At 39.7% G+C, this 72,089-nt stretch overlaps 2 protein-coding genes across 2 annotated transcripts; one reads left to right on the top strand and one right to left on the bottom strand.

Annotated features, from left to right (window-relative positions):
• Window positions 1-13,205: 13,205 nt before the first annotated feature.
• On the bottom strand, window positions 13,206-15,140 carry LOC126284154 (mediator of RNA polymerase II transcription subunit 8). The gene has a single exon (XM_049982877.1). The coding sequence runs from the start codon at window positions 14,992-14,994 to the stop codon at window positions 14,212-14,214; it is 783 nt and encodes a 260-aa protein (XP_049838834.1). The 5' UTR covers window positions 14,995-15,140; the 3' UTR covers window positions 13,206-14,211.
• A 30-nt stretch (window positions 15,141-15,170) lies between these two features.
• LOC126285107 (histidine protein methyltransferase 1 homolog) lies at window positions 15,171-69,600 on the top strand (the record flags this gene model as incomplete). The annotated part of the gene is made up of 6 exons (XM_049984431.1): window positions 15,171-15,261; window positions 15,483-15,731; window positions 23,805-23,977; window positions 27,642-27,886; window positions 43,294-43,409; window positions 69,394-69,600. Coding segments are annotated over 6 exons (921 nt in total), but the record flags the coding sequence as incomplete, so codon positions are not given.
• Window positions 69,601-72,089: the final 2,489 nt, after the last annotated feature.

The following is a 72,089-nucleotide window of genomic DNA, read 5'->3' as shown; positions in this document are numbered from 1 at the left end:
ACTGTCACTTCACTGACACTTCTAACCTTATATTGGAGTTCATTCTTAATACAAATACATGACCCTCCCCCTTTGATTGAAACTCTACAATAAGATGATGCTAGTATATATGAGGGTAAAGTTATATAGGCAATTTCACTTTCTTTGCACCAGTGCTCAGCGATGCATATAACTGAGCTATTTAGGGTTTGCAACTCAACTTCAAGCTGCTGCACTTTGTTTTAGATACACTTAATATTTTGATGGAACACTGTTACACATTTAATTGTGTTTGTATTGTTGATTTTTTTTAACAAAAGCACAGCTACCTAAATGAAGTGCTTTACTGCAGTTACCACTAGACACTAATGCATTGTTTAAGTTTAAGCTACTAGAAGTATCAGCTAAATTACACAAATTAATCTGGATAAGACCATTAGCTGTTTAGTCAGTGTTTTCTTCCAGAATGAAATTTTCACTCTGCAGCAGACTGTGTGCTGGTACGAAACTCCCTTGCAGATTAAAACTGTGTGCCAGACCAAGAATTGCACTCAGGACCTTTGCCTTTTGTGGGCAAGTGCTCTACCAACTGAGCTACCCAACCACGACTCATGCTCCATTCACACAGCTTCACTTCCAGCAGTACCTTGTCTCCTACCTTCCAAACTTCACAGAAGCTCTCCTGTGATGCTGCAGACCTAGCACTCGTGGAAAAAGAATATTGCAGAGACATGGCTTGCCACAGCCTGGGGGATGTTTCCAGAATGAAATTTTCACTCTGCAGCAGAGTGTGTACTGGTAAGAAACTTCCGGGTAGAGCACTTGCCTGCAAAAGGCAAAGATCCTCAGTTCGAGTCTCAGTCTGGCACACAGTTTTAATATGCCAGAAAGTTTCATACCAGAGCACACTCCACTGCACAGCGAAAATTTCATTCTGGAAACATCCCCCAGGCTGTGGCAAGCATGTTTCCACAATATCCTTTCTTTCTGGAGTGCTAGTTCAGCAGCATCGCAGGAGAGCTTCTGTGAAGTTTGGAGGTAGGAGACGAGGTACTGGTGGAAGTGAAGGTGTGTGAACAGGGTGTGAATCATGCTTGGGTAGCCTAGTTTGTAGAGCATTTGCTCGCGAAAGGCAAAGCTCCCAAGTTCAAGTCTTGGTCCAGCACACAGTTTTAATCTGCCAGGAAGTTTCAGTTTTTTCTTGTTTAGGGCTGCTTGGATGTTAGTCTATGCTACCATTTACTATTAAAAAAACCATTCCTAATACCTCTGATATTTGGAATTTTGTTTAAGTCACCTTTTCCTGCAGTAATTTTGTTTCTTTTGTCACAAAAACGTTTTTTACCTTCGGAATTTAGGTGCAACCCATGTTTGGTATGGAGGCATCTGTCCAATTTACCTATATCAACTACTTTTATATTTTCCAAATGAAGCACACAGCTGTTTCATTATTGTTTTTTAATCTCCTTGTTGACACACAAATTATATATTAGATCATACCTATGAGGTAGTGTTGTAACTATTGTGTTACGAGATTTATTAACTCCTGAGAAGATTTTCAGGCTTGCTAATAATCAATTTTACGGCTCGTTTCTTGCAATGTCGTTGGTGCCAGCTATGCACACAACATATTCTTTTTCATAAAAGAGATTACTATATCACATAATGTGGGTAAATTCCTGACTGATATTCTGTATGGACTCTACTTTAACATTGATATCATTTTCATAAGCACGAGAGTGGTTCTAACTATACAGGCGGACAGTTCGCCTAGGAGATGTCCAATACCCAGTAGCGGAGCATGCCCTCCAGCATAATTCTAGGGACCTAGGAACCTGCTACACTGTATGTGCCATTTGGATTCTCCCACCCAACACCAGTCCCTCTGAACTGCGGAGATGGGAACTTGCACTCCAGCACATCCTTTCATCCCGCCATCCCCCTGGACTAAACCTACGTTAAACAACCTCACTCCCATTTACTTTTCAGTCTTCTCCTCTTTCCCTTTCCTCTTTAGCCATTCATGCATCTTTCCATCCTACATCTTTATACTATACACCTCTTTACTTCTGTATGCATCCTCTTTGGTTTGAAGCTGGTACAGTACCTGCAGTAGAATATCTTTGGCTTCCCTCTGACAACCATGCCTCCATCCTTGCTACCTTCCCTGTTTTCCTTTCCCTGTTGCTTCATAACCTGGGTTGTGAGTAACTAAATCCACTTTCCCTTCTTCCCTTTCTTTCCCCTCTCTCCTCCCTGATGAAGGAACATTTATTCCGAAAGCTAGGAGCTTAAATTTTTGGTTGTTTTTTGTGTTTCTATCGGCTGTACTGAGCTGAGGTAAGTACTGGCCAGCCCCTCTATCTCTTTGTTAGTAATTGTTTCACATCTTTATATGAGATTTTCCATTAATTAGTTAGATCACCTAACTATACATTAGCTAGACTAAAAGTAGCTCATGTTGTTAGCAGCAGTTACTGTTTCCACCGTCACACTGGCATTCTGTAATATTATGCCGGCACACTACCAAAAGATGTACAGTGGCAAAGAAATAAATAAAACAATAAATAAGTATGACTAGTTGCTGGATAACCAGAAAATGTGCTTCCGCAAGGGGAGAGCAGTGTGGTACTGAACAGTGATATATTGGTGAGCACAACATATATTAAGTGTGTTGACCATTTTGAGGCACAGTGTGCTCTTCAGGGTTTGGATGTGCTTACCTTCTCAGCGGGCTCATCGATGGGATATAAATGACAGCTTGGCCTGAGGATTGTTGGTGCTGATTTGCCTTCCTGAACTTGAGCCAGTAGATATTCAACAATTGGATTGATAACAACTTTCCCTGGGATTTCTTCTCATCTGAAAACTGTTGGAATCTTTGTGGTCAGCATCTACCTCCATCATTGGGTGGTGGTTTAAACTTGTTAAGCAGGTGTCTTGAACATCCATCAACCTGGTTGTTTTGCATCTATCAGTCTGTTATCTGTGTTTTCTACACAACTGGGTAAGACTGCACTCAGCTATTAATTATATTAGGCTGTTTGTGGCCATTTTGAGCATGCATCGTGAATTGCTGCAAGGATGTGTTATTGCTGAATCTTTTCGTTGACTACACCAGGTGACAGGTTGCTGTACTTTTTGAAGGTGCATAGCTCATTGTTGCTCACACAAGCTTTGTGTGTTCTGTTGTTATTCTTTTAGAGAGTTGTGCTCATAAGAGATTTGTTTTAAAACTTCCTTGCTGGTTTGTATTTTATATCCTTGTTTACAGTGTAAAGTTTATTTGCGAAAGTGTGTGTGTGCCTGTTTTAGTATGAACTTTATTAATATAATTTTTTGTGTTACAGGGGAGCAAAGGATTACTATTATTGTTGTTGTTATACATAGGTGGTACAAAAGCCCAGAAGGGGGGCACACTTTATAGTCCTATGTGCCTACCATCAGGTGCCTCAGTTGTCAACTAATTCAAAACAAAGTCATCTTGTCATACTATTTGATATCTGAATGCAGTTGCTCATAAAGGTGTGTCTCCTTTTATTAAAGCAGCTGGCCAGCTAGTTAAATTTGTGTATCTTTATAGTAATACTGAATGCTTGAGCCAAATTTTGTGTGAGTTCAACCTTTTGTGATATTGTTATAATTTCCTGTTGTTACCTATTGTTCTCCCTCCCTCTGCCGCCCCAGTGGGCGAAAGTTAATTTATGGCTTTTGTATTTACTGTTCCTGTTTTTTTCAAATAGTGTTAATTGTTAAATTTCTTTTAAACTGATCATCATAAATTTCCTGTTACTTTTTTTTAAAAAAAAGAAATTAATTTGCTTGTTGCCACACAGCATTTTACCTGATTTGTTAATTTGGTGTTGGAAGGCTCATTATGTAAATATCTAGGTTGTAAGATCCCATTATTGGCTTGTATTTCCTACTCCATTTTCGCTTCTCATTGCTCTAAGGCACTTCTTTTTCTAAGCCAAACTCTAACTGTTCTACAATGGCAGTTCCTTTTGTTTATAGGAACTAAAATAAGTCTTTGCTAGTACCATAATGGGGTGGTTTCCAGTCTCTTATGTGTTACTTGTCCGCCCCCGGTAGCTGAGTGGTCAGCGCGACAGACTGTCAATCCTAAGGGCCCGGGTTCGATTCCCGGCTAGGTCGGAGATTTTCTCTGCCCAGGGACTAGGTGTTGTGTTGTCCTAATCATCATCATTTCTTCCCCATCGATGCGCAAGTTGCCGAAGAGGCGTAAAATCAAAAGACTTGCACCAGGCGAACGATCTACCTGACAGGGGGCCCTAGCCACACGACATTTCATTTCATGTGTTACTTGCCATTGTTGGCAAATTCTGATTTAAAATTATTTTTCTTATCCTCAGTGGGCTTTTGACTATATTCCAGTGTCGCGTTCTGTGTATGTTAAGTACAATTTTGAGTCACCTGACTTACTGTAAACTTATAATTGGCCATTGGCCCCAAATAATATATTTTTATAAAAATTATTGTTTATCTATTTGGCAAAAGACTTTCTTGTTTTTTAAAATTTTGGAATTCTGTATTTCTTTATTATTATTGTGAGGTGTTCAAGTAATTATTGAGCTTGTAATTGCATCTACTACTAAAAGAACAGTAACCAAATTTCTTTCTAAATTACTTTCCCAGTGAAGAATAGTAATATTTATTTATTCAGGCTTTCAAGACACTTCCTTGAGAACCATACGAGCTTCTGCAATAAGTGCTTACTATTTGTTTATTTGGTGACTCTTAGCATTAATAAATTGTTATTAACATTACTCCTCACCCTACCACTTCAATGCTCACAAACTGTTTCTACAAATTACTCTCTCAAACCTGTGATTTCATTTATAGTGTTTAATTATACATACCTGTAACTTGCTGATACTTGTAATAAAATGCACTGGAAAATATCATATTATCTCCAAAACAAAGTTATACAAGGTCAGGGCAATTACAATTGTTTCTTAGCTTTCTATCACTGAAAATGATGTACTTTTAACTACTTCACAGATCTTCTTTAAACAACTATTTTATTTGTACAGTAATATGCAAAGACGGGCATTTGCCATACCTCTGCATAGTGTTTAGCCTACTCTTCAATTCCGACATCTGAAAGAGAGTAACATTCCACATTAATGTCGCTTTTCCATGCAATACAGACTTCATCTGCATGCATCCTGTAGCTCAAGCATGCTTCTGAATGCCACATACACATTTTCCATTCAGTCCTCATCTTGTTTCAAATAATGCAGCAAGGAACTTCCTTGGTTTATTTATAATCTACCGGCCTAACTACATGTCCCACCAACCTCCATTTCATTTTCATTACACCAGTTTTCCACCCTAGTCATTTCTCTGTGAGATTTGTTGTATCTAAAGAGCCACATTGTGCACCAAGCACTTTGTAACCCCCTCTTCACATCTTTGCCTGCCATCCTAGAACAAGTAATGAACCCCACGCAATGTTCTGTGTCATATTGCACCAGTAGCTAGAGACTAGCAGTAGCTGGACAAAGGAATTACAGACCCATGTGTAAGCTGCCATTAACACCAAAATACAAATGGCTGTGTTTGGAGTGGTGCCATGACTAGGAAATATGGACTGCTGATGAATGGCGTTGCACTGTGTTTAGTGATGAGTCACAGTTCTGCACTCCCCAAATGACCATCCTCAGCAAGTATGACAGTGACCTGGAAGAGGTCCCATTCTTCCACTGTTTTGGAAAGGCATAGCAGTGTTACTGGTATCATGGTGTGAGTAGCCACTGATAATGACTTCAGGTCACAGCTGGTAGACACAGAGGAATCTCTGACAGCACAGTGGTACAACACAGTCATCCTATGTGAACTCCCATGGCCATAGAAGCCCCAAATCTGTCCCTTATAGAACATGATTAGGATCAGTTTTGGTGTTAACCCTATCCCAATGCCAATATCCAGGATCAGCTCCAACAGCTTCCCTCGGTAGTGGATACAGTGGCTTTATGACTTCATTCTCATCTGAATCATGCATCCAGACCAGAGGTGCTAGAACATATTGCTGACAAGTAGACTCATACTGTAGAGTTCTCTGTAAATTTGAATCAATATTGTAGTCACTGACATAACATTAAATGTATCCTCAACTTCCTCCGCTTCTAGTAGCTTCATTTTTTTTTTTTTTTTTTTTTTTGTCAGCCAGTGTATTTTACACTGGCGATGATAACGTATTTACAGGATACATTTTTCATTGGTGTCCACAGACAGAACGGCACATTTAAAACTGATGTCCACGATGGAATTCAAATTCATGACCTCTGTTCTGTGAGACAGCAATGCTGCTCTGAGATTGGGAAAATAAATGACCGAGATTTAAATTATAGAGCTTGTGGAATTTCTCCTATCAGGACATGTGAAGGAATATTTAAAAACTGCCCATCTGCTGACACTCTCCCAATAATGAATGATAAAAGACTATCAAGTTCCAATGCAGATGAAACTAGCCGCATCATGAACCTATTGCTAAAATCTGCCGAAAATGTGTAGTAGAAAATTAAACTGAAATCTTCACTGATATATCCTGTATCTGCATCTGACTAAGTTAAAATTGTTTATTCCATGCACAAATCTAAAATTCAAGTTTTCTTAAAGATCATTGCTTTTTTAAGGAATAAATGTTCTGCACTACTTGAATTTTTTTTATCAAAATGAAATTAACTGTTGCGCACTGACTATTAATCGCCACTGACTAACACATAAATATTTTCAAACTACAAATCAGCATGGATAAATACTATAACATACTTCATATATACACTCCTGGAAATGGAAAAAAGAACACATTGACACCGGTGTGTCAGACCCACCATACTTGCTCCGGACACTGCGAGAGGGCTGTACAAGCAATGATCACACGCACAGCACAGCGGACACACCAGGAACCGCGGTGTTGGCCGTCGAATGGCGCTAGCTGCGCAGCATTTGTGCACTGCCGCCGTCAGTGTCAGCCAGTTTGCCGTGGCATACGGAGCTCCATCGCAGTCTTTAACACTGGTAGCATGCCGTGACAGCGTGGACGTGAACCGTATGTGAAGTTGACGGATTTTGAGCGAGGGCGTATAGTGGGCATGCGGGAGGCCGGGTGGACATACCGCCGAATTGCTCAACACATGGGGCGTGAGGTCTCCACAGTACATCGATGTTGTCGCCAGTGGTCGGCGGAAGGTGCACGTGCCCGTCGACCTGGGACCGGACCACAGCGACGCACGGATGCACGCCAAGGCCGTAGGATCCTACGCAGTGCCGTAGGGGACCGCACCGCCACTTCCCATCAAATTAGGGACACTGTTGCTCCTGGGGTATCGGCGAGGACCATTCGCAACCGTCTCCATGAAGCTGGGCTATGGTCCCGCACACCGTTAGGCCGTCTTCTGCTCACGCTCCAACATCGTGCAGCCCACCTCCAGTGGTGTCGCGACAGGCGTGAATGGAGGGACGAATGGAGACGTGTCGTCTTCAGCGATGAGAGTCGCTTCTGCCTTGGTGCCAATGATGGTCGTATGCGTGTTTGGCTCCGTGCAGGTGAGCGCCACAATCAGGACTGCACACGACCGAGGCACACAGGGCCAACACCCGGCATCATGGTGTGGGGAGCGATCTCCTACACTGGCCGTACACCTCTGGTGATCGTCGAGGGGACACTGAATAGTGCATGGTACATCCAAACCGTCATCGAACCCATCGTTCTACCATTCCTAGACCGGCAAGGGAACTTGCTGTTCCAACAGGACAATGCACGTCCTCATATATCCCGTGCCACCCAACGTGCTCTAGAAGGTGTAAATCAACTACCCTGGCTAGCAAGATCTCCGGATCTGTCCCCCATTGAGCATGTTCGGGACTGGATGAAGCGTCGTCTCACGCGGTCTGCACGTCCAGCACGAACGCTGGTCCAACTGAGGTGCCAGGTGGAAATGGCATGGCAAGCCGTTCCACAGGACTACATCCAGCATCTCTATGATCATCTCCATGGGAGAATAGCAGCCTGCATTGCTGCGAAAGGTGGATATACACTGTACTAGTGCTCACATTGTGCATGGTCTGTTGCCTGTGTCTATGTGCCTGTGGTTCTGTCAGTGTGATCATGTGATGTATCTGACCCCAGGAATGTGTCAATAAAGTTTCTCCTTCCTGGGACAATGAATTCACGGTGTTCTTATTTCAATTTCCAGGAGTGTATTTTCAAATAAATCGCACATGTAACACACCTTGTATTTCTCTTTCTCTCTCTTAATTATTCAATCATTTCAAACATTAAATTCAGTAAATTGTCTGGCCTGGTGTATCATAATAGTGTTCCATCAGTCAACAAATGATACAGAGTAATAACTGACAGGTAAATTATTTTTATCATCTCTCGCCAGCAGCAGCAGCATCCCAATGCACCATGGCAGCAGATACTCCATGTCCTGTCAATTCTGGATACCATGTGGCATCATTAGAGTTCATTTTCTAAAATATTTATTTTTCAAATAAATTACTGTGTAGTTAATTACCAGCTGGTAACTTCCCAAGGACATTCAGAAATTTTTCTCAACACATTCTCCTAACTGTCTTATTTATTAGAGGAGTAAAGCTGACATCTTCATAAATGAACTATAACAAGCTGTTTGCTACAATCTATGGTAAATTTCATTGATGTGATTTTTTTATCACCAAGGAGTAACAGCCACTACAGAATCTTGTCAGATTTTATACCCCATTCAGAAGTTATTGATGTGAATGGCACAAATTATTTTGAAGCCATGGCTTGCAACTATGAAACCTAGGCAGCTTTCAGGAGCAGACCTGCTAGTCCAGGATGAGGCATATTGCAGACCAGGGATGAAAAGCCTTCTGTAGAGGGGCAGCTGGTATTTCCATACTTTACAAAAAAAGAAGAAGAACTGACTCTGTTTGTGAGTGGACTTCTCCTCTAATAATTTTACAATGACTGAGGCCTTCTCAGACCCTGCCCATATCCAGCTAGTGGAAGACCTTCTGCCTTTGTACCTGGCAGTGCACAGCAGTGATGATGTCATTGTTTCAGTGTCCGCAAGAGTTGCTTCACTTCAGATGGGATAATTCAATTCCAGGAAAGTTGATGGCTCCAACTTGCACACAAACCCGTTACTGAAGTCCACTGGTATGAACGCAAGGGTCCTTCCATGTGCCAGATGGTTTCCCAATTGTGAGCTACACCATCTGGCAGACATGGCATTTGTTATTGAGCAGCTCTACCATTCAACCTGCATTCTGTGTGTGCACAAGGAAAGCCAGCAGTCCTTTCATTGAAAATGAAAACAGACCCCTTATGCAAAACCAATAGTAGTGCAATTTAAAACAATGTAAATATTTTCCTATTGCCATGTGTAATCACACCAAGAAGGTGAAGTCAAATGACAAATTCTTCTGTTACAGACTGGACAATAAGTAGATCTATCAGAATTGCAGTGCAGCAGTTCTTCAGATTAGTCTCTTGTACGGAACTGTCAATAATGCACCTTAATGATAATAACTCTGCTATGTTTATTGATTCTGATTTCGTTATTTTTTGGACTGGTTTTGCTATGCAGACACCAGTGCACATGCCGTTTTCTCACTCCTGTACAGTGCCATTTAGGATTTGTGCTAGATCGCAGTTCTCCTGCACTTGCCATTGATTTTCTTTTCGCACAATGTCTTTGTGTAACTAGTGGAACAGTACACAACTATTACTGGTCTTGTCAGTGACTGTCAATACAAATGATTTTCACTCCCACCTAAAGATTTAGAATGAATGCTTGCCTGGGATTCAGTTTTTCTCCATTTAACCTGGATTGTCACACACTGTGCTCATTGCTGGTTTCTCACACTAAAAGCTAATCAGTACTTCACTTCACGTATCAAACATCTGCCATTTTACCATTCGTGTAACACAAGATTCAACTTGTGACCTATATTGGCTGTACCAACATTGAAATATTTTGTTATCCTTTTGCATCACAGCTAATCAGACCTGATAGAAAAGAAAATTGCAAATTGAGTAAAAGAAAATTTATGTTTAATGTCCATTTGATGATCAGTGAAGCGCAAGTTCATACCGAACAGTGATGAGGAAGGAAGTTCGTTGTATCATCAAAAGAATCATCCCTGCATTTGACTTAAATGATTTATGGACACTACAAAAAATCTAAATTTGGATGAAGGATAGGGTGGATTTAAACACTGTTCTTATAAGTTTCAGTCCAGAGCCTTCAGCATTGTCTTTCCCCTTGAAGTACTCAAAATCTAGTTTACATAAGATCCAGTTACAAGATGCATTTAAGAAAGGCATAATTTCTGCTATAATTTTTTTAATTTTAAGTAACTTATAAGTCAACAGATTTGGCTTATGCTGTTTTCGCACAGAGATGATGAATTCCAGTAAGCTGGAAACTGGCCCAGTAGGATGACATGCGATACGATGTCAAGTGAAAAGCTTTGGGGACCAGTATTCTGGAGGCAGAAAAATCTTCCATTTGGAGCTCGGAAAGGTATGGTGAATGATGGATATTCGTATTGAGGGATATCTTACTATATGTGCCACATTCAATAAATAATGGGCAAATATACCCACATGAAGAAAGTAAATGGACCGAATTACTGACAACAACACTATGCTATATGAAGTGTACAAGCACTTACAAAATTTATATCTTCATTATTATTAATCTCATTGTGACAAACAAGATGTCATTGATTAGCTCATGTTAAGGACAGTCAATTTAGCTGTACAGAATTTACATTCATTAACTGACACAGGTACACCAACATGAGGTATTACAATACTGTGTAGAATTAATTAGTTTATAGACACGTAGAGGTAAAATACAGATTGGTATGCAGTGGCATGTCATTCTGGGGTGACGATAGCAGTATAATATCAGATCAAAAGATGCAGCTGACTCCTATTTGCATAGGTAAGTTGATGATTAATTATGACACAGTTACATAGACAAATTAGGATAATATGATACAAAACACAAAATATGAGTATATGATGGGAAAGGGGAGACGATTTTCTTTCAGAACAACACCGAACACTCATGAAGATTTTGTCATTTACACAAATTCCTTCTGTATTATAAATCATACAATTCAAGAACAATATTTAATAGGACGTAATTGGAGATTCATATACAAATTAGAAGAGAAAGACAGAGCTGCGAAAGTTTGCTTGGATCCAAGGATTGGGACAGTCAAAATGAGGAAGGTCAAAGTGTTTAATTTCTGATAAAGGAATGGTTTGTTAGTTGGAAGCTACCGCTTCATGAAAAAGGGAGAGCCACTTCATCTGGCACAGTAATGACTTGAGTACAAAGTTCGTAGTTGCCTATACCCTCTACAATAGTGAAATGGATAGAAAGATCAGAGACATCTTGGTAATATCATTGGAGGCCTTGGACATTGACCATCAACTGCTAATAATGAGCTGGGGTTAAGGACAGGTAAGAGGCAAAAAATCAGGATATGAGTAATTGGATAGATAAAAAATCTACTCACCAAGAGGCAGCAGGAGAGCACACACATAAAAGGTATAACAATTTGCAAGCTTTTGGAGCCAGTGGCTCCTTCTGCCAGAAGGGTTGAATGGGAAAGAAGAAGGGTGAAGGAAAAGGACTGGTGAGCTCAATGTACTTATATGAGATTAGATTTTAATACTTGTGGTCATTACATGAGATGTATACTGGAGGAAGCAGTGTGGTTATCGAATTTTGTGAGTCATACTCCCCTAAAGTACAATATCTTCCTTGTAATGTATCTCACTGTAGTTTTCTTAAGTATACCTGTAGCAACCCTTGCTCTGACTAAACAAACCTGATATTAGTCAGTGCTGGAAAACACAGCAGGCAAAGTATCTCAAATGGAGATAAATCATACAAATGCTTTTAAAAAGATAATTATGATACTCATCTGAGTTAAAAGACAGTGGTGATTGTACTTGAGTGACTAACTTTCTGCCAGTAGCAAAATATCCTGGGCTACAAGTGCTAGGATACTCAAACTGGAAACTATGGAGCTGTAGTGCTGCACAAATATGTTGCTGTTACTGTAATCTGAATTGTATGTTATAACAGTCATTTTTGCAATTTCACTATCTGACATACTTGGTATTGCACAAGTATTCATTTTGCCAATTTTCTCTTAGATTAAAAAACACAAAATGAACTGTGCTTGTAGTAAAGTATTGAAAAAATTCATTTTCATGTATTTGGTGAAAACATCTTTGAAATTATCAGTCATACAAAGAACTATGCATAATGTACAGCATCTACATTAAGAAATATGATCCTGGACAGTTTCTATAGGCAGTACAGTTGCTTCGTGTGCCTACATCATGATTTTGTACATGCCTCTTCAGTGTGGTGACTGGGAGAATGAACCACAGATTCAATTATTTTACCTTGTTCAACATTAAGAAAACTCAGTCCTAAAATACAACAATCATCTTAAAGCAAATACATATAATTTAAAACAAAGAACATCATATCTCTTCAATCAACATCCAAGTTACAGCAGCAATCTTATTTTGCATACTGACGGGTAAGAGTGATTTGTCACCCCCCCCCCCCCCCCCCTTCTTTCCCTCTTCCTCCCGTAACTCTCGGGTCTCATTCATAGGTGATGTACTGTCTTTGTACATAAGTGCATCCAAATATTCCTTTAAAATCTCTCTTATGATGTTTGACCTTAACTTGACTTTTAGTTATTTATAGAAAATACTGTATTAAATACACACCTATACCAAAAGTTGGTAACAATGGACTCTATCTGTGCGAATTGAAAAGTAAGGTTTTCACACTTCAAAATGATGTGTGTCAAATATAGAGTGAATATTGTCAACAATGATTCTATACTTTTGCTTTTGCTACAAGTCAGCCACCTCATAACAATCACTTGTCCCCTGAATCAACATTAGGGGAGAAGGGGAGGGGGAGGAGGTGGAGGAGGAGGACGAGGAATAGTGGTAACTGCCATTCTTACGCTCAGTCCCAGTTCAACAAGAACAACTGAATGTTGTAAACAGGAAGCACAGAATATCACAGTGTGCATGTACAACTATCATCAGGAATCCCAGGGTAAAAGAGTTTGCTCTACTCCACTACCCAACATTAATACAAGGATGAACAAATGTTTTATCACCAAAAGCCATGCTTTAAAGTATACTCCATAACAGCAGTTTAAAATAGTTGTTTAATGATCAGTTCTGCTCATCAATATTGTACACCTACAAATAGTCTTGTTTACAAGATTTTTTTGTATACAATTCATTTTTTTATTCATAAGAGCTCACTAAACTCCATATACCAATTCAATGTCATATCACAAAGATAAATTTCTTACTATTAAGCAGAATATGCTTTAATTTGAACTTATAAGAATTAAAACTACACACTGGTCTATGACTAACAGCTAGGCAACCATCTGCAAGTAATGCTCTTCCACTGAGTAGCTGACATGGATTGGTTAACAGGCAGACTTCAGCTGGAATCTAAGTTAGTTCATCACACATGTCTCCAAGGCTCGTTGGGAGTAAGTATATGCATACCCTGGAAAGGCAGGTATACATGTCCCACACCTGATCCAGTAAACAATTTTACATTCTCAATAATTTTAAGCTGCCATTTCATTTTAAATATGAATACACTTGCATATCAGCTTTAGCATGGGGTTAAAAACAAATTTCATTAAGAGATGGTGGGGGTGGGGTGGAGATGGAGAAGTAGAACACTCAAGAAATCTAAGAATGGATTATAGAAAGGTCTAAAAGGCACTGAACTCGACTGACACTACAACAGTCACATGGCTTCTCTTTTTTAAGAGAGAGATTGGATTTCTATGATGTACCTGAGTCATTACAATGTGCTGCTGAAATGCTGTACTATCATCATCATCATAATATGCAAAACACAAAAAAAAAGTTCACGCATGGTTATTATTAAAACAGAATAACTAGGTGGCAAGCCATATTCAGTATACAGTACAGATTTTCTTGCAAACCAACCTTTTACACATTCATTTCAACCACATTTATAACTTAAAACACTTTTATGATGTTTTGAACTTCAAAGCAATGATATAAAGCAGTTTCAATAAATAACACAACAATCAGTCTTTTACTTCAAATATATGTGTGTGGACCATTCTATCATTATTGGTAGGCCTTTATGTAACGGCACTTTATCGTCCATATGGATGAATTTGAGTTGCTGCTTTAATGTTCGTTTTGATTGATGAAGGTGCCTTGCCCATTGGTCCCATAGGTACTGGCTGGTTGGGATTCAGAGGCCCTCCTGGCTGCTGTGCTCCTGCACCTGGTCGACCCACTGGTGCTACCATCATTCCTGGAGGTCCCGCAGCTACTTGTTGTTGAACCATTGGGACTAGACCTTTTCCCATACCAACTGCTGCAACAAGAGTGTGTGTATCTGCCATAGATGACGTCTGGTTTGCACCAGATCGCGATCCTGATTCACTTTCCCATTCCTCTCGTGCCTTACTAACAAGTTCCCAAACTTGTGTCACTACTTTTGTGTATTGACTAACTTGTTTCTGTGCTGTTTCGAAACTTAAGTTTGCTGCTTTGTGCTCCATCTGCATCATTTTATGTTCAACTTCGGGTTCTGGTTTCGTTCGCAAATAATCTGGCACAACATCATAGGAAAAAGTGTTAATACGATTTTCGGTAAGACGAACAAGCTCTTCATCTCTTTCAGGGCTCAAAAGCAAAGGAAGAACTGTCAGGCTACGCAGCGCAGGTGATTTGTCATGACTGAGCATTTTGGATATTGATGTCAGATGACCTGACATCAGAGCAAAGTTATCCAAGAAAGTTGGCCAGTTAATGGTTTCGTATTCATGTTCTAATTTGAAAAGCATTGAACCGATGGATGTTTTCAAATCATTCACACGTAATATCAAGGCTTCTAAAGCCGCGTCCAACTGTTTTTCTTCTCTTTGCATCGTTAACGAATTGTACTGCCAATCAACACACACACACACACGACAGACTTCGGACTACAGCAATACATAAACATTAAACAACATCAAATTATTTGCTTTCAGAGATGTTAAAATTACCAAGCGTGTAGCTCAAAGTTCATATGTGATGCAGATATCACAGTTAAAGATGATGAACATGGGAGCGAACGCTAGCGAAATTTGAGCTCTCTGTGGCTGGGGAAGGACGTGGGGCTTGGGAGTTTCAACTTTGCCATGTAGATGTCTTTGGTGAGAAGAGCGCTTATTTTGATTTTAAGTGTGTTTGCAAATAGAACTTTTATTGTTTACGAATGTTCTGGGCTATGTGATTCCGTAGAATTCATTTACAGTAAAAGCATTTTCTGTGGGTTAGTGAAGTGTTTACGAAGATCATACGTATATTATATGCAAGAAAATTTATCCAGCATATTTGTGAGATACGATGTTTGCATTTGGGTTTTCAAAAACAGACGATGGGGGCCCTGACAGATCACCGCGTGATGTAGTCGCCAATGTGCTAAGTTGGGCGCCAGCAGAGGAACTGAAATTCGAAGCAGATGTTCTAGATGTCAGCATCAAAAGTTCATCAGTTTCATCCATAACAGATGCCAATATATGTTATATAAACCCCTCTTCTGCCCTCCAAGAATTAACATTAGACTCTGATGTTTTGAATGCAGAAGAACAACATACGGACTTAGTACCATCCAAGTATGAAGGTGCGTGAGAAATTTTCAGCTTTATTTAACCTTATCTGTAGTTACATTCTTTGAATCTTCACTTTGCACCGTTTTCATTTAACCTAATTGTATTTTCTAAAAAATAAATGCATGTTGTTAAATCAAATTAAATGTTTCTTGGTCTAATACTATTCATTATGAGTGACAGCCTTTTTTTTACCTATTCATTTTACAGCTGCTTTATTTTTCTGGATTAATCTTATTGTATCTGTGTTACACACTTAATGCCTGAAATCAGATGTGAACCACACAGAAACAGAAGAGTACAGATGAGGCCTAATCAAGAATCAGTAAGCCTCTTACATTGCTTTCTGTGAGCTGCACTTATTTATTTATTTATCCAGCGATCACCTCACAGTGATGTAGAATTTGTCATCATAATGCAATGAAACGAAATAGGTCTTATACATTTACAGACGAAATATATAAGTAGACCCCATGTTTTATGAGAATAGGGCAAACTTCATCATTTTGAATATGCTATCAGTGCCTTGACAGCTATGCTGTCTCATTTGATCAGTGCCTATTGCCCAATGCCCTTTTGATAATATTTAAACAATTTCCACCAGATAACTTATCAATGGAAATGGAAATGAGCATTTGCCATCATTGGCCGAGGGACCCCTTACGAGGCAGGTCCAGCCGCCTTGGTGCAGGTCTTACTACATTCGACGCAACATTGGGCAACCTGCGCTCGGATCGGGATGAAATGATGATGAAGACAACACAACACCAAGTCCCTGAGCAGAGAAAATCCCCGACCAGCCAGGAATCAAACCCGGGCGCCTTAGGACGGCAGTCCATCACGCTGACCGCTCCCCTTCAAAAGCCTCATTACATGGAATAGGACTTGGTTTCCTTAGAGGTTACACCTCTCATATGGAGACCTTACGCAAGTTCCTATCATATGTCACAGCGCACAGTGTGATATTTGAAATTAGTTGAAATAGTATTTCTCTCAATCAAGTCTAGTAAGATGCTTCTTAGAACTTGTGGAGCCAAAATCGATCATTTGGCTCCTGAGTGTACTGCTATTCATTCTACTTGTTTGCCCAGATCTCTGACGGGCCTAAGGTTTGCAATAGGAAACAATGATGCACCCAATCCCACAGATTGCAGTGCTCATATTTATTGCATGTTCTTTTGACTATTTCATGTCAGTGGAAATGAGCCGTCTGTTTCCCATTTGGAACACATCAGACAGTATTTGGAAGTTTTTTCTAATTACATCTTGCTGTAGCTTGTGCAAGCATTTTCTATCCTCTCCACACTCAGCCATATTTGTGGAGAGGTATTGTTATGCAGTATATGACTCGTCAAAAGTATTAAGAAAGTGGACTATAGTCAAGGTGATGTAAGAGTATCTCTGAGAGTTGCAGGGGGGCTGGATAAGGCTTCACGTGCCTTCCCCAACCAGTCACCCAACAAGATTTTGTAAATATCTCTAGGTCAATGCGTTAGTGTTGGCACAGCTTTATAGAATATTATTGTTTTGCTTTCAGCCATTTTTCCTCTGCAGTTTAAAGCTGGTAACAATGCTGCCATCAGTCAGCAATCATCTTACGCCAACTCGACAATAGGATTCACTCTTTCCATGGCTTGCAAGATACACTATGTGATCAAAAGTGTCGAGACACCCCCAGAAACATACGTTTTTCGTATTAGGTGCATTGTGCTGCCACCTACTGCCAGGTACTCCATATAAGCGACCTCAGTAGTCATTAGACATCATGAGATAGCAGAATGGGGCACTCTGCGGAACTCACGAACTACGAACATGGTTGGGTTATAGGGTGTCACTTGTGTCATACGTCTGTATGCAAGATTTCCACACTCCTGAACATCCCTAGGTCCACTGTTTCTGATGCGATAGTGAAGTGGAAACATGAAGGGACATGTGCAGCACAAAAGCATACAGGCCAACCATGTCTGTTGACTGACAGGACCGCCAACAGTTGAAGAGGGTTGTAATGTGTAATAGGCAGACATCTATCCAGACCATCACACAGGAATTCCAAACTTCATCTGGATCAACTGCAAGTACTGTGACAGTTAGGCGTGAGCTGACAAAATTTGGATTTCATGGTCAATTGGTAAATGCCAAATGATGCCTCGCTTCGAGTAAGAAGTGTACACATTGGATGATTGAGCAGTCAAAAAATGTTGTATGGAATGATGAATCATGGTAGACAATGTGTTGATGAGACGGCAGGGTATGGGTATGGTAAATGCCCAATGAACATCATCTACCAGCGCATCTACTGCCACCAGTAAAATTCGGAGGCGGTGGTGTTATGGTGTGGTCATGTTTTTCGTGGAGGCAGCTTGCACCACTTGTTTTTTTGTGTGTCACTATCACAGCACAGGCCCACGTTGATGTTTTAAGCGCCTTCTTTCTTCCCACTGTTGAAGAGCGATTCGGGGATGGTGATTGCATCTTTCAACACGATGTTCATAATGCACGGCCTGTGGTGGAGTGGTTACACGACAATAACATCCCTGTAATGGAGTGGCCTCTACAGAGTTCTGGCCTGAATCCTATAGAACACTTTTGGAATGTTTTGTAACGCCGACTTCGTGCCAGGCCTCACTGACTGACATCAATAGCTCTCCTCAGTGCAGTACTCCATGAAGAATAGGCTGCCATTCCCCAAGAAACCTTCCAGCACCTGATTGAATGTATGCCTGTGAGAGTGAAAGCTGTCATCAAGGCTAAGGGTGGCCAACACAATACTGAGTTCTTGCATTACCGATCGAGGGCGCCATGAACTTGTAAGTGTCAGCCAAGTGTCCGGATACTTTTGATCGCATAGTGTTCTTATGATATTTTACAGTTCTGCAGCATGTTGTGCTGAATTTGGTTCAGACCAATTAGAGTTTCATGGTGATGCAGATCCAGTCTTTCTCATGGTGGAACAACTTTAAACAAATTTCCAGTATTTTATGTGAATGCTTGGTGACAACAGGATGCTGATTATTGGTGGCATAAGCAGTAGTGCTAGCAGAAATCTTCTTTGCAACTATCAAACATTTGAACCATTATAGTGTTAACACCCGTTCTATGAATACAAACTGGAAATTTGTGTTCTGCTGTCTTGAGTACTATGTGGCCACAACAGAGGGGATTTATATTTATTCATGGAATAATTCTCAATCAGTAACATTATTTTGAAACTCAGGCACAGTCACTTGTCTTTACCATTTCTCATTATGAACACTATTTGCAATATCTGCTTTGCAAATAATGATTGAAAATTTTAGCAATTGGCTACTGAGCATGCACTTGGAAGGATAGATTGAGAGCAGATGATGAAATTGGGAAGATACTTTTTAGGTGCTCAGTGTTTAGGATACAGACTGCTTCATTTTGTGTGAAACTTGTGATATTGGACCAGACATTCATTGAATGACCACAATAGAAGTGTCAAATGTAGTGAGACATACACAGACACTTGAATGTCAGTCCACACAAGGTTATTGAATGCTGACTTTATTCCCACCTATAGACCACAGGATTAGAGTGTTGATGTAATATCTGATGTGAGGTTTGAGAAACTTGCAAGTGTAGCACTGGTTTGAGAAACTTGCAAGTGTAGCACTGCATAGAGGCTGCAGGATGTATTCGACTTGCACATAATCTTTTTAGTGAGGTTAGGCCACAAGACCCTTCGCCCTGGAACCATCCCTTCTGAGTGGTAGCATACCGGTCAGTGAGGGAACTGTGGGTAAGGGAAAGAAATAGCTGGAAGTATCCCCACTCAGACTGCCAAAATTTTGTGGTCATTGGATACTACTGAGGTCCAGCAAATTAATTTTTCATCACCTTCGCTAATAAAACTGAGACACTGCAAATAACATGTCATATATGGCATTAATGAATGTTGACTCTCTATTACCACAGAAGCAGCTATTTCAGTGGTAGACGTTCTGCTTCTATGTAAGGAGGTGGTTGGGAGTTAAAGAACAGGTAAAGAATTGAGCCCTTGGTATTTCTTCAATACACATCCCAGCTGCGTTATTGGTCTGTCAAAGTCAATGATGAGAGTTATTGCCAGAACAGGTACAATTAGCCTTTCTTCATCTTCTGTTTCATTTACTTTTTCTGTAGTAAAAGCCAGGTGTGTCCAAGTGATGATGCTGTGTTTATAGTGTCTGTCCAATGTGGAAAATTGCTAATCTGCTAATGGTTAAGATGTGTCTTTAAATGGTGCTGATATGGAAGAGACCAGACTTCCATTTTTGTGCCAGCAGTTATTTTTTATATTTTGAGAAATATTAAGTTACTAGGCTGTATTTGAGCCTTGGTATATAATTTGCTGAGATAGTGAACATTTATTACATGCATGTATGCACACCAGTTTTTCTTTGATATGTGGAGTCCAGGCCATCATTTTTACTTTTCACCCTTGGTTTTCAGTTATTTGTCATTTGAGTGGTGTGATGCCATCCTTCATCATTTCCTGTTTTATGCTGATTGTTTCAATCTGTATACCCACTATGACCAAAATACACTATAATTTGTGTTCTTTATTCCAGTGTCTGACAACTCCTATGGTTGTTCCCTCTCCTGGATCATCAGAAATATCGGAACATCCAATACTGGCTGTTAGTTTTGACCATCACATCATCAAGATGGTGTTCTTATGGTGACCACATCAAACATCAAAGACATTAACAGCCAAAGTTGCACACAATATATTTCATTTGAAAAAGAACTTGAAACTAGGATGACCGTAGGAATTAAGGGGTTTTGGGCTCAGACAAACAAAACACATAAGACTGCTATTACTGAAGGCATATCAAAACAAAAACTTTTGCAAAAATCCAGCAAGCGAAGTCCACAAAGCAGCAATATACGAATAAATGCAAATAGAAAAAGTGAACTCTATAATTCCAATGCATAAATAAATCTGCAAAAAAACTGGTATTGAAAATTTCAGTGGACGCATATGGCTCAAATGAACTCCATAAAACCACACGTTGCTCCAAAAGCTTATATCAGGATTTTGCTTTATGTATATAACTCAGACGAAATCCATGAAACTGCTGATAGCCCCAAAAGCTGGGTTCAGAAATTTGCTTGTCGTATATAGCTTAAATAAATTCTGTGATAGCAAGAAACCAAAATTTCCTCATCCATGTATTACTGAAATCTTAACCTGGCTGAAATTGTTAAAACAAAGTTCACAATATCCACCAATCACAGTCATTCATTATTACTGTCAACTAGTGACACAATCCAAAAAGTCATTAAAATGTTAACATCAATTTTAATATACAATCAAAACATAATTATGCACCTAAATACACACACCATACAAATTGCAGTAAAAACATGAAAACATACTTACCAACCGAAGTTATCTGCCACATCCCACACACACATACACGTAAAACAAAATGAAAGCCGTTAATGTCACGCATTTATCCCAAACCCTATTCTCCCTAAACCACCACCCACTCACCAACTAACCTGTTTTCAACATGATACCCAAACAGAAATATAATTAAGAATAATTAAATCATTTATACCTTTCAAACAAAAGGAAATCACAATCCAAACAAAATTTTCGCAACGCCCCACAGAAACAACACCTACATAATGTCCCCAATACCGAAACCCAGAATTAACCCTAACCAAATTACATGAACCAAATTAAACTCCCCACCCCCATAAATAATTCCACTTACAACCTTCGGCTTATACATCTGCCAATAACCTTTAACAAACTCTCTAACGCAAAAAGTATCTGGCAAACTCTTCCTCCAGCAGTACTTACCCAAATGTATTCATGTAAATGTGACTACAGTGTAGAAGAGTGAATTATCTCCCTCACTATCATTGATTTAACTGTCCCACCCTCCCCCCTCTCCAATACTCTTTTATTTTACTTCTGCTAGCCTCCATCAGTAAATTTTTAAACTCAGACCAATGATTTACAATTATATGCTGAAGTCAATGGCAGTATGGGGCACGCAACATTAAAAGTCTTTGACACTGAAACTGCTAGTCCTTAAATCCCTCTAATATGACAATAAATGAAACAATTGTGGACCCCTCTTCAATATATTCATCAATTGATGCAACCAATACCACTTTTCTCCATATGCTCACTGCAGCCTATGAAATAACATCCCCTCCCCCTCCATACCCAGGTTCTCACACCACTACCCCTCCCAAACTATATCTTTTACAAGTGTCCATACAGTTTATACTATAATGTCTAAGGAAGTCAGGTTTCCTCACTTCTGAATCTTCAGTGTAATCTCTATGTTGGGATGTATATAATTCCCATGATTTGTGAACTACTGCATTGCCTCCAAGTCATGAGGACAAATAAAATACATGTAATCTGCATAATGAAGAAAAAGAGCAGGTGCAGTTCTCCATTCTTCATGGTAGGGTTGTTACTAATGAGAATGTTTATTCATCAGGAAGATAATCATCAACGAAAAATGCAAATCATTGTGCAATAAAATTTTACTATGTGGTTCCAGAGATTTATTCTTCCGCGTGTGTTTGATCATAGCTATAGTCAGCGTCAGTGTTCACGAATTCTATCAATTTATCGTACATCATGTCAGTAGTATTGTCAGCTTGGCAGAACAGTGGCATGGACTTGAACTTCAAGCCAACTGTATCTCAACATCTTGGTAAAACATATGGTGTCATTTCACTAGTTCAGCTATTACAAATACATCATAATCACAGACACAGAATATTTTTGCAAGAAACAAAGATTTCCGCAACAACTGAATAAGCAGGAACAGTAAAAAATCTCCTACAACTACATACCTTGCTCTAAATTTTGACCATAATAAAAATTCCTAAAATTGTGTTAGGAGAGTAAGATAATTGTTTTTGGATAACATTTTACTCTGCTAAGCAGAAAGAACATGACTGTAAGTAAAACTGGCTCACATCTGTACTAATTGCATGTATCACTGTTATGAGACTTGTGTTACTTCTAAAGATTATTGCAATTATTTTTAGCTTGGCTTCTTGTACAGACATTTTTAGTTTTTGCTTTGTGTGCAATACATTGTTTGGTTTTGTTGTTTTCACCAGTATGGTGTATAACTGTACCCTTAATTTGGTTACTGCTTAACTTATGATGCGAAATATGTATCTCACCTATTTTTCCTTTTAGTATTGACGTGGATAGACAGCGAATGTTACTCTGTCCTGGTCTAATTCATCAGTAATGACTTGGTCATACTACATATCATTAATTTTTTACTTCGAAGAATTCCTCTGTCAACTTGATTCTGTTTTATATGTTGTGCACTTTTGTCACATCTGTATTTGAAAAAGAAAGTGTACTTTTGACCAGTTTTAGTATGAGTTGTGATCTTTCATGGATATTTCATTTCATTTGATTTTCTGTAATGAAGAGGCAGTCACCAGTTTGTCATCTGGTATAGTAACTGACAGAAGATTCACACTTTCTAGTTAGCAGCCACAGAATTACAGGTGAATATATACTTGATGCTTTTCAATTTCTTTTGAGAAAAATACATCACCAATACTGACAAAATAGTGTGGATGTGCGACCGCATGTTAGTATGAATGTTGAATGGGTTTTCTTCTTAGTACTAAAGACAACATCAAATAAAGGAAATTTGAAGTATAATTTTCACTCTGCAGTGTGCACTGAGTTGAAACTTCCTAGTTGTGTCAGTCATGGGCTAGAACCTGGGACCTTTGCCTTTTGTGGGCAAATGCTGTAGCAACTAACATATCCAAACACAACTTATGACCTGTTCCCACAGTTTAACTCCCTCAGTACCTCTTCTTCTACCTTCTAAACTTAATGGTTTTATCCCCATACCTTGTGAGTCAAGCACTCCTGGATAAAAGGATACTGTATATAAGTGACTTAGCCACAGCCTGGGGCATTGTTTCCAAATGAATTTTCACTCTGCAGTGGAGAGTGCTCAGATTTGAAACTTGATGGTAGGAAGCCAGTGAGAAAGTATATATCTTATCTCCAGCTGCAAATGCTAAATTTTACAATGTCTATATTGCTTGCTTTGTTATTTGTGTTTTAGGTGGGCTGAAGGTATGGGAATGTACATTTGATTTAGTCAGATACCTTGAGAATGAAATAAAAGATGCAAAAATTGATTTTGATGGGAAAGATGTTCTGGATCTCGGATGTGGACATGGTATACTGGGCATTTTTGCATTGCAGAAAGGAGCCAGAGTTCACTTTCAAGATTATGTGAGTATGCTGTGTCTGTCTTCATTTTATTTCACTGTTACAGGATGGCAAAAGTAAAGCTGGTCCAAAAATTGTTCTGGCATTTCATGAGATTATTAGAAACAGTGATGAATGATTAGAAAGTGGGATGGACCCAACTAGTTGCGGAAGCAGCGTTTGGCACATCAGCGTGTGTGAGGGGTGCATATCTAGACATGTGACAGCTACAAGCTGTTCGAATCATAGCTGCAGATGTGTTAGTGATGTGTTGAAATGGACAAAAAATGGTGTTGCTGATAAAACAGTGTGTGCTCATTGTTAAGTTCAAACTATGGAAGTAATGTTGAAGTGTTGTATTTTTATTATAATAACTTTTTAAATGTCATTGTGATGCATCAAGTTGTAGGGGCCAGCAGCCAGCCAATTGTAGTTCTTCCTTTCGTGCCACATGCTTGCTGTAGACATCGGCCCTTTTGTAGGTACATGCAGAGCCTTGTTAAGTGTGGCTGGCTGCACACTGATAACACTGTTCCCCGCCACTGCAATCATAACATTATTTTATTTGTTCATTCACTGAGTTATTGTTTTCAAGGTATACCGCAAGAGTTTAAGGGTGTAAGAGTGTTGGTAAAAACCTCCGAGAAAATCTGCAAGGAAAACTTAGTGGCAAAATGGTAAAAACCAGAATTGAACAAAAGCTGTAGCTAAAACAGATCTGATACCACAAAACATTGGTTAGATGAAATATAGCCTGCAGAAAATCCCACGGAAATCATAATATCGATTAGCTATGCCTATTGGAATTAAAAGATTATCACATTAGAACAATACTGAAAGAATCTGTGTCTTCATCCTTGGAAGTTTTCTGTTGACGAAGTATTAAAATTTTTAGACCAACTTGTGCCAGCTCTTTCCTGCTATTAGTTTCTGAATGAACATGTAGTATAGTGTAGTGTATAGTGTTTCTGATTGTTTCACCGAACTATTAATACTAGTGGTATGTTCAGAATCTGCTTTGACCCAGTCAAGGATCAGCTGACTGAAGATGAATGAGACACCCTGAAACCCACAAGACAGGACAGGCAGTTTAAATTGTGGAAAGGGGACAAAATAAGCGGCTGTCAGTTACACTCGAACATAAAACTTTATTTATTTGACCAAACATTACAAGAGGCAAGAAAATTAAAAAAAAAAAAAAACCACAGTATTAATTTACCGTCTGAATGTGACAGACAGTCTCGTGCCTTAAGGGCAAGACCACTGTAATTTAAAATTGGCTGAAAGCCAATAACTTAAGACTCAAACCAAAATCAGAAATTTAAAAGGCAGAATGCCTTAATGAAAATCAGTTGTTTCAATTAGGCTGAAGGCCCAAACAATCTTACGCCTTAAGGCCAAAACAACCTTAATTTAAAAATTGGCTATAAGCCATTCAAATACAAACAACAAGAGCAAATAAGAAAAGGCAGTACACTCAACGGCACTCAGAAGTTTCTGAGGGTCGGCCTTGAATTCAAACACTAATGCTCATTTAGGTGAGACAAGCAGTCGGCCCATCCATTCTTGATCTGACGACAACCCAACCAGTAGGCAGTCAACGGACCCACCGACAAGATAACCTCCGCTCCACCCAACAAGCACACAACAGGGAGCTCAGTGGAACAACATACAAGGTATTGACGCCCACAACCAATTATACATTTAGTTGTCAAACTACTCACTCGTTGGACAGTGACAACGCGATGAGGAAAATACACTGCCTGAATTTACATCAACGGCCACGGCAGGTAACCGGAACGTTAATGGCCGCAAGGCAGAAGATTCTGCTGGTGCACTTCAATTCAAAATAACCAAGCACAGTTAAACTCCATCGGAGGGTGGCTAAAATTTCTCAACTTGAAAACACACGTTGTTGTTTGCGAGAACGTACCAACAGCCGACAACGAAATCCAAATGACACAATGTGAACAGTCACAACTTGCTGGTAGATTAAGTTAAAACTCAACTTTCGTGTCTTGGATCAGTGAGCCACGGAGCTCGTAGCAATGGAAACACCTCCACACACTCCGAGCATATGTGGACGCTGCCAGCGGCCTCAGCCAAACTACGCACCGCGGAGATTTCTTCGCTGTTCCATGCCAACCGACCAACTGCTCGCACACAACACAGTCGGAAACTATAAGCGCCAGGTCAAAGATAATACAAGGTGCAAATATCAATACACACTGCTGCTGCTACTCTCGGAGTGAGAGGATAACAGCATAATCACGATAACCATGGGAGCCTAAATACAGAATAGCTATCAATGTTTAATCCAATGCATAATGTGAGCCTGCCACAGATCAGTGAATGCTTGTATAGATATTTTCAAAAAGATGGAGCAATGGCACACACTGTACATGTGTGAGCCCATGAAGTGTTCAGTGAAGTGAGGACAGTCAGCAAAGACAGTAAAATTACCCTCTCTTCCAATATTGACTGTTCTTTCTTCCTGCAGTTTGTTTCTGTGAGGCAGTTTAAAGGGCGAAATGCACTCCTATAAACCCCACAAACTGGAAGCTACAGAAGAAAAATGAAAATGCTGTTGCTGCCAGCCCTTGGATACAGCTTCTAAAAGCATATCCTATAGTTTGATAAGTTGCACACAGCACTACATCAATGTCAATAGTGAACATTTCCAGCAACTTTTGCAAAGAGCCGTTCTAATTTTAATTAACTGGGGTAATTTATTTTGTGTCACATTAACAAACATTTTGACCATCCTAAAAATATGATAAGACATCTTTTCCTCCTACAAAACTGCCAAAAATTTGTTACAAATGCTGTAAATTCTCTTTTGTTTTGTTTATGGTATATGGTTTTTAATGATACTTCACATTTGCATTGCTTGAAATTGTTTCAAAATACAAAGCATAGCACACTTAATGAATCCTTTTCCCTCACTGCCATTGCTATTACAGTTATATGTTCTGTTGATGGTTTGTATCATAGATTGAAGGTATTTATGTGCTATTGTTGTGGCTATTTGAACAGTCCAAATCTCAAAGTTTATTCCTCTCCCCGTCAAGGGTGACATAAGTGTCATGTATTGCTTGTCTTGGTGGCACTAGAGTTCATGGAAAGTGTAATAACCTTCGAGGTAGCCATTCAAATGACCAAACAGCACAAAACTCCTCTTATTCATTGCATTTTTAATTTGATAATCTGGTGCAAAAAACTACCATGGTCATATATCAATAAATATTAGTGACTATTGTATTGCTTAAAATGTCAGTTAAGTGATTGTTGCTTAACATAAACAGATAGGGCTTGTGCAGCCAAACATTTACAGGAATCATTCTCTTGTAATATCAGAATACATGTAGTTTCTGCAAATGCCGAAGTTAAGTTGGATATTATGTCATACCTGGGATAGATTAACAGGAACTTATGTAAGAATAATTGAACCTTTTTGTCCACGTTCGTGAGTAGTTGACAAACACTAATACTGTATCTGGAAAGAAGAAATGAGCAAGATGGGTCTCTGGAGTTTTAAATTGCTGGAACAATATTTTAAATTGATTACTGGACCAGTGTAGAAACAAATAACAAGTGTTATAATTCTAACAACTGTTTGCATTTATTTATGTTTGTACTTCCTTGAGTAATTTGTTCACTGTTCTGCATTTTTTTATTACAATTTCAGAATAAGAGTGTGCTTTCTTCAGTAACAATTCAAAATATCATGTTGAACTTCCCACACAAGGAATGGAAAAATAAACTTAATTTGTGCAGATTCTTCAGTGGAGATTGGGAGTCATTCTTACAGTTGGTTAAGGAAGGAGGACAGAAATATGACATAATTTTGTCATCTGAAACAATATATAATCCACAAAATCAGCAGAAACTATGCTCAGTGTTTAAGAAGACACTGAACAGTAATGGAACTGTGTATCCTTCAATTTCTAAAATATGATAAATAAAACCTTTAATGTATCAAATTATATTTAATGAAGCATTAGAGATTAGTATATGATTTGTGTGTGTGTGTGTGTGTGTGTGTGTGTGTGTGTGTGTGTGTGTGTGTGTGTGTTTATGTAAGGTTCAGTCCACAGTAAGTTGTATGATTTTTTTCTGTTGCTTGTTATTCTTTTCATTTCTGGCATCATTCTTGTTTTTCTTTCATTTAACTGTATGATAACCACAGTCATAATTGTTGACAACCAAAGAGGCATCTGGGATAAAACATTACATCTACATTTATGTTCTGCGAAATACCAGGTGGTGTGAAGTGGAGGGTATATTGTGGACAAGTGTAATTATTTCCCCTCTGTTCACAAAAGATGCACAGTCTGTGTATGAACATGAATTTCTTTAATTTTAACTTAATTTTCATCTTGTGACATGTGTGTGATGTATAGTGACTTGTTTGTTTCCTCGCTTTAGGGGGGAGTGTTCTCAGATTTTAAAAATAACCTTTTTTCATGACGCACAGTGTCATTATTTTAGCACTCTCACTGGAATTACAGGAGCATGTCTATAGCAGTATATCTACAACACACTGTGACCAAATGAACCCAAATTCATCAGTCTTCTCAGAGTAGCCCTTTCACCCAGCTTCATCATTTATTTGTTGGATACATTTACTCTCTGTCTTACCATACCGTTTTGTCTTCTATGCCTCCCTTTAGTACTATGGAAGTGATTTCCTGATGTCTTAACACATATCTTATCATTGTATCCCTTTGTCTAGTCATAGTTGCACACAATGCATTGTGTTACTATAGTCTGTAAATGTAAAAAGTAAACAAGAAAAGAAAAAGTTATTCTTGTCATTCACGTGTTTTGCTTTGGTACATAATGCCTGTTGAAGACACATTTATCACCATTTAACAGAGATTTCAGATTTTTAGTAGTTGCTTTATGTTGTGTCACAGTATGTAATACTTAAACTTAATGTGATCCTTGGCAGCAAAATTACAAAACAGCGTAATTTTTTTTTTGTCTTTTTGTTCTGCTGCAACACATCAGAAACTTGTTCCTTATTATGGGATATGGGTTCTTTTATGCAAAACACTGTTTTCTCTTATTGCCCTAACATGTTTCAGCACCTCTGTGCCATCATAAGTGTGTTTTGTTTATTGGACAACTGCAAAAGTGAACAGATTTTTGATTGTAACTGATCTAACAAAATGAGGCCCAAAGACAGTTTTTTTGTTTGTTTTTGTTCTTACCCTGATTTTACATTATATAGGTTTGCAGGCCTAGCTTGTCATCTGCTAACCAAACAATGTAAACATGAATTTTATCATTGAGTTAACATAAAAAAGACCATTTCGATGTGGCAACATGTTTTGTGTACTTATATGTTATTCACATTTTGTTGTGACCAGTCCTCCTCCTTGTTCATTCTGAGGACACTGCATGCACATATTAAATATACTCTGCATATTTTTGGTTTTGTAATTGCCTTTCCACTTCGATATACACGATGCTGTTGTGTGTCCTAACCCCATTGGTGATCATTTGTTCCCGAGTGGGTCTGGTGCAGAATTTTAATTTTGTTTACTTTTTTCTGTCCCTTTTGTGTGTATGTGTGCGTGCGTGCGTGTAAGCTCCTTTAGCTATTATTTGTATTGCCCAAGTCCCTTTAATGTTTTAAATAAAGTGCCTTTACAGAATGTTGTGGCATAGGCTTTGGATGGATTTTAGTATTTTTAAGTGTTTTTGCTATTGTAAATGGATGGTGGTTATGGGCTATTAGGTGGTCAGCAAACGTGCTATGGGTGCTGTTACTTTTTGGGGCTCTGAGGTGTTCTGAGTATCTTGTTTTAAAGTGCCTGCATGTTTGTCCTATGTATACTATTGGCAAGTGTTGCATGTGAGTTCATATATTCCTGATTTGTTGAATTTATTTGTGGCTGTCTGCTATGTTCTGAGTTTTTTGTGTGTTGTGTTGTCTGTCCTGTATTCTGTTTGAATTCCCTGTTTCTTCAATATGTTGCCTATTCTGTGGACAATTTTGTTATTGTAGGTGAGTATATGCCATTTTGTTTTGTGTGTGTGATGTTGTGTTGTGTCTTGTATGTGGTCATTGTTTGTATATTATGTTGTGTAAGGTTTTGTGTGTGTATGGTGCATTCATTCTTTTTCCGTTTACAAGTTTATTGGTTTAATTTACATGTTGTATGGGACTTGTAAACATTTTCCTTTGCTATTTGTTTTATTGTGTTTAGTACCCGCATGTAACTGTTTGCTTATGGGTGTTAAGTTCAGTCTGTCGAGCATGAATCTGAAGCTTGCTTTCTTTGTGTGCGACCTGGAGGTTTGATAGATTGTGAATGGTGGTACTTGTGGTTATTGGTTTTGTGAACATCATGAAGTCATACGTTTTGTTTGATTTTTATATGGTGAGATTTAGTGTGCTGTCTGTTTCTGTTTACATATGATTTGAAGTTTTTGGTGTAAGTTGTTTATTTCATTGTGTAGAAGTTCTATGTGTGTTTGTGGTCCATCAGTCAGGCAGTTATGTCATCAATGTAACAGTGCTAGTATACAACTTTGTACTTTCTTAGTTTTATTATGTGTGTGAAGAAAAAGACCAATGTTTACAAAACAGAAGTAGCGTATCGTCATCTGAAGCTAAAAAGCAATGGCAGTTTACAACTTCCACATGTGAATAGTAACTAATTTAAAGGCTCAGGTGATGAGTTTCATTAGCGTTTCCCTTCATGAAAGTTTTCATTTAGTCAGTTACATTACTTCCACTTCGAAAAGATGTCTATTTCTAGCCATAGTGTTTACTTAGTTTCAATATGGTGTCTGATGCAAATCAAAGGAAGCACACTCTGCTTTCCTTACTGTAAACGCTGTATTCCGTGCCCTTATTGTACAAAGATTATGTTTACAAACCCCCTCTGCCTTTACCAGTGGCTTTGCGAATCTACACCAATGCCCCTATGAAGTAGTATGGCTTGTGTACCCGAACAAAACAGATAACTGTACTGTAGATATAACCAGAACAGAGGAGTATGTGTGGAGAGGCCAGACTAATGTGAGGTTGCTGCAGAAGGGCAACCGGCCTTTGCTGTATATGCAGGAGCAACAGTTTGAACCTACAGCCACTGCTTTTCCTGAGGTCATGCAGCTCTACTGCAAGACTTAATACTGATGACATTCTTTTGGCTAAAATATTCCATGGTAAAATAGTTCCACAGTCAGATCTCTGGACAGGACTGCTCAGGAGTATGTCATTGTAAAAAGAAGAAGAAGAAGAAGAAGAAGAAACTGGGGATCGATGAGTTGCAGTATGAAGTGAGAGATCCCTTAATTGTGGAGGTATGTTAGGGAATTTAAAAAGGGAAATAGACAGCTTGAACTTAGGTTTACTGACAATTTTCAAAGTGCGATGGCAGGAAGAACATTACTTTTGGTCAAACAATGGAAAATCCAGGATTGAATGTAACAATATTATGAGAAGGAAAGTTGCCACTCACTATAAAGCAGAGATGCTGAGTCACAGATAGACACAACAAAAAGACCCTCACAATAGCTTCGGCCCTTAAGGCCTTCGTCAACAGTACACACACACACACACACACACACACACACACACACACACACACACACACGCAGACACTCACTCACGCGAATGCAACTCACACACACAACTGCAGTTGTCTGAGACTGCAGTCGTGTGTGTGAGTTGTGTTTGCATGAGTGCGTGGGTGTGTGCGTATGTCTGTATATTGTTGACGAAGGCCTTAACAGCCAAAAGCTAAAATTGTGAGTCTTTTTGTTGTACCTATCTGCGACTCAGCATCTCCGTTGTATGGTGAGTGGCAACTTACCTTCTCATATAATTACTTTTGGTCAGTTGAATACAGGACCAAAAATACAAATTCGAATAGGGATAATGAAGGAGTAGGTCTGATAATGAATAACATAATTAATTCATTAGTGAAGGGAAGGAAGACATGAAGCCAACACCCACTGTCGTACAAGTTTATATGCCTACTTGCTCTGCAAATTATGAAGAGACTGAAAGAATATATTATGAGGTAAAATAAATTATTCAGATACAGAAGAAAAAAATATGTGATGGGTGACTGGAATTCAATAGCAGGCAAAGGAAGAAGGAAAAATAGTAGGAGAACATGAACTGGGGGAAAGGAATGAAACAGAAAGCCACCTGGTAGAATTTTGCATAGAAAATAACTTAATTATTACTAACACTTGGTGTAAAAATCATGTACGAGGTGGAATCCAAAATTTTCAGAACTGTTAATGCCATCTGGAAAGTAGAAGTAGTAGATCTTTGCACCACTAGGTGGCGGGAGCTGCGTATCTGATGAGTCAGTGTGCTGAGTGGCATTCAGCTGGGAGGACATGTTGCATGTCCACAGTGATTTCTGTAATACTCTGTGTTTGGTGTGTGGTGATAATACGATGGATCTGTGAACAGAATGGTGCGTGTGTATCAAATTCTGTGCAGATCTCGGGAAAAGTGCTATGGAGACCCTTGCAATGATTCAACTGGGTTACACTTATGACCCAGACACAAAGCAGTAATTGTCCCAGTGGAAGATCCCGGGCTCTCCAAGACCCAAAAAAGCGAAACAGGTGAAAAGCAAAGTGAAGAGCATGATCATCATTTTCTTTGATACCAAGGGAATTGTGCACAAAGAATTTGTGCCTCCCAACCAAACAGTGAATTCCGCATACTACTGTGACATTTTGCGATGGCTCTGTGAAAACGTGTGGTGACGACGGCCCGAACTTTGGTGTCAGTGGAACTGGCTGTTGCATCACGACAATGCGTCCTGTCACATGTCCTTGCTCGCCAGGACCTTTTTGGCAAAAAACAACATGGCGGTTGTACCATATCCACTGTACTTGCCAGATTTGGCACCTCGCGACTTTGCGCTGTTCCAGAAACTGAAACTCAAGTTGAAAGGCCATGGGTTTGACACTCTAGAGAGGATTCAAGAAGCATCACTGGAGGTGATAAACACCCTCAAAGTACAGGACTTCCAGAAAATGTTTGACCAGTGTCAGAAGTGGTGGGACCGGTGTGTACATGCGGATGGGAACTACTTCAATGGTGATGGTGACTGTTAGCCCAAAGGTAAGGTTTTCAATAGATGGTAGCACCAGTCCCGAAAATTTTGGATAGCACCTCATAAGAAGGTTTCAGATTCATTACATAATGGTAAGACAGAGAATTTGAAACTAGATGCTTAACTGAAGAACTTTTCCAGGGGCAGATGTGGATTCTGACCATCATTCATAGCTTATGAACTGCAGAGTGAAGCTGAAGAAATTATAAAATGTTGGGAAATTAAGAAGTTGGGCCATGGATAAATGGGGGGGGGGGGGGGGGGCTAGAGGTTGTTGAGAGTTTCAGAAGGAACATTAGCCATATTTTGACTGAAACGGGAAAGGAATACCATAGAAGACAAATGAGTAACTGAGGCAGATGAAATAGTGAAGGCAATAGGAGATTAAATAGGTAAAAACACAAGGCGTAGCAGAAATCATTGGATAACAGAGGAAGTATTGAATTTAATTGGTAAAATTAGAAAATATTAAAATTGATCAAATCAAGTAGGTTCAAGGTAGCACAGATATTTAAAAATGAGATTGACAGAAAATCCAAAATGTAAAAACAGGAATGGATAAAGAACTAATACAAGGCTGCAGAATCATGCATGATTGGGGAAAGATAAGAGGCCACCTATTAGGAAATAAGAGAGAAATTTACAGAAAAGAGAAGCAGGTGTATGAATATTAAGAACTCTCAATTTTGGTCAAGTTTTGCAAAGAGGATCTATACTGAAAATAAAGACACACATGTCTCAGCTTTTTGTTAGACACTCCCTACTTTTCGAAAAAGTTGATGGCAGAAACTGTATTTTCAGTGATTGTCTAAAAACAAACATGATGTGGTGTCCAAAGTTAATAATGTTCAAGTTATTAGCGTTTTTGTGTTTTCATGCTGTAGCTAGGGTACCTGTCATTCTACGTGTCTAGCAGAGCAATATCGGTCGTTGAGCAGTTGAGGCATTAGACTACCGAACTGCTGGTCCTTGTTCAATCTTGGTCATGGCTTTTTACCCATCCAATAGCTTTTCCAGTGTCTCTGATAACATTCTGATCATCACAATACTTTTCTTTGCATTTTTTTGAAGTAAAACATTGGGAGGTGTTGAATAAAATATTCTTGGACTTCTTGCCGCGTCAAATCTTGGTTTTACCAAGATTTGACGCGACAAGAAGTCCGAGAATATTTTATTCAACAGTGCCATCGCTAAAGACTTCGTTCTCATTGGGAGGTGTGATTAATAATGAAATAAATATGTAAAATGTATTGACAGGTATTTTCATCATGATACATAGTACAAAAATACACCTAAAATATATAATTGCCTAATCCTAACTGATGGTTTATTCAAGAGTGTTCTTGCAATCAGTAGGGTGAATTGTCATAGAAACAGGCAAATCACAACTATTTCTTTCACCAAGTGCAATACATGAAGGAAATCTTGCCACATTGACATTTTTTCTGGTACAATGTGTGTAGAAAACTTATCTGAATCATGTTGCTAAAACCACATCTATCAGATATCAATTTGTAAGTGTACGAAGCTTATAAAAGCATATCTTGAAAGACAGGTGTGGACAACTGGTTATGGACCACAGCATGAATTTTATGAATTTTGATGGCATCTCCCTATCTTGTAATACTCTGATCCGCTGAGATATTGTGATTTTGAAGTTTTGCAACAAAATTCTTTGCCTGTTGGAAAAAAATAAATATCACAATGTTGAGAAGGAGAGGTACATTTCAGTGGCATCACTTTCACGGTGCAGATGAGTTGAGCATCATCCTGTTGTAGCATGTAATGTCATGTGGTGAAAATAGTTGTCAGTACATTATATACACTTATATGATTATAAATCACACATCCTGAGGTTTTATTTTAAAAAAAAGAGGCAATGAAATGTATTCAAATTATCGGAATGTTATCAGATACACTGAAAAAAATATCGTATGGAAAAAAGCTATGACCAAGAATCAAACACGGAACCTGGCTTAGTAATCTAATGCGTCAGCTCCGCAACCACTGACCTTGCTCTGCTAGACATATAGAATGACAGGTCTATAGCTATGGCATGAAAACAGAAAAAAACATTATTAACTTTGAACCTATATTATGTTAATGAAAAATGTTTAATTTTGGATGATAATTCAATGTATTGCACTGAAAAAAAATCCATCATCATCTTTAACCTCAATTTTTTTTAAAACTAGGGAGCATCTAGCTACATGTTTCTCTTTATTTTCAATACAGAACATTCGTGCAAAACTTGATCAGAATTGGTGACCCACGTGTCATACCCTCCCCTTGTCAGAGAGCAAGCCATTCATAAGCAAAGGAAGACAAACTGAAAGGTGGAAGGAATATGTAGAAGGACTACACATGGGAAATGAAGGCAGTATTATAGAAATGGAAAGAGGAAATAAAAGATGGGATGGGAAATATAATACTGTGTGAAGAATGTGACAGAACACAGGAGGACCTAAGTCGCCCACCCAGACAGCTGTGCACATTAGTGCGCCACTTTTGGCATAGGGGGATGCATGCTAGCCAAGGATCAGATCTTCCAGGTGGATCTACCATGACAGACTGTGTGCCAGTTAGCCTGGATGTCCTTTTTAGGTGATTTCCCTCATCTGAAAGGCTGAATACTGGACTGGTACTTATGTCCCTGTCTCAGTTACATGATTAATGAACATTTATACATACTTTCATAGTAGATAATATTTGACACAGGCAATTGGGGTACCACCCATTCTGCCCCAGGGGGAGGGAGTGTGGAGCCATCCTCTAGCAGTGGCATGCCCAAATTCAAAAAATTAGCATGCCGACCACAGATGATGGCTAGGAAAAAGAGCACAATGCAAGACCTAAGTGAAAAGAAGGTTCCTGGAGTTGCGGGCATTCCCCTAGAAATACTGAGTTTCTGGGGAGACCAGCCATGATAAAACTATTCCACCTGGTGTGCAAGATATATTGTGACAGACAAAATAGCCTCTGATTTAAAGAAAAATGTAATAATTCCAAGTCCAAATGACACGTGCTGACAGATATGAATATTACTGAACTATCAATTTATCAAGTCGTGCTTGCCAAACCAACAAATTATTTTCAGGAGAATGGAGAGTCTGGTAGAACCCAACCTCAGGGAAGATTAGGTAGGTTCAGGATAAAAGTAGGAACACATGAGGATACTGAACCTATGACTTACTTTAGAAGATAGGTTGAATAAAAGCAAATCTGCATTTGTAGATTTAGAGAAAGCTTTTGAAAATGTTGACGGGAAAACATTCTTTGAAATTCTGAACTTAGCAGGGAAAACGTACGGAGAGCAAAAACTTACCTAAAAATTATAAGGAGACTAGACTGCAGTTATAGTTGAAGGAGATCAAAGGATTGAGTTGTTGTTGATAAGGCATTGAGGCATGGTTGTATCCTACCCCAATGCTGTTCAATCGGGGCATTAAATGCAGTTAAGAAAACCAAGAAGAAATTTGGGGAGGGAATTAAAGTTTAGAGAGAAGAGCAGTTGAATGAAATGGTAATGTCTTGAAAATAGATTATAAGACGAACATCAATGAAAGTAAAACAAGAGTATGGGATGTAGTGAATTGATTCAAGTGATGCTGAAGGAATTAGATTAGATTAGACACTAAAAACTGTAAATGAGGTTTGCTATTTTGACAGCAAATAACCGATGGTGGCTGAAGTAGAGATGATATAAAATGCAGATTTGCAATAGTAAGAGAAGCATTTCTGAAATAAGAGAAATTTGTTAATATTTAATATAAATTTGTGTGTTAGGAAGCCTGTTCTCAAGGTATCTATCTGAAGTGTAGCTTTGTACAGAAGTGAAATACCAGGTGATCAAAAAGTCAGTATAAATTTGAAAACTTAATAAACCACGGAATGATGTAGATAGAGAGGTAAAAGTTGACACACATGCTTGGAATGACATGGGGTTTTATTTGGAGGGGGGGGGGGGGGGGTAAAAAAAATCAATGAAGTTGACAACTGCGCATAACAATCGTGTATACAAGGAGCTGTAATGAGAGAGAGAATCAGATGCGCTAGCCTTCGCAGCATGTTGACGATACCTGAAAAGGTGCTTTCAGTGAAGCTGTATTATCAGAATGGGGAATGTGCTAGTTCAGCATTACGATCCTGTCGCCATAGGAAGGGGATTCGAACGGGTAAACGTCCATTGACAAATGCAGCTGTGGTGAGAATGATTCGAAGTTCGAAGCCATGGGTTGTTTAGACGATAGACCCCGTAGTGGCTGACTGAGCACAGGGCGTAATGCTGCTGAGACAGTTCAGGAAGAAATGGACACTGTAGCAGGTCCGTCTATGCACAGGGAAGTCAGTGCCCGTGCAGTCGCACGTCGCACCGGCATTCCATACACAACTGTCTGGTTGGCACTGAGGCGCACCCTCCGATGCTATCTGTACAAAATCCATTGGCATCATGAACTGTTACCTGGCGATTTAGTGAAGCGAAGGGGATTTGCAGTGTGGGTGTTTCAAAAGAAGGTGGAAGATGACGATTGGTTGAGTAACGTGTTGTGGACCGACGAAGCTCATTTCACGCTCCGAGTGTCTGTCAACGCGCACAACTGCAGAATTTGGGCTACCGAAAATCCTAGAACTGTCATGGAAACTCCATTGCACGACGAGAAAGTCATGGTATGGGATGAATTTACCACGTCTACTGTTATGTTGCCTTTTTTCTTTGAGGAAATGCATGATGCTGGTTTTGTAACTGCTACCGTGATAGGTGAGAGGTTCACCGATATGTTGCAGAATCGCATCATCCCCAGCCTGGCTGATAAACACCTGCTGGAACTTACGATGTTTATGCAGGATGGCGCTCCACCCCATATTGCTAGATGCGTGAAAGATCTCTTGTGCGCGTCGTTTGGTGATGATCGTGTGCTCACCCGCCACTTTCCTCATGCTTGGCCCTTCAGGTCCCCAGACCTCAGTCCGTGCAATTATTGACTTTGGGGTTACCTGAAATCGCAAGTGTATTGTGATCGACCCATATATCTAGGGATGCTGAAAGACAACATCCGACACCAATGCCTCACCATAACTCTGGACATGCTTTACAGTGCTGTTCACAGCATTATTCCTCCACTACAGCAATTGTTGAGGAATGATGGATATATTGATCATTTCCTGTAAAGAATATCATCTTTGCTTTGTCTTACTTTGTTATGCTAATTATTGCTGTTCTGATCAGATGAAGCCCCATCTGTCGGACATTTTTTGAACTTTTGTAATTTTTTTTTTTAATTTTTTTTTTTTTTTTTTTTTGTCCTAATAAAACCCTGTGTCATTCCAAGCTTGTGTGGCAATTTGTACCTCTCTATCTACATTATTCCATGATTTATTCAGTTTTCTAATTTATATTGACTTTTTGATCACCCGGTATGTACAATAAGCAATTTAGACAAGGAGCAAATAGGAGCTTTTGAACTGTAGTACTACACAAGTATGCTGAAAGTTAAAAGGGTAGAGAGGAACTGAATCAAATTGATGAAAAAAGAAATTTATGATACAGTTCTATTCAGTACCTCCACAACAGTTATGTGATCTACCCATCTTTTCCAGCATTCTTCTGTAGCACCACATTTTGATAGCTTTTATTCTCCTCCTGTCTAAACTATTTATTGTCCATGTTTCACTTCCAAACATGGCTACACTCCATACAAATACTTTCAGAACAGACTTCATCTACATCTACACCACTACTCTACAATTCACATTTAAGTGCTTGGCAGAGGGTTCATCGAACCACAATCATACTATCTCTGTACCATTCCACTCCCTAACAGCGCACGGGAAAAACGAACACCTTTCTGTTCGAGCTCTGATTTCTCTTATTTTATTTTGATGATCATTCCTACCTATGTTGGTTGGGCTCAACAAAATATTTTCGCATTTGGGAGAGACTACATTGATGTTAGCAAATTTCTCTTCTTCAGAAATGCTTTCCTTGCCATTGCCATTCTACATTTTATATCCTCTCTACTTCAATCATTGTCAGTTATTTTGCTCCCCAAATAGCAAAACTCATCTACTACTTGAAGTGTCTCATTTTATAATCTAAATCCCTCAGCATCACCTGATTTAATTCGGCTACATTTCATTACCCTTGTTTTTCTTTTGTTGATGTTCATCTTATATCCTCCTTTCAAGACACTGACCATTCCATTCAACTGCACTTCCAGGTCTCTGTCTCTGACAGAATTACAATGTCATCAGCAAACCTCAAAGTTTTTATTTCTTCTCAATGGATTTTAATTCCTACTCCAAATTTATTTTTCTTTTGTGTCCTTTACTGCTTGCTCAACATATAGACTGAATAACATCGAGGATAGGCTACAACCCTGTCTCACTCCCTTCCCCACCACTGCTTCCCTTTCATGCCCCTCGACTCTTATAACTGTCATCTGGTTTCTGTACAAACTGTGAATAGCCTTTCGTTCCCTGTATTTGACCCCTGCCACCTTCATAATTTGAAAGAGAGTATTTCTGTCAACATTGTCATAAGCTTTCTCTAAGTCTACAAATGCTAGAAATGTAGGTTTGCCTTTCCTTAATCTACCTTCTATGATAAATCATAGTATCAGAATTGCCTTACGTTCCAACATTTCTACAGAATCCAAACTGATCTTCCCCAATGTTGGCTTCTACTGGTTTTTCCATTCATCTGTAAAGAATTCATGTTAGTATTTTGTAGCCATGACTTATTAAACTGAAAGTTCGGTAATTTTCACACCTGTAAACACCTGGTGTCTTTGGGGTATATTCTCCTTGAAGTCTGAGGGTATTTCACCTTTCTCATACATCTTGTGCACCAGATGGTAGAGTTTTGTCATGGCTAGCTGTCCCAAGGCCAGTAGTTCTAATAGAATGATGTTTACTCCTGGGGCCTTGTTTTCACTTGGGTATTTCAGTGCTCTGTCAAATTCTTCACACAGCATCATATCGCCCATCTCATCTTCATCTACGTCCTCTTCCATTTCCATAATATTGCCCTCAATTACATCGTCCTTGTATAGACCCTCTATATACCTCCACCTTCCTGCTTTCCCTTCTTTGCTTAGAACTGGTTTTCCATCTGAGCTCTAGATATTCATACAAATGGTTCTCTTTCCTCCGAATGTCTCTTTAATTTTCCTAAAGGCAGTATCTATCTTATACCTAGTGATATGTGCCTCTATGTCCTTATATTTGTCCTCTAGCCATGCCTGCTTAGCCATTTTTCACTTCCTGTTGATCTCAATTTTGAGACGTTTGTTTTCCTTTTCACCTGCTTCATTTACTGTAGTTTCATATTTTATCCTTTCATCAAGTAAATTCCGTATCTCTTCTGTTACCCAAGGATTTCTACTAGTTCTCATTTTGTTATCAACATGATCCCTTGTTGCCTTCACTATTTCATATCTCAAAGCTACCCATTCTTCTTGTACTGTATTTCTTTTCCCCATTCTTGTCAATCGTTCCCTAATGCTCTCTCTGAAACTCTTTACAATCTCTGGTTCTTTCAGTTTATGCAGGTCCCATCTCCTTAAATTCCCACCTTTTTACAGATTTTTCAGTTTCAATCTACAGATCATAACCAAAAAATATTAGTCAGAGTCCACATCTGCCCCTGGAAACTGAAACATTCCATTATCTCCAGGCATCTTCCACATATACAAACTTTTATGATTCTTCAACCAAGTATTAGCTATGATTAAGTTGTACTCTGCGCAAAATTCTACCAGGCAGCTTACTCTTTCATTCCTTACCCCCAGTCCATATTTACCTACTACTTTTCCTTCTCTTCCTTTTCCTACTATCGAATTCCATGCCCCCATGAGTATTAAATTTTCATCTCCCTTATGTATCTGAATAATTTCTTGTACACATCATACATTTCTTCAATCTCTTCATCATCTGCGGAGCTAGTTGCCATATAAACTTGTACCACTGTGGTAGATGTGGGCTTTGTGTTGATCTTGGCCACAATAATGTGTTCACTATGCTGTTTGCTGTAGCTTACCCACACTCCTGTTTTTTATTCATTATTAAACCTACTCTTGCATTACCCATTTTGGATTTTGTATCTTGTTCCTTCTGCCACCAAACTTCACTAATTCCCACTATATCTAATGTATCCATTCCCCTTTTTAAATTTTCTAACCAACCTGACCTATTAACGGATCTGAAATTCCACACTCCAATCCATAGAATGCCAGTTTTCTTTCTCCTGATAACGGCACCCTCGTGAGCAGTCCCTGCCCGAAACCCGAATGGGGGACTATTTTACCTCTGGAATTTTTTACCCAAGAGGACACCACCATCATTTAACCATATAGTAAAGCTGCATTCCCTCGGGAAAAATTATGGCTGTAGTTTCCCCTTGCTTTCAGCCGTTCGCAATACCAGCACATTAGGCCCATTTTGGTTAATGTTATAAGGCCAGATCAGTCAATCATTCAGACTATTGCCCCTGCAATTACTGAAAAGGCTGCTACCCCTCTTCAGGAACCACAAGTTTGTCTGGCCTCTCAACAAATACCCCTCCATTGTAGTTGCACCTATAGTATCACTGAGGCAGGCAAGCCTCCCCAGAGCTTAATATGTCTGAAATTAGCTCTCAGGTTGAAACTGTGTGCCAGACTAGATCCTAGACCCTTGCTTTGTGTGTGCAGCACTCTCACTAAGCTATTGAACAGTGAGTCACAACTTGAGGGCAGTTGCACTACCCACAGAAGCCACTGATCTGAATTTAATTTACAGGCAGCAAGCAATTGTTATGGCAGGAAGATTCATAACAGTTTAAATTCTGGTGCAGAGTGAAGTGTTCCCTCTCATAATAATATGCCATGAGTACTATATGTACTATACACTTAGTGGTAGGTTGTCAGAATACAGTTATGAATAACTTTTAATCACCCTATTGCCACTGTGGAATGCATGCATGCACCATATATTTTGGAGCTGAAAAATCAATGTATTGTTATATCACAGAAAATTTTGAGTGTGCTGTTATAACAACTCTGTGATAAAGTTATACTTGGAGCCTAAAGATTATCACATACATCTTCTTTCATTTGAGTCATTTGAAATGTGCTGTAAGCATATTGATCATACCATCTGTAGCAGCAAATTCAGTATAATAAGTGCAAGAAATGACCCTTTTTGCCTAATTGATTACAGGAAAATCATTCTCCCAACTATATTCTCGAGATCAGAAAACAAAATATTGTTATAGCCCAATCAATTAATGTTCAAAGGAAATGATTGACATACACAGATGTGCATTGCAACAACTTTTAGGTGGAATATTTGCTTCCAGAGCCAAGTGGCTACCGTCGCTGCCTTCAATGCTAAATCAACCGGTTCTATTCCCAGTATTTACATGGATTTTTCTGAGGTAGAGAGGTCTGGAACAGGGTCCACTTTGCCAGATGGGGAGCTGCTAGAATAAAGAAGCAGTGGTATAAGTATTCATCTAGTGGCGATAATGGCTGAATGGATTGATGATGACATGCTGATCACATATCCCATGAAAATAGATCACTCCTTGTACTGCCTTTTAGATGGCAGTTGGCATGTTGGAACAGGCCTAATGCCTAATCTGTGAGTGGTGTTTGCATTTTATATTTGGTTTTGTGTTTAAAATACACATTACTATATTTAATATGCACAATGAACTAAAATCTTTTTAATGTCCAGTATTAGTTATCTTCATATATGTATCACTCACTAGTCCGACATCAGCATTTGTGTTTGTAGCAGCAGTAATCTTATCCTTCAACTTTGTCCACATCAGGTTTGAATAAACAGTACTACTCTTCCGGTTGATTGAGTGCTATGAAACAAAGGCTGCTCCATTTTATATGTCTTTGAAAACTTGATTGGAATTTCTTCAGTAGTAAAAATAAATAAATAACAAAAATCTAAAAACCTGAAATTAGAGGCTCTGTTGCTCTTCTAGTTATACAGTCCATGCTCTTTGTGTCTGTATTGTATATGCTTACCAGTTTTATTATTTTATAAATTATGGATATATAAATTCTGGGTTCACTGCTAAAATCTACTATTTAACCAGAGCATGGCTTTCAGTGTCGCATACATTCATTTCTGGCAGACAATACATTATGTCTGTAAGCAGGGATAGTTGTTGCTAAGGTTTGTGTATTCCTCTTTGCTTGAAACAGAAAAGAATATGTGTGAATTTCCTCATCATACTTTCAGATATTTAGCAGGAAAAACATATTATTTTGGAGTGGGTGGTAGCCTGAGACAGTTTGAAAGTATGTTGTGCTCTGCTGGTGACTTAACTAGTGAAACTTGCTGGAAAAGCTCAGATGGTGAGTACTAATAAATAAAAATTATGATCCAAAAACATTTAAATTAGTTATAACTGGAATGGCATCTGGCGTAAAGTTCTAGTTTAATGTTCTGTATTTATTCTGATTTTATGAGTCCATTCACTGAGTATGAGATTCAACTCTGCTAGAGTGTGAGTAATGTTAGCAAAAAAAATTTCCAATAGAGCAGATACCATTTCTAAATTATTTTCCATGCCTCCTTTTACACTGCTGTATTCAGAGCATTTGATGCACACCAATGAGCTCATAGAGGGTGAACACTGTAGCATGGGGAATTATAGTCTTAGTGAGGATATCTTGTTCAGTCATTGAATCTTAAATGATTGATTATAGATGTCTAATGTAGTGTTTGTAGCAACAAAAAGAAACATTCTGTCTAGTGACAGTGACATCACATGGGCAAGAATAACAAGCATCAGTTAATTTGCATCTAACGGTCTTCTCGCAAACACATCACATAATTTGTTACCTTATGATCCTGCACTTGTAACTGCACCACATTATGGACTATTCCTGTCAGTATAGACTACATTTTGCGTCCATATGGTCACACTTCAATACCTGACCTGCTGCCCAGTGGAAACTAAACATTAATGGCTTGCTTGTGCCACCTGTACTTTGAAGTACTAACCAACATACAAACTGTTAAAACTTCAAGTTGAACAAATATATTTCAAGGAAGACGCAATACATGAAAGTCACAGATCAAGTAAACAGAGTAAGCCGTGTGTATACTTTAACAGTCAAATCATAACTGAGTCCAAGTCTAGAGGTCGCTGGCTGGCCGCTTAGGTGGCACTGCTGCTGCATGGCTGGCACAGAGCGCCGCATGTAGCGGACGCGCGTAGCTGTGTGGCTGCATTTTGAAAGATCGCCGAGTCACAATATTTTTCCCTCCCTTTGAATTTTTTGCACACGTCTTGATGGAGGTGGCCTGTAGATTACTAACGTCCATAGGTGTTGTTTGACTGGCCATAAAGTCTCGAGGAGGAGGCTTCCCATACGGACGGAAGTGTCCCTATGATTTCGGGTCAAGATGACAGGAGACTGGGTCGAATCTGCTGGGGCCCTGAGCACCAATCAGCCCATTGCGGCAAGTCCGGTTGTTATAACAGGAGACGTGTGATGTGTCCGCGTCCATAGGAGAAGGAGGCGAGTAGAGTTGCTCCGACAGATAATGGTCATCTGGTTCCTGCATGGGCACGTCTCCTGGTGGGGTCATTTCATGTGCTGGCACCGATATGATTGTGATAGGACTGCGTTGTGAGTAATGAGAGATTCCAGTATCCCGAGTATCAGGTAGAGCCAAAGGTGGTGTAGCGGCATCCAGAACAGGCGTTACCGGAACACGAGGCCGAAGCTGGTCCGAATGACGCACTGCAACACCCTTGTCCATCTGCATTTCATACAGGCATCAGCCACGGTGTCGTAAAATGCGGCCAGGACTCCATTTTGGCCACCTGCCAGATCCTTGTACCCATACAAGGTTGTCGGCGGTGAACCGGCCAAGCGAAGGCACCCGCGGCCATGAGATGGAAGGCCACAGAAGATGAAGTAGCATGCGGGGCTGTCGGCCATGTAAGAGCTCAGCCGGGCTGTGGTCACCCATGGGGGTGAAACGGTAAGAAGCCAGAAACTGGATAAGCGCAGCAGAAGAAGCCAGGAGTTACCTCATCTGAGCTTTAAATGTGTGGACCAGTCGTTCAGCCTCACCGTTTGACTGTGGATCGAACGGAGGGGCCGTTACATGCTTGACGCCGTGACGGGCTCAAACATCCGCAAAATCTGAAGAGGCAAATTGCGGACCATTATCAGTAACAAGAGTAGAGGGAAGGCCTTCCAAAGAGAAAATGCGAGCTAGAGCATTGGTGGTTGCCGCAGTGGTAGGCGACGTGCAACGGACAATGAAAGGAAAGTTAGAGTAGGTGTCAATAACGAGAAGCCAATAAGTACCTAAAAAGGTCCCGCGAAGTCAGCATGAATACGCTCCCAGGGCTTCTCAGGCGAAGGCCACAGTGCCAAAGATGACTTCGGGGCGGTGGCCTGTGACCATGTGTGCAATTTCAGAGTTGATGCCGGGCCAGTACACATGACGGTGTGCCAGAGATTTTGTGCAAGAGACACCCCAGTGCCCTTGGTGAAGGAGGCGCAAGACCGAAGCACGCAAAGACACAGGTACCACAACACGCGGCAGCATTTTCGGTGGAAAGGAGGATAACACCATCCCCAGCCGTGAGGCGGTAACGCAAAGCGTAGTAGTTCCACAACGGATCAGAAGTTTTAGCGGACAGACAATCTGGCCAACCCTTCTGAATACAGCCTAAAACCTGGGAGAGGGTAGGGTCAGAACCCGTAACAGCTGCCAGCCAGTCCCCAGTGATGGGGAACCCATACACAACCTGCTGCTCGGCAACATCCAGGTGGAAACACAAAAGTTTGTCCCTATTGAATGCCAGATCAGGACCCATGGGAAGGCAAGACAGTGTATCAGCATTCGTATGTTGAGCCGTTCGGCTGGAAATGAATCTCATAATTGAAACGAGACAAGTAAAGAGCCCAACGCTGGAGGCGGTGTGCAGCCTTGTCAGGATGTGACGTTGATGAATGAAACAAGGAAACAAGTGGTTTGTGATCCGTAACAAGATGAAATTTGGATCCATAGAGAAAAACACCAAACATATGAAGAGCATAAATAATGGCCAAAGCTTCTTTTCCAATTTGAGAATACTTTCGTTGGGCATCCGTGAGCGTTTTGGAGGCATAAGTAAAGGGTTGTTCAGAACCGTCAGAAAAACGGTGCGCAAGGACTGCACCGATCCCGTATTGAGAGGCGTCTGTGGCAAGAACAAGATGTTGGCCAGATCTATAAGTAGCCAGGCACGGGGCCTGTTTCAGCATAGTCTTCAATTTCTGGAAAGCCGCGGACCAGTGAAAAGGCACATTTTTATGCAACAGGCGATGCAATGGCTGAGCCACCGAAGCAGCAGTAAAAACTTGTGATAGTATGCTATTTTCCCCAAGAAGGCCTGCAGTTCCTTAACAGCTGTAGGGTGAGGAAGGGCGTCGATCACAGCGACAGTTTGCTGAAGCAGACGAATACCATCCTGAGAGAGTTGAAACCCAAAGTATGTGATAGATGCCTGAAAAAATTTTGATTTCTGAAGTTTATACTTAAGACCGGCAGTCTGTAAGACATGAAAAAGTGTGCGGAGATTTTGAAGATGCCAGTGGAGCCAGTGACAACCATGTCATCCTGGTAATTTATACACCCAGGGACAGTGAGCAATAATTGTTCCAAGAATCGCTGAAAGAGAGCAGGGGCGCTGGCAACCCCCAATGGCAATTGTTGGTATTGGTAGAGGTTGAAAGGCGTGTTATGGACCAGAAACTGCCGGGAAGCAACGTCGAGAGGAAGTTGATGATAAGCTTCTGACAGGTCAAGTTTAGAAAAATACTAGCCTCCAGCAAGTTTAGTGGACAATTCTTCAGGTCGAGGCATAGGGTAAGTGTCGATAAGGCATTGAGCATTTACAGTGGCTTTGAAATCACCACAGAGGCGAATATCACCATTTGGCTTAGCAACAACGACGACAGGAAAGGACCACTCACTGGAAGTGACAGAAAGCAAGACCCCTGAAGCAGTGAGACGATCCAGCTTCCGTTTGACCTGATCACGAAGGGCCACAGAAATGGGCCGAGCCCGAGAAAATGTAGGCCGAGCAGTGGGTTTGAACGTGGTATGAGCTTCAAAGCCATTTGCACAGCCTAACCCAGGAGAAAAAAGAAACGAAAATGTCATTGACAAGGATTCCCCCCTCCTTCCCCCCCTCCCCCCGTTGTGGACAATGTTCTCGTGAATGTTTCGTAAAACACCGTTGACATGAAGGAAGTTGCCGTGGTTTTTGCTGCAGTTTCTTCGAGGTGTGTTTACGGTTAGGCCGAGGCTGAGCTTGGGAGGGTACGGTGGCCACATTGGCCGGCTGGGACACGCCACATGCTTCGTCAACATCGCACAGAGGTTGTATGTCCCCCGACGTTGCCCCATGCCTCTATTTGCGCTCCAGCAGCACGAGAAATTTCAAAAGACTGAGCGATGGATAGGACTTCATCTACATTCAGATTTGCCAACTGAAGGGCATGTTTCCTAACTTATTTGTCGGGCGCCGATCGGATAATAGCATCCCATACCATGGAATCGGCGTAGGATTCTTTGTGAACTTCAGTAACAAATTGACACTTTCTACTGACGCCATGAAGTTCAGCAGCCCAAGCGCGATAGGATTGATTCAGTTGTTTTTGACAAAGATAAAAGGCAACACGAGAGGCTACCACATGTGTTTGCTTTTGAAAATAGACAGACAGAAGTGAGCACATTTCAGCAAAGGACAAAGACGCAGGATCTTTCAAAGGAGCCAATTGCGACAACAACCAATACATTTGAGGTGAATTTGAGGTGAAATCCATGAAAGGAACAGAGACTTACATGTTTGTTCGTCCGCAACATGAAATGCCAAGAAGTGCTGTCAAAGACGTTTTTTGTAATCAGACCAGTCTTCCTCCGTCTCATAGTAAGGAGGGAAAGTAGGTAGAGACAACGATGAGAGACACCCTGCATTTGATGCTGTAACGAAATCACGAATCACATTTGTGAGAAGTATTTGCTGTTCTATGAGACCTTGCAACAGTTGCTCTAAAGTAGCCGTGGAAACGTGGGTCAACGATGGAAAAGAAAATTCAGTACCTCGTCGCCAATTGTTATAACTTCAAGTTGAACAAATATGTTTAAAGGAAGATGCAATACATGAAAGTCACAGATCAAGTAAACAGAGTAAGCCATGTGTACACTTTAACAGTCAAATCATAACTGAGTCCAAGTCTAGCACCAGCTGGCTGGCTGGCCGTTTAGGTGGCGCTGCTGCTGCATGGCTGGCAGGCAGCGCTGCATGTAGAGTACGCACGTAACTGCACGGCGGCACTTTGAAAGATCGGCGAGTCACAACACAAACATACTATGCTTAATAGCTACGGTTATTAGTCTACAAATTAAGTAATGGTGATGTGATGTTGCTCAGCAAACTGTCCCTTGTCATCAGTACAAATATCTGCAATTATAGCCCTAAAACCATGTATAATTGAGGCATAGAATGTCAAAAAATCTGAAACATAATCTTAATGTACAATTATCAGTACAAGTTTATTACATTACTATACAAAGAAACTTTATCATCATATAAAATTCTGTGACTGAATAATATTGTTACACAAGGAGAGCAAGTAATTTTCTTTTCAGCAAACCTAATTCCATACTCTGAAAGTTTTTCACTTTTAATTTTCTATAAATTTTCATAGCCAAGCACTGAGGAGACTGAGATAAGAGTTTTACATCATTAGATAGTAAATTGGAATTATTATTGTATCTAGCATCATACATATGTTGAGAAGGGTTTCCTATAAATAACTCAGGATTGTTAAGTATAAATATAAATAAAGGGAATAGTTAAAATAATAAGAGTCTAAAAGAGTGGTCAGCATGTATAGCTAGTCTTAATATTACACATATGTCTCATAACAAAACAATAGAAACTCCAGGTTGGAATATCAACAATATTAGGAAAAGGATATATTGCTAGGAAGTAATCTGTCTTTTTCCTGTTATTGTTGATATTTCTAAGAACAGGATTTTGTAGTAGTAATATCCTATTTCCTCTACCTGCATTCCCCCCAAAAGATTATTCTGTATCTTACAACATATTTGCAGTAGCTGTGATAAACAATTTTTATAATGTCCATGTCAGCTGCAAGTCCTAGGACAGTTTTGTAATTACAAATGCAAGACTTTAACTTGTTTGACAATTAGGTTATATGAGAAGACCACGATAAATTATTTTCTAAGATATATCTCCAGCAATTTTACAGAATCTAAGTTCCTGATTTGTACAGGTAATTTGGGAGTTATATGATTTTGATTGTTTAGTTTTAAATTGTGTTTTTGGGTCTTTGCCATGTTTAATTTTAATCCAATTAGGGCACACCAATGCTCTAAGCTGCTAGGGTGTCAATGACTCCTTCTGTGGTCTAACTTCCAATGAGTGCAGATGTGTCATCTGCAAATAAAACTGAGTGGGATGCTATATTTTGGGGTAAATCATTTAAATGAAAGAAAAATAAGATTCAGCATTGTTGTAGTTAGGTATAAATACAACACGATCAGTAGACAGAACATAACTTTATTCCACTTGAAAACAGTATTCCTTTTTGGACGACTTAGCACTGTCACATATGGCCTTTTGAAAGTACGCACATGTGACACAACCTTCCTCCTCTCTTAGGAAGATCACAGATTCTTAAGATGTCCATGCAAATAAAACTGAGTGGGATGCTATATTTTGGGGTAAATCATTTAAATGAAAGAAAAATAAGATTCAGCATTGTTGTAGTTAGGTATAAATACAACACGATCAGTAGACTGAACATAACTTTATTCCACTTGAAAACAGTATTCCTTTTTGGACGACTTAGCACTGTCACATATGGCCTTTTGAAAGTACGCACATGTGACACAACCTTCCTCCTCTCTTAGGAAGATCACAGATTCTTAAGATGTCCATGCTGTCTTCCTCATCCACTGGGTTCTGGTTAACATAGCGTGCTGCAATGTAAGTGTTCGGTCTGAACTGCATCGGGCACATACACATTCTTTACCCTCCTTCACATGTCAAACCATACGACAACACCAGTAATGCCAGGGCAGTTTCCATGTTGACATCGGGCATTTCCTCTGATGATGGTGCTCGTGGTGCTGATGATACTGACATCGGCAGTTGCTTAGGGACAGGTGACGGAACTGCTGAGCAACATCCAAAACCACACATCCAGCCAGAAGAGCCACGGTGGCTGCACGGGTTGATGTCTAGATGGAGGGTGCAAGAGGTGTAGCAGTGTCCTTCGCTGATGCCCATGGAGTAGCTCTGCCCGGGCTCTTCTCGCCAAATGGTGTGAAGTGGTAGCAGTATGAGGAGAGAAACCAATCTGAGGCAACATACTCTTTTATTTGAGTTTTGAATGTTTGCACTAGGTGTTCTGCCTCAATGTTAGATTCAGGATGGAATGGTGGGGCGAGGATGTGGCAGATACCACAGGAATCACAAAATGCCGCAAACTCTTACATTGAAAATTTTTGACCATTATCAGACACTAATGTAGTGGGCAAGCCTTTGAGTGAAAAAGTTTTGGACAAGGCTGTGACGGTGGCAGCTGTGGACGTGGAGACACAATGAACAACATATGGAAAATGAGAATACGCATCGACTAACAACAGGCAGTAAGCATTCAGAAAGTGGTTGGCGAAGTCCGTTTGTATATGGTCCCATGCATTGCACGGTATCAGTCAAGGAGACAACAATGCCCCAGGAGCTACTTGGTGTGTCGTACACTGTGAACAGGAGGCAACCAGGCGGTAACATCACTGTCCAAGCTGGGCTTGCGCAATAGGGTGGTGGGGTTTTGGGTTCTGCTGGATAGGTCAGGAGTCCACTACACACAGCAGGTGGCTACATGGGTAGCAGGGGTTGTGTGGTGTGGACTGGGCAGTTTTTTTTAGGTTAGATGGCCTCGGGCAAGTACAGAAAGGGCGACAGCCTCAAAGGGTGAGGGGCAAAGTCAGGACGTGCGGGGACCAAGCAGCAATCGGTATTGTAATTGTAAACTGTCGAACTGCGTTGGTAAAGTACCGGAACTTCAAGCGCTGATAGAAAGCACCGAAGCTGAAATCGTTACAGGTATGGAAAGCTGGCTGAAGCCAGAGAGAAATTCTGCCGAAATTTTTACAAAGGCACGGACGGTGTTTAGAAAGGATAGACTGCATGCAACCGGTGGTGGCGTGTTTGTCGCTGTTAGTAGTAGTTTATCCTGTAGTGAAGTAGAAGTGGATAGTTCCTGTGGATTATTATGGGTGGAGGTTACACTCAACAACCGAGCTAGGTTAATAATTGCCTCCTTGTACCGACCTCCTGACTCAGCAGCATTAGTGGCAGAACAACTGAGAGAAAATCTGGAATACATTTCACATAAATTTTCTCAGCATGTTTTAGTCTTAGGTGGGGATTTCAATTTACTCAGATGTTTAGGATGGGACAGAGCATCGAGTGACATTATACTGAGTGCACTATCCAAAAATTACCTTGAGCAATTAAACAGAGAACCGACTCGTGGAGATAACATCTTGGACCTAATGATAACAAACAGACCCGAACTTTTCGACTCTGTAAGCACAGAACAGGGAATCAGTGATAATAAGGCCATTGCAGCATCCCTGAATATGGAAGTAAAGAGGAATATAAAAAAAGAGAGAAAGGTTTATCTGTTTAGCAAGAGTTATAGAAGGCAGATTTCAGACTACCTAACAGATCAAAACAAAAATTTCTGTTCCGACACTGACAATGTTGAGTGTTTATGGAAAAAGTTCAAGACAATCGTAAAATGTGTTTTAGACAGGTACGTGCTGACTAAAACTGTTAGGGATGGGAAAACCCCACCGTCATCCAACAACAAAGTTAGAAAACTACTGCGAAAACAAAGAGAGCTTCACTGCAAGTTTAAACACAGCCAAAACCTCTCAGACAAACAGAAGTTAAATGATGTCAAAGTTAGCGTAAGGAGGGCTATGCGTGAAGCATTCACTGAATTCGAAAGTAAAATTCTATGTACCGACTTGACAGAAAATCCTAGGAAGTTCTGGTCTTACGTTAAATCAGTAAGTGAATCGAAACAGCATATCCAGACACTCTGGGATGATGATGGCATTGAGACAGAGGATGACACTCGTAAAGCTGAAATACTAAACACCTTTTTCCAAAGCTGTTTCACAGAGGAAGACCGCACTACAGTTCCTTCTCTAAACCCTCGCACAAATGAAAACATGGTTGACATTGAAATAAGTGTCCAAGGAATAGAAAAGCAATTGAAATCACTCAACAGAGGAAAGTCCACTGGACCTGATGGGATACCAATTCTATTCTACACAGAGTACGCGAAAGAACTTGCCCCCCTTCTAACAGCCGTGTACCGCAAGTCTCTAGAGGAACGGAAGGTTCCAAATGATTGGAAAAGAGCACAGTTAGTCCCAGTCTTCAAGAAGGGTCATCAAGCAGATGTGTAAAACTATAGCCTTTATCTCTGACATCGATCTGTTGTAGAATTTTAGAACATGTTTTTTGCTCGCGTTTCATGTGATTTCTGGAAACCCAGAATCTACACTGTAGGAATCAACATGGATTCCGGAAACAGCGATCGTGTGAGACCCAACTCGCTTTATTTTTTCACGAGATCCAGAAAATATTAGATACAAGCTCACAGGTAGATGCCATTTTCCTTGACTTCTGGAAGGCGTTCGATACAGTTCCGCACTGTCGCCTGATAAACAAAGTAAGAGCCTACAGAATATCAGACCAGCTGTGTGGGTGGATTGAAGAGTTTTTAGCAAACAGAACACAGCATGTTGTTCTCAATGGAGAGACGTTTACAGACATTAAAGTAACCTCTAGCGTGCCACAGGGGAATGTTATGGACCATTGCTTTTCACAATATATATAAATGACCTAGTAGATGCTGTCGGAAGTTCCATGCGGCTTTTCGTGGATGTATACAAAGAAGAAGTTGCAGCATTGGAAAATTGTAGCGAAATGCAGGAAGAACTGCAGCGGATAGGCACTTGGTGCAGGGAGTGGCAACTGACCCTTAACATAGACAAATGTAATGTATTGCGAATACATACAAAGAAGGATCCTTTATTGTATGATTATATGATGGCGGAACAAACACTGCTAACAGTTACCTCTGTAAAATATCTGGGAGTATGCATGTGGAATGATTTGAAGTGGAACGATCATATAAAATTAATTGTTGGTAAGGCGGGTGCCAGGTTGAGGTTCATTGGGAGAGTCCTTAGAAAACGCAGTCCATCAACAAAGGAGGTGGCTTACAAAACACTCGTTCGACCTATACTTGAGTATTGCTCATCAGTGTGGGTTCTGTACCAGGTTGGGTTGACGGAGGAGATACAGAATATCCAAAGAAGAGCGGCGCGTTTCATCACAGGGTTATTTGGTAAGTGTAACAGTGTTACGGAGATGTTTAGCAAACTCTAGTGGCAGACTCTGCAAGAGAGGCGCTCTGCATCGCGGTGTAGCTTGCTATCCAGGTTCCGAGAGGGTGCGTTTCTGGATGAGGTATTCAGTATATTGCTTCCCCCTAGTTATACCTCCCGAGGAGATCATGAATGTCAAATTAGTGAGATTCGAGCGCGCACTGAGGCTTTCCGGCAGTCCTTCCCACGAATCATACGCGACTGGAACAGGAAAGGGAGGTAATGACAGTGGCACGTAAAGTGCTCTCCGGCACACACCATTGGGTGGCTTGCAGAGTATAAATGTAGATGTAGATGTTGACAGGTCAGTGATTTTGTGCTTGACACACTCCAGTGGTCTGCATATAAAAAATGGAGAGCCTCCAAATGAAGCACTGGGGGATCGCTACGTGAGGGACTGCGTAATCCTTGTCTAAAAGATGTAATAATTAAGGAGGGGGTTGGCCGCACAGGAAGGTGGTGAATCCGGCCAACCATGTTTTTCGAATGTTATGACCTACTACAAAATGGTATACAAAGCTACAACCTTCACAATCCATGTGCTAGTTACAGGAAAACTGTCAACCGTCTGCTGTGTGGCACTCCATCAATGTGGAAACAAAGCAATTTCTAATGATCAAATCTCATGTCTGCACTGACCAGTAGTGGGACAAAGCATCGGCATCCACGTGGTGATTCATAGGGTGGAAATGAATTTCGTAGCTGTAATTCAAAAGGAAAAGAGCGGAGCATTGAATGCAATGTGCCACTTTATCTGAATAAGGAAAGCAATGGTTTGTGAACAGTGGCCAGGTGGAATTTGGTACCATAGAGGAAAACACGGAATTTCTTCGCAGCATATACAATGGCAAAAGCTTTCTATTTTGAGCAGAAGTCAGCATTTTTTAGCCATAAGCAATAGGCCGCTTGGAGGCATTGGGACATCTATGAGCCAGTACTGCCCCCAACCTCTACTGTGAAGCAAGGACCAGATGGAGGCATGGTTGGTAAGTAACTACTAGGTGCAGATTATAACATGATCTTAAGGGTAGAAAATGCAGTTTCACAAGCTGGCGACTAACAAAACTGAGAACATGCATGTAACGGCTGTGCGATTGTTGCTGCCCCAGGCTTAAATTTATGGTAGTAGGTGACTTGCTTGGAAAAACCTGAAGTTCTTTGACTGACATAGGGGTGTGGAAGTGATACAACAGCAGAAACTTGTTGATGCAGGGATTTTAGACCCTCACGAGAAACTTCAAACCCAACAGAAATGATAGAAGGTTGAAAAAAATTGACATTTTCCTAAATTAAACTTTAACCTGGCCTCTTGTGGGACAGAAAAAACAAGAGTACAGGGATTGTGTAAATGATTCTCGGTAGAGGTACCGGAAACTACAATGTCATCCAAATCATTTCCACAACCTGCCAAAGTCGCTTTAACTTGTTCCAAAAAATATTGAAAAATTCGGGAGTGTTAGAGACCAGAAAAGACAACAGCAAGTATAGGTACAGGTCAAAAGGGATATTGACAACTAACATATGTTGTGACTCTGTATCTAAAGGGAGTTGTAAAAAAGAAATCGACAAGTCAATTTTTGAGAAATATTGACCACCTGATAATTTCGCTAAGAGTTTGTCTGGGCAAATTGGGATGTATCCACTATACACTGTGCTTTCACAGAAACTTTAAAATCATTGCAGGCGCATAACCAGTGCGAAAGTTTCTTTACTATGACTAAGGGGTGGTAGATCATTTACTTGACACAATAGGCTGAACAGTGCCATATTCCGTGTGGAGATATAATTCATCTTTGACTTGTTCCATGAGTGCCACTGGAACCAAATGGACCCTGAAAAAACAAGACCGAGCAGAATGTTTCATGTAATGTGCACTTGAAAATTGTTGGCACACCCCATTCCAGGAGAGAACAAAGAAGGAAACTCAGAACACTGTGTATACGGCACTTACTTAGACACTAAATTCACTTCATCTGAAATGGTAAAAGCAAACACCTTAAAAGCATCTAATCCAAAAAGATTCTCTATACATGCATTATTTACAACAAGAAATGTCTGGCCTATTGCCTTGTCGGTCACTGGGGTAGGGAATCGGCCAAGAATAGGAATGCTCTGTTTATTGTAATTTATTAACTTCCGTGACACAGGGAGAAGTGGAGAGGAGACAAAGCCATATAAGTTTATGAGTTTAACAAGGTTACTGCAGCTCCTGTACTTGTATGCATGTGATGTACTTTACAAAAATCCATCACAGCAATGAAAAGCTTGTTTTGTACAACAGAATTAGCCAATACAATGTTTACAAACATATCCACATTAGAATTATGATGTTGAATTTCTGCATTACAAATAGATGCAATGTGACCTTTTTTGTTGCAATTATGACAGGTAGCCCACTGTTTTGGGCAGTCTAGGCACTCATTGTTAATGAAACAATAAAGGTGGGATGGGAGAGTGAAAAGTGTCCATTGCTGTTTATTGACCTGTTTACTGTGTTGGTGAGGCTACTCCTGGGAGCGAAGCCAGCCACCTTGATGCTGTGATCATGTGTGGACCACTGTGACCTTGTCTTCCTTCTGCGAACTATTTGAAGTTCAGTGTGGAGGAGAAGGTTGGATTGCTGATACCTCACACCATGACTCAGTTCGGTTACCCAAAGCACCTCAAATGGCTGTGCAATAGCTAAAACCTTGGAGAGGGATGGGTTTTCACCATAGAGGCGTTGCTTTCGCAGCTCACGATCCGGAACTAAACAAATGATAGCATCTTTCACCATCTGATCAGCATACAGCTCCTTATGCACGGACACAAAACAACGATTAAGACTTAACTCATGGAGTTCAGGCGCCCATGCTCAATAGGACTGATGTGGTTGCTTCCTACAGCGGTAAACTCAGCCCGGGATGCGAAGATGTGGGTGGGCTTACAGTAGTATTTTGAAAGAAGTTCACACATTTGGTCAGACATTAAAGAAGAAGGATCCTGCAAAGAAGAAAGTTGACATAGGACTTGAAACATTCTTGGTGATACCCATGAAAGGTACAAGCCATGACATAAAATAGCATCAGTAATCCCACAAGCTTGAAGCTGTTGTCGCAGACGTTTCTGGTATGCATCCCATTCCTCAACAGACTAATCGTATGTAGATAAGGGAGGCAGATAAAGCACAGGTGCTGTGGAGGGCAAAACAGCAGGTAACACAGACTGAGGAGTGTGCCGATTAGATAAAGCAGAAGCCAATGATCAAAGTACCTGTGATTGGTGGTGCAATGCTGTGTCGAATGACTCTTCCTGTTCGGCCAACTGACATAAAATGTACTCTGTAACACCATCAGCCATTGTTTGAATAAATGGAGGACCAACCAGAGCAGAAATTTGCGGAGATTGGGACCACACTCATCACCAATCGTGTTGTAATTAGGTATAAGTGCAACACAACCAGTAGACTGAACACAACTTTACTCAGTATTTAAGTAACATTCATCAGGAACCAATTGTGTTCATAAAGAGCTGTAGCAATACACGTAGATAACTGAGGTCGAACATAGTTCGGATAGCCTTAAATAGACTGGGGCCCATGGTGGGCTCTGATGGTGAACCCCAACCCATAAACAAAAGTCTGGGCACCTTTTGTGGATGACATAGCACTGCCACATGCGGGCTTTTTAAAGTATGTGCATGCATCACTGGAGACGTAGAATGGAACTTTTGGGGCTCCCCATAAAATAATTTTCCAGTCTGAGAAATAAGTTCTTATACCTGATATTACAACACTACTTTGCTTTCTATCTATCGAATATGATTTGACCCATTTCGCTATTGTTAATTCCATATGTACCTAATTTATGGAGTAGTAGGCACTGGTTTACAGTCAAAAGCCCTTGATAGGTCACAGAAAATTCCTGACTTTTTGGGCCTTGTCCAAAGATAAACAAATTTTCTCAGAGAATTTTTTTGATGGCTCTTATTGTACTCTTCCCTTTCTGGATGCTTGCACAAGTTTAATGTGATGATATTAAATTTTGCCATGAAATTTAGGATCTCTGTTGCAACAATTTTTTCAAATACTTGGAGGAGATTTACTGGTTGGTAGCTTACTGAATCTTCCTTTGCACATAGTTTAGAGCATCTGGGACACATTCTGCACCAAATGACTGACTAATTATTACAGACAGGGGTTCTGATTTTCAACTAGGAACTATTTTAATTATTCTAGTGGGTATTGAAATTGAAGAGGTGGACATTACCTAGGTAACACGTTACATCAACATCTCATTCTGATATATTTATAAAAAATAATTCATTGAAATATTCTGCTCTGTTTCTGAAGGTTTTGAAATTATCACTTAATTTAATTTTAGAGATTTGTGGACTTTTTGTATGGTTCAGAATGAATTTGGTGTGTGCACTGTTTCTTTTGTTGCCTTTACCACCCATCTAATTACTGTTTTACGTAGTTCATAAAATCTGTGTGTTTAGTTCATTGCGTCTTTTTTATCACTTGGTGCTTTTATACCAACAGGTGTTGATTTTATTATCCTTGTAATTTTTTATGGCAGACTTTAAAAACACACAAAAAAGCTTTCATGAAATTGTCATAATTTTTAGAACTTATATTACAATGACCCATTGGCCTGTTTAAGTCTGCAGTAGAACAAGTGTATATTTTATTTACTGAAGTATTGTTTGATGCATGCTTTCCTAATGTATGGTTAATATGTGGCTCCAGAAACATTCTGGAAACATCCCCCAGGCTGTGGCTAAGACATGTCTCCGCAATATCCTTTCTTTCAGGAGTGCTAGTTCTGCATGGTTCGCAGGAGAGCTTCTGTAAAGTTTGGAAGGTAGGAGACGGATACTGGCAGAAGTAAAGCTGTGAGTACCGGGCGTGAGTCGTGCTTCGGTAGCTCAGATGGTAGAGCACTTGCCCGCGAAAGGCAAAGGTCCCGAGTTCAAGTCTCGGTCGGGCACACAGTTTTAATCTGCCAGGAAGTTTCATTAGCTATCATGATTCTTTTAGTTGTAAGTCTGCTTCTTCAACAATACCAATTTTATAAGTGTAAACTGTGTACACATAAATCACAGAAAGTAAGAGTTCCTGACACCTGGAAATACACAAAATGGAAAACTTCTGGAAGTGGATACATCTCGGTCAGTACAGTACTCCAGAAGTTTGTTGAAAAATGCATATGTAAGTGTAAGAGAACCCTTTTTGTAGGTTTGACTGGGAAGCACTTGAATATGAACCACGCTCCTAGTACACCCATATGCCATCAGTTCATTCTCTGAAGACACAAGTGTCAGTTGAATGGTGAGGAAAGACAATACTGCTTTAAGCTGACAGGCAAATCCATGTGTTAGCCTAATGCTGAAAGCAGTCCATGGTGATATTGGGTGATGAGGAGGATCCTCCTTTGCGACTAGTTCTTGGGAGTGGTCAGAGGACTGAGGGGGGTAGGGGGGGGGGTCAAATTACACGGGAAATATGTCTGCAGACTATGTTTGGTTGATAGTGCAAGTCTGTGAAGATCTCAATAAGATCTTCAGCACACTGGGCAATGGATTTCTCAGTACATCATTTCAGGAAAGTATCCCTATCCCTACTTGAAACCCACTCCCAAATCCTGTTCCTTAAATGCTGCATATGCTATGGAATTTCTCCCACCCCCAGCCCCCACCTCCTCTCCCTGGAATGGTCTAACCATGAAAAAATTCCATCTCTGGATGCCACCTGTCCCTTCACAATAATCTTCAAAACTCCAATTTCTTCTGATCCCTGTGCCCCACTAACCTGTTACTAGGGAAAAGAAATCACCACAATAATGGCATCTGTGAACCACTCTGCATGATATTGTTACTGTGCAGTCCCAACTGCATATCTCTCAAATTAAATCCTTGTCTTCCAACTCTTGGAGCACTCCAGACACCAGCTGCAACAGTGTTCAGTTTATTGATATTACTATATATTGCTGCCACGGAACACTACTACTCATTATTGCCCATCCTACCCTCATAGCATCCAAATACTACTTGCTGACCTCTTCCTTCTTCTACAACCCCCAAAACTCCCTCCAAACATCCCACACAACCCAGAACCTAAACAAACCCAAAACACTGCTGTCAAATTATCCACCAAAGATCTCTCAATCTTACAGAAGAATCCAGTCCTATCAAACAAGACCTCACCTTCCACTTCTCAACCATGTCTAATCATGAACTGGACTTGTTAAAGGCTTACACTCCCTCTCCCAATCCCTACAATAGAAACACTTCCTTGCCACCAATCTCTCCAACTCAGTACTAGTATTGACCATTGCCTCAAGCAGCTCATACTGCCATCCAGCTACAACCCTCCTTCCTTGCCAATCCCACCCAACCACTGCTTGGTAACCTTTTAAGAATTCCTTACCTCCAGCTTGGCTTCACCATCCTGTTCCAGATCCCTTTCCTGGAACACAAATATCTCAACAGAGGCAATAACATCTCCACAACCTCAACACAGACCCCCAATTTAATCATCCTCCCTGCAGACAGGCTGCACCATAGTGATCACATGACAGAAAGCATTTGCCAACTGTATGACTACCTTCACCTACAAGCCGTGCCATAGTGATATCAACCCAGAAATTGAATAGCATCCAATCCATACTGAAGTCCTTAGGCTCATTCCAGAAGATCTGTTCCGAATCCATTTGCCTCTTCTTCCCAACCATTCCCTGCACACTCACCTTCTGCATGCTGCCTAAAATCCATAAATGTAACAGTCCTGGCACTTCACTGTAGTTGGTGAGTGTTCACACTGAAATATCTCAGCTCTTGTTGACCAACACCTCCAAACAATTCCCCACAGCCTAAGCTCCCTTATAAAAGACACAAACAGTTTCCTTCCCATCCACAACCCATTACCACCTGGATCCCTAATCATCATAGTTCACAATATCTCGCTACATACTAACATCTCTCGTGCTCCTTGCCACTATCGAACACTACCTCTCGTGGTGTCCTACTGACTCTGAATCCACCATCTCATTCCTTATACATCTAACTATATGCAGCCCTATACTTAACTACTTCTCCTTTGAGGAGAAGATACACAAATAAATTTGTGGACAGACACGAACGTTCTGCATGGCACCCACCTATGACAACTTCTTTATGGGACATCTATATAATACCAAACCCCTTGTCTCACTCAGGTACATTGATTATATCTTTATGATCTGGACACAGGGCCACAAAGACATCCCATCATCATTCTTCCACAGCTTGAACTTTTTCTTCCATTCACTTTGCCTTTTCCTCCTCAGCCCAACATGCCACTTTCCCGGACATTGACGTCAATCTCTGTGATGCATCCCTCTAAACCTGTGACCATGTCAAGCCCGCTAACCACCAACAATACCTGTATTTTAGTAGTTGCCATCCATTCTGCATCAAAAGAACTTTCTCTTTAGTCTGACTACTCATGGACATCCCATCCCTGCACATTCTGTTGAGGTTCTTACAGAGGTTTTCAAAAGCAGGCACTGTCCCCAAAATCTAGTTCACAGACAGTTTTCCTGTGCCATATCCACATACACACCAAATACTGTGACCACTCTCAGCTGCAAAGATGCACCGCCCTCCCTCTCCCTCATTTCCCCTATATCACCACAGACTGCATCAACCTAAACGTACTGTTTGCCAGGAACATCCAACCTACAATCCTGAACCCTCCCCACAGTTCGCTATCGTATCAATATATGCATGATAACCTAGCCCTTCCTTGTACCACATCATACCACAGTGGACCATCCAGGTGCAAAATCTGTTTCATACACCCAACCAGTACATCCTACTCCAGTCCTGTCACAGGCTTATCTTGTCAAAGCAGGGCCAGCTGTGAAAACTTTGGCATAATTTCTGAACAAAATTTTATGTTGACATGACTACCAACTAAACTTAATGGGAACCTTCAAACTGTGTCCAAGAGCAGAGTTGATGACAAGTGCCAGAGCATGCTGCTGAGAACAACATGCTTGATTTCAATGGCTGCTTCACGATCCAGACTATTTGGACCCTTTGCTCCAACACCAGTTTTTCTGAAGGTGGGAATTATCCTTTGACATGTTGTTACCTTCACCCTGTTAAATTATTTATGTGAACAAACAGTTATTTTTGAAGCGTAATGGTTATGTTCATCCATAACAACAGAGTCCTGTTTACAACAAACTACCATTTGTCTTGCATCTATACAATAAACATTGCTACTTGCCATCAGCTAACATAGCATTTTAGTCCTATAATCTGGACATTCAAATAATATGTAGAAGTGGCTACTACGGTATATTTTTAATTTTCTTTTGAAATGGTTGCTATTCCCAATTTCTTGCTTTATTTTAGAAGCGAGTCTGTTGAACACCTTTGCAACATTGTAAATAGCATATAGGTAGAATCCAAATAAAACTTTTTTAATCTTGTATTGTGATTCTAAAAATCTCAGTCTACCTGAAAGATATTCTTTATTATCAGCAGTGATAATTATCAAGGAGTATAAGAATTAGAAGAACCTTAAAGATGCCTCTGCAAGATGTGCAGCTATTTGCTTTATGCATTACTCTTATTGCTCCTTTCAGTTAAGTCAGTGCAATGCTGCAGAAGGTAATATCAAGCATAATCAAAAGAGATAGTTTGAAGTGCAAAACATGTTAAACTGAACTTCCTGAAAGGTTTATTTATGTATTGACTCCATTTTACTTTTTTATCCAGCTCCCACCAAAGATGTTTCACATTTATTGCATGACCATAAATGCCTACATCTGATTGTAGCAGGTCATTGATGTTTGTTTGAAATTGCTTATCGTGAGTCTAACAATATTATGAAAAGGATAGGTGCTACTCACCATTTAACGGAGATGCTGAGTTGCAGATAGGCAGTCACAAATAAGCTTTTGGCTAACAAGGCCTTTGTCAATAATAGACGACACACACACACACACACACACACACACACACACACACACACACACACACACACACACACACACAGTCTCTGGCAGCTGCAGCAGTGCATGATGGGAAAGGCAACTGGTTGGGAGCAAGGAGGAGGCTGGGATGGGGAGGGGGAGGGATAGCAGGGTAGGGGTGGGGAATGGTAAAGAGCTGCTGGGGAGCTTGCAGGCACAACGAGGTGGAGAGAGGGTAGGGAAGGTAGGTGCAGTCAGGACATTAGGCAGAGGTAGAGGAGGGTAGCGGAAAAGGGGAAAAATAAAAAGACTAGGTGTGTTGGTGGAATAGAGGGTTGTGTAGTGCTGGAATGGGAACAACAAAGGATCTACATGGTTGAGGACTATGACAAACGAAGGTTGAGGCAGGGGGGGTTATGCGAACGTAGAACATATTTCAGACACCTGTGCAGTTCAGAAAAGCTGATGTTGGTGGAAGGATGAATATGGCACAGACTGTGAAGCAGTCATTGAAATTAAGAATGTCATATTGGATGGTTTTCTCAGCAACAGGGTGATCCAGTTGTTTCTTGGCCACTGTTTATCAGTGGCCATTCATGCAGACAGACAGCCTATTGGTTGTCATGCCGACATAGAATGCAGCACAGTGGTAGCAGCTTAGCTTGTAGACCACATGACTGGTTTCACAGGTATCCCTGCCTTTCATGGGAAAGTTGTGATAGGAGGGGGGGGGGGGGGGGAAGGATGTATGGGACAGGTCTTGTTGCATCTAAATCTATTACAATGATATCAGCCATTAGGCAAGGGATTGGGAGCAGGGGTTGTGTAGGGATGGACGAGTATATTTTGTAGGTTGCGTGTACGGTGGAATACCACTATGGGAGGGGTAGGAAGGATAGTGGGCAGGACATAGCTTAATGAAGGGCACAATGAGAGGTAGGCAAATTGTGGCAGGGAACGTAATTCAGTTGCTCCAGTCCTGGGTAATACTGAGTTACAAGGGGAATGCTCCTCAAGGCTGGATGGTGAGACTTTGGGAGGTGGTGGGTAACTGGAAGATCAGGCATGGGAGATTTAATATTGTCATAGCCAGAGAAATTAGCACTTTTCAGTGATCCAATACATTTTGTAATCTCCTGAAGGAGTGTAGCCATGTATGGAAGTGACACATGGACGATAAATAATTTAGACAAGAAGAGAATAGAAGCTTTCGAAATGTGGTGCTACAGAAGAATGCTGAAGATTAGATGGGTAGATCACATAACTAATGAGGAGGTATTGAATAGAATTGTGGCACAACTTAACTAGAAGAAGGGATCGGTTGGTAGGACATGTTCTGAGGCATCAAGGGATCACCAATTTAGTACTGGAGGGCAGTGTGGAGGGTGAAAATCGTAGACGGAGACCAAGAGATGAATACACTAAGCAGATCAGAAGGATGTAGGCTGCAGTAGGTACTGGGAGATGAAGAGGCTTGCACAGGATAGAGTAGCATGTAGAGCTGCATCAAACCAGTCTCAGGACTGAAGACCACAAAAACAACCGAAGAATTGCATGTTTCAAACTGTCTACTATTTTGCAGTGTTTGCTGACGTAAATGTAATACAGATGCATGCACAGGTATATTTATTTATAAAAATATGCTACAAACATGGATGAATTGCAAAATAACCTTTAAGTTTTAGCTATGCTGTTACAAATGCCCTGTGTGTCCACTAGTAGCAGCACGAACAACCTGTAGACGATAGCTTACACACTGTATCTGCTTTTACAGAAGTTGTAGTGGCTGTTATTTTGTTCTTCAGTATTTCTATGTCAGAACGTAAAGGGGAGATGAACATACTTTGCTTCACATATCCCCACAATAAAATATTACATGGAGTCGTGTCTGGTGATCTTGAAGGCCAAGAATGCAGACCATGTCTTGGGATCCGTGCCCTGTCCAGCGTTGAGGCAGTGTGTCAGTGATAAACTTATGTATGTTGTAGTGCGAGCTTGGAGGAGGTCCATCCTGTTGGAAAATGAGTTCATCGTAGTCCTCCTGAAGTTGTGAAAAACACAGTTCTGCAGCATTTGAAGACAGATTATTCAAATCGCTGTGTATTCCTAAAAGAAGGAGGGACCATACATTTTTCACAGGAAATACCACAAAAAACATTTACTTTATTTGAGTCTCTTCCATGCTCAGTAATGTCATGAGGGTTCTGGAGTTCCCACATGCACACATTATGTCAGTTCACTTTACTGCTAACACAATATGATGTTTCACCACTGAAAATTATCCATGGTAAAAATGTATCATATTCCATATCCTCTAGCAGAGGATGATATTGCACTTATTATAGTCTGTGTGGTTTATAGACCAAACCACACTTTAACATTTACCAGACAAGTCATATGAGGCATTGCCAGTTCTCTGTTTGCATGGTGAATAGACTTTCGTAAACTCTGTTCAAACATTTCGCAAATTCTTTCCATCATGTCATCAGAAGTGTGAGGCCAACCTGGATTCGTACCTTTGCACAAGAATGCTGTTACTTGAAAGTAGCCTGTCACTGTGAGGAAGTAATCACTGAATAACAATTTGTCCATTTTATTTGGACTGTTGAGCTCCGTGGCCGTGGATAATAGTATTTCACTGAAAAAATACAGCAACCAGCCACTTTTTAATGCGTTTTTTATTTACGCCAATATGCATTTCGGGTTTGCACCCATCTTCAGCTGGCAAATTACATGGATCTTCAGTTACTACAGTAGTACAATCTCGACAGCAGTTTGGATGCTGCAGCAAGCCTGTGCAAAGCAACGACTCCAATCAGTTACTTCAATTTCGCGAGTTTAAAGTCACACACTATCAGCTGTTCATTTTACTTACTTTCTCCTCTCCTTGTTTTTTCCTGGCTTTTCTTCTTTTTTGCAACGACACAAACACTTTTTATCACGTATTTTGCACAGGTGCACTGCGTTATCCGCCATGTTGTCGACTGACAGTTTTTGTTTACATACAAATGGTTTATCTATGGACAGAGTTATATTTTCACGAAAGTTTTGAGGTTCTAAGATAAGCTATTGTTTTCTAAATATTGACTTGGCTGATAGAAGTAATCTAACATAACACATTTATACAAAGCAGTAATTCATACATTTACAATATAACAAAGATATAATTAAGATACCAGAGTTAAGATTTTTATGTTTTTTACATGCATTTGCTGGGTTTATAACAGATTATGTTGTTTGTTGATTGTGCTTAGTAAGTGGTTTGATAAGTAGAGTGTGGAAGTTTTTTAGAAATATTCGGTTTGGCAGCTCTGTTTGGTCGTTAAGTATGTCAGAAGGGGATGCATGTTTATGTGAATAAATTTCGATTTCTTCTAGGAGGTTCATTCTTTTTCCTTTGTTGGCTAAGTGGAGAACTTGTAGGTTATGGGATATGTCTGTTACTTGATGTTCTTCTTCTGCTACATGTTGGGCGAATGTGGATTTATGTAAGTTTTTTAAACGAAGAGCATCCATGTGTTCTCGAAACCGTATGCTGAAGTTTCTCCCTGTTTGACCTATGTATGTTTTTGGACATGAGTTGCAGTTAAGTTTGTATATTCCTGATTGATTGTACGGTTTGGTATTATTTTTAATGTTATGGATAGCTTTGTCCTTTATTTTGTTATTTGTATAGTAGCTGATTTTGATATCTGTTCCTCGGAACAAGTTTGCTATTTTATATGACAGCTTTCCTACAAATGGCAAGCTTACATATTTTTCTTTTGCCTGTGTTGTGGTATTCTTTAATGTAGTTTTGTTATTGTGTTTGTTTATGTGGGGATTTATCTTATAGTTTAGTTCATCTATTAATTTTGGATTGTAACCATTATTGTAAGCAATTGCTTTGATGGTGTTTAGTTCTTCTATTTGGTCAGCTGGTTGTAGTGGTATTTTGTGCATTCTGTTTAGCATTGCTCTGTATGAAGCCGTCTTATGTTGATCCGGGTGGCAGGATGACTTATTAATTGTGTTATCTGTGTATGTTGGTTTTCTGTATACTTTAAATTTGTGTTTGTTGTTGGAGCTACTTATGCAGAGATCCAGAAAATTTAAACCTACTTCTGTTTGGTGTTCTACAGTGAAGATGATGTTCTGATGCATTTTATTCATTTCTTTTGCAAGGTTATCAATTTCTTCTGCAGTGCCATCAAATAAGACTATTATATCATCAACATACCTTCTGTAATAAATTATCTTGTTTACCATCTGGGGGTTTTCTTTAAAAAATTTACATTCTAAGTTATTGATGAAAATATCTGCTAGCAAACTGGCAAGGCAGCTACCCATAGCCAGACCCTCTTTCTGCTGGTACATTTTGTTATTAAAAGAAAAATAGTTGTGTGATAGTACTAGTGTTAATAGATCAATGAATTCATATATTTCTGGTAATGCCAAATTTTTATGTTTAAGTAAATTGTTTTTAATTATTTCTATTGTTTCTTTGACGGGTATGTTTGTGTAGAGGTTTGTGATGTCAAGTGATGCAAACCTAGCAGTATCAGGAATCTGAATTTCCTTTAGACAATTAATAAGTTCATAACTGTTCTTTACTGAGTATGTCTCTTCAAATTTGAATGTGTTGCTAAGGATCTCATTCAGTTTCTTGCTGATTTTATAAGTTGGGCTGCTCCGAGAATTAACAATTGGACGTATGGGACAGTTAACTTTATGGGTCTTAGGTTGTGCTCGTAGACGTGGTGCATAAGGGTTCATAACAGTGCATTCATGTATATCTTTTTCATTTAAGAGGAAATTACTTTTTTTCATCATATTTTTAAGTTTATTCTGTAACTTAAGAGTGGGATCAGACTTAATTTCTACTATATTATTATTACTGAAAAATTCAATGGTTTTTCTTACATATTCACTTTCATACATTACAACAATAGCATTGCTTTTATCTGCTTTTACTACTAAAGCTTTACTGTCACTTAGTTTCTTATTAACACTTTTAAGTATTGTTCTGTCATGGTGTTTTATACTATTCTTATTATTTGCTTTCTCTATTTGTTTGGTGATAAAATTGTTAACTTTGTGGCCTATGGCAATCTGATCATTCTGAGTTAGTTTTGCAGTATCACAGGCTATTTTGGTGCCTACTATTAATTCTTTAATATTATTTTCAGTCAGAGATGGGGTGATATTATGTTGAAGCCCTTTATTCAGCAAACTTACTTCTTTATCACTGAAGATGATGTTAGTTGAATTTACTAGACGTTTGGAGAATTTATGATTAGTGGGAGGTAGTTTGTCATTCACCTTAGGAATTTGTGACATAAGCTTTTTCAACTTATTGTTATGCCTACATCTGACTTTATGCTGTTCTTTCATAGCTATTATAGTGACAAAATCTAATGCATGGTTGAATTGTGTAGGAGTAAGTTGTTTACCTAGCTCTAAATGTAATCTATATAACTGGTGGTTTAAAAACTGCTTCTTTCTGTGTTGGTTTCGGATTTCAGATTGGAGCCATATAATTTCACTTCTTTCTTTAGCTATTTTCGCTGCTCTGCTTTGACTGTTGATGTTCACTTAGCCAACAAAGGAAAAAGAATGAACCTCCTAGAAGAAATCGAAATTTATTCACATAAACATGCATCCCCTTCTGACATACTTAACGACCAAACAGAGCTGCCAAACCGAATATTTCTAAAAAACTTCCACACTCTACTTATCAAACCACTTACTAAGCACAATCAACAAACAACATAATCTGTTATAAACCCAGCAAATGCATGTAAAAAACATAAAAATCTTAATTCTGGTATCTTAATTATATCTTTGTTATATTGTAAATGTATGAATTACTGCTTTGTATAAATGTGTTATGTTAGATTACTTCTATCAGCCAAGTCAATATTTAGAAAACAATAGCTTATCTTAGAACCTCAAAACTTTCGTGAAAATATAACTCTGTCCATAGATAAACCATTTGTATGTAAACAAAAACTGTCAGTCGACAACATGGCGGATAACGCAGTGCACCTGTGCAAAATACGTGATAAAAAGTGTTTGTGTCGTTGCAAAAAAGAAGAAAAGCCAGGAAAAAACAAGGAGAGGAGAAAGTAAGTAAAATGAACAGCTGATAGTGTGTGACTTTAAACTCGCGAAATTGAAGTAACTGATTGGAGTCGTTGCTTTGCACAGGCTTGCTGCAGCATCCAAACTGCTGTCGAGATTGTACTACTGTAGTAACTGAAGATCCATGTAATTTGCCAGCTGAAGATGGGTGCAAACCCGAAATGCATATTGGCGTAAATAAAAAACGCATTAAAAAGTGGCTGGTTGCTGTATTTTTTCAGTGAAATACAATCACTGAATAATTTCAGTGCATTATATTTATTTTCTGGAAACCCAGTTTCATTTACATTATGATTTTGACAAACTGGACAGTTTCACAATACTGGTGTTAATAGAATTTCAACTTTTGTCTGCAGTTTGTCCAAGGTACAGCTATTTCTTGCTAGCACATTGCCACTTTAATCCTATGAGTTAAAAACATGCAGTACAGAGATTATGTACATTTCTGTAATCTTAATCATCAGTGGATCACTGAGTAGCTAATTTGTGGTAAAAATTCATTTTTGGTTGTGTATAGCCTACATACATTACAGCTTTCACAAATGTTAAGTGTATGTAGTACTTCTTTATTTGCATATTTTTTGTGTGCACTTAATTGACTTGTCATTGCAATTTTTTTTATTTTTTGCTTTTTCTTTAATATAGGAAAATGAATTTCAATTAATGTTTCTTTACCAGCTGCCTTTTAATGACAGCATCACCCTTAGCATACAGAAACTTTAAAAATTATACATTTTCTGATTGATTACAGGTGTGCAACGAGAAATATTAAAAATTACCTTCAAAAAAGATAGATAAAACCAGCTTATGTGCATCATCTCTACAGGAAAATCTTCATAATAACTGTAAACGTTGTCTCCTGCATCAGAACCAGTTATGAAAAATGAGTATTGTATATAATTTAATTTTAAATGAGCTTTTGGCATAAGTAGTGAATAAAATGAATTTTTATTTGCAACACTTTGGACTTCATTAATGCTGTAAATAGGTATGGTATGCATATATAAAGTTGTGAAAGCAGCAGTTGAGTAAACCAATGATCTTGGTGATTTTCTGTTTTCTCCTCCACTTCCAATGAATACTTGACAATGGCTGACACTGCAGCACTTTGGTATAAGACAGGATTCATTTATATAGATGTGTGTGTAGCAAATGAAACAGTTACATTGCATAAAATGCTCATCAAAGAATATGGGGACAATTATGGCACAGTAAGCATATTGGCAAAGTGTGTGTAGCAAATGAAACAGTTACATTGCATAAAATGCTCATCAAAGAATATGGGGACAATTATGGCACAGTAAGCATATTGGCAAAGTCTTGTAACTAGAGTTTTAATGTCCTGTTCAACAGTCCTCTCTCAGAAAACAAGAACTGCATTTGAGGTAAGATGAATTGTGCCATACAGTATACAGCAGAAAATACTGTCTTTACTAAATAAAAACCTGAGGGAACTTGTAGTATAACTTTTATCTAATGAAAATTCTCCCCACCCCGGTGTTATCTACTGAAATGTGTTACTTTAGGTGGCAAATTACCACTTCATCAAAAATTATGTACTTAAAGAAAAGTTAATTACATGCTGAAGAAAAGTTTGCAAAGCACAATGTTCCTAATGACTGTGTTCACATGGGAAAATTGTAAGAACAAGTTAGTCATCTTATAGCACCAATGTGGAAAACATTATTACTTTCTTTCAAAGCAAGTACGAAAGGATAACATTAGTAATCAAATGTAGTAATTGAAATTAACGTGCTGGATGTATCCAAAAGTATCTCGATTTCAATAACTAATTAAATTTTGCATAAATTCTATATCATATTATGCCTATCAATTGATGTACTCTTAATTTACCATTATTTTTAAATTTTTACTCAATAAAAATTAAAAAATAATGGATGGTATAAACAATGATGTAAATTTAAAATCAGAATGCAGTATTCAGAAGCAAAGCCCAAAGCACAATATATTTCACTTTAAAAAATTTAAAATTATTGTGTGCTATGAGAGAGTAGAATAAATTTTACAATATTTCATTTACTGCAATAGTCATACATTTGGGGTTAGGACAATCACTTATGACCTGCTACTTGCTATCTAGAATAAGTGGAAACAGAATAATAAAAAGCAAAATGATATATAGAGAGAAATAGTCTTCCAATGTATAATTAATATCTTGATAAATTATGAATACAGGACAACATGATGTCCTTATTTGTAGTCCTGTGAGAAATGCTCCAAGAAAGACATTTTTGTTGATTAGAGCCTTATTCTCAAAATTCTGAGATCCAACACTACCATATTTGTCTGACTGCATAATGACCCCCTTAATAGTAAATGACACAAATTCACACTTATACAAAGGGTTCTGAGAATTGTTCTTCCTATGTAACTTCAATCAATGGAGTAAGGTGAAGGAAAAAATCATTCTAGTGCTGATGTCAATTGGGAGCACTTACTTCTATAAAGTATATTAACAGCCAATTGATACTTGCGCTAATCTGCTCACCTTCATAATCATGATAAATTTTCTTAATCAGTCATTCCTGGACACAAGCTCTGGTTGAACACAGAAGCTATGTCCTTTTCAGGAGAGCCACCCTGGCCTTAAGCAACTAAAGGAAACCACAGAAATCATAAACCAGAATGGTTGGTCTGTGATTACAACCCAGTTTCACCAGTGTCTTAACTATTGGGCCACTTCGCTTGGAAGCATTATATCATTTTCTCCATCAGACCTCTCAAAACTACAACCACTGGAAAACTTCACAGGGCCTGAAATTTACAATGGTTGTACTTACAGTACTGGGAAACTCATAATACATTCTCATCTTTTCAAAGTATTCACCAACATGTATGCACTGGTGTACACTCGAAATCCACTTGTGAAGATTACACGAGATGCATCCCCCCCCCCCCCCCTTTGGGTACACAAAAAAAGAAAAAGTCACATTAGGATTTATGTGGTCTCTAAGCTGAATTCACAATAGCATGTATTTGGAACTTTAAAAAAATAATATTTTGGCCACCCTATAAAGTGCATACTTTGTCATAGAGGGATAAAATCCCATGCATATCCAGCTTTGTTCAATTAGCAGTTACTGGCTTATCTTCTTAAAGTACAATCATGCTGATATATCCACTTGCATCAAAGGAAATGCTAATTGCTCTCGCTGAGACAGTTGGTAGTGTGGTATCACATATCGATACCACCCCACAGGTGTCACGAAGTTCGTAATGGAATGGCATGTTTCCATCTGACACCGATAGCAGTTGGACAGGATTCAGCAGCCACAATGGTGTGCACCCACTCAGTACTATGAGTGCCCTCTGTCACCTCAATGGCAGCCACTCACTCCACTAGTACTTGGAGCCTCCTAACTACAATACCACTGTTCATGCTCAGCAGGCCTCTTCCTTCTGGACACTGATAGCTGGACTTTATTT

Source organism: Schistocerca gregaria, chromosome 8, assembly GCF_023897955.1.
Source record: "Schistocerca gregaria isolate iqSchGreg1 chromosome 8, iqSchGreg1.2, whole genome shotgun sequence".
Taxonomy (NCBI): Eukaryota; Metazoa; Arthropoda; class Insecta; order Orthoptera; family Acrididae; genus Schistocerca; species Schistocerca gregaria.
Note: the sequence above shows the minus strand (reverse complement) of the source record. Positions and strands in the feature narration are given on the sequence as shown.

What these genes read in the sequence shown, in the direction of transcription:
- LOC126284154 (XM_049982877.1), bottom strand. Translation starts at nt 14,994, where the DNA reads ATGCAAAGAGAAGAAAAACAGTTGGACGCGGCTTTAGAAGCCTTGATA.